This window comes from Medicago truncatula, chromosome 4 (genome assembly GCF_003473485.1).
Source record: "Medicago truncatula cultivar Jemalong A17 chromosome 4, MtrunA17r5.0-ANR, whole genome shotgun sequence".
Taxonomy (NCBI): domain Eukaryota; kingdom Viridiplantae; phylum Streptophyta; class Magnoliopsida; order Fabales; family Fabaceae; genus Medicago; species Medicago truncatula.
In genome coordinates this window covers 40609265-40679953 of record NC_053045.1, presented here as the reverse complement: position 1 = coordinate 40679953, position 70689 = coordinate 40609265, and the positions used below count along the sequence as shown (strand labels likewise).

The 70689-nt window shown below is 33.0% G+C and overlaps 7 protein-coding genes and 1 long non-coding RNA gene across 13 annotated transcripts in view; 4 read left to right on the top strand and 4 right to left on the bottom strand.

The window, feature by feature from the left end:
- LOC11446204 (glutathionyl-hydroquinone reductase YqjG) overlaps positions 1–1897 on the top strand; it is a 2753-nt gene extending 856 nt beyond the window's left edge. For all 3 annotated transcript variants that reach the window (XM_024782481.1, XM_003607834.4, XM_003607836.4), the window contains exons 2-6: positions 1–189; positions 277–453; positions 557–781; positions 879–1007; positions 1509–1897. The exon at positions 1–189 is cut by the window's left edge. In XM_024782481.1, the coding sequence (XP_024638249.1) occupies positions 1–189; positions 277–453; positions 557–781; positions 879–1007; positions 1509–1742 (954 nt within the window). In that variant the 3' untranslated portion in view covers positions 1743–1897. The remainder of the gene's footprint in view (positions 190–276; positions 454–556; positions 782–878; positions 1008–1508) is intronic.
- A 12207-nt stretch (positions 1898–14104) lies between these two features.
- LOC11446203 (protein NARROW LEAF 1) lies at positions 14105–19687 on the top strand. Of its 4 annotated transcripts, none has more exons than XM_003607833.4 (6): positions 14105–14409; positions 15525–16022; positions 16355–16498; positions 16593–16833; positions 17972–18472; positions 18854–19687. In XM_003607833.4, exons 2-6 carry the CDS (start codon positions 15537–15539, stop codon positions 19273–19275), a joined length of 1794 nt encoding a protein of 597 aa, XP_003607881.1. In that variant the 5' UTR covers positions 14105–14409; positions 15525–15536; the 3' UTR covers positions 19276–19687. The 4 variants fall into 4 exon arrangements, with proteins under 4 accessions (XP_003607881.1, XP_024637845.1, XP_039689176.1 ...); XM_024782077.2 differs by having other exon boundaries at positions 14106–14409; positions 15515–16022; XM_039833242.1 differs by lacking the exon at positions 14105–14409 and adding an exon at positions 14567–14879 and having other exon boundaries at positions 15515–16022.
- Positions 19688–24811: 5124 nt separating this feature from the next.
- On the bottom strand, positions 24812–29792 carry LOC112421384 (uncharacterized). Its single transcript, XR_003011686.2, has 2 exons — positions 28831–29792; positions 24812–26112 (listed from the first exon to the last, which is right to left on the bottom strand). It is a non-coding gene; the product is annotated as an uncharacterized lncRNA (long non-coding RNA).
- Positions 29793–35493: 5701 nt separating this feature from the next.
- LOC11444053 (cytochrome c6, chloroplastic) lies at positions 35494–38889 on the bottom strand. The gene is made up of 6 exons (XM_003607830.4): positions 38719–38889; positions 38483–38618; positions 36401–36498; positions 36261–36292; positions 36005–36068; positions 35494–35849 (listed from the first exon to the last, which is right to left on the bottom strand). The coding sequence occupies exons 1-6, from the start codon at positions 38767–38769 to the stop codon at positions 35709–35711; spliced, it is 522 nt and encodes a 173-aa protein (XP_003607878.1). The 5' UTR covers positions 38770–38889; the 3' UTR covers positions 35494–35708.
- Positions 38890–42427: 3538 nt separating this feature from the next.
- LOC11445960 (lecithin-cholesterol acyltransferase-like 4) lies at positions 42428–49416 on the top strand. Its single transcript, XM_003607829.4, has 11 exons — positions 42428–42877; positions 43296–43387; positions 43478–43596; positions 44103–44238; positions 44374–44425; positions 45238–45338; positions 46009–46191; positions 47424–47581; positions 47732–47786; positions 48300–48353; positions 48704–49416. Exons 1-11 carry the CDS (start codon positions 42631–42633, stop codon positions 49121–49123), a joined length of 1617 nt encoding a protein of 538 aa, XP_003607877.1. The 5' UTR covers positions 42428–42630; the 3' UTR covers positions 49124–49416.
- Positions 49417–49705: 289 nt separating this feature from the next.
- On the bottom strand, positions 49706–51321 carry LOC11444052 (protein PHLOEM PROTEIN 2-LIKE A1). The gene is made up of 3 exons (XM_003607828.4): positions 50899–51321; positions 50650–50768; positions 49706–50268 (listed from the first exon to the last, which is right to left on the bottom strand). The coding sequence occupies exons 1-3, from the start codon at positions 51283–51285 to the stop codon at positions 49893–49895; spliced, it is 882 nt and encodes a 293-aa protein (XP_003607876.1). The 5' UTR covers positions 51286–51321; the 3' UTR covers positions 49706–49892.
- A 4562-nt stretch (positions 51322–55883) lies between these two features.
- LOC11445082 (probable inorganic phosphate transporter 1-9) lies at positions 55884–60046 on the top strand. The gene is made up of 2 exons (XM_003607827.4): positions 55884–57151; positions 58924–60046. Exons 1-2 carry the CDS (start codon positions 56451–56453, stop codon positions 59777–59779), a joined length of 1557 nt encoding a protein of 518 aa, XP_003607875.1. The 5' UTR covers positions 55884–56450; the 3' UTR covers positions 59780–60046.
- A 1730-nt stretch (positions 60047–61776) lies between these two features.
- LOC11446324 (exocyst complex component EXO84C) lies at positions 61777–67960 on the bottom strand. The gene is made up of 7 exons (XM_003607825.4): positions 67721–67960; positions 67394–67488; positions 64853–65885; positions 63788–64312; positions 63133–63321; positions 62380–62516; positions 61777–62278 (listed from the first exon to the last, which is right to left on the bottom strand). Exons 1-7 carry the CDS (start codon positions 67814–67816, stop codon positions 62032–62034), a joined length of 2322 nt encoding a protein of 773 aa, XP_003607873.1. The 5' UTR covers positions 67817–67960; the 3' UTR covers positions 61777–62031.
- Positions 67961–70689: the final 2729 nt, after the last annotated feature.

Sequence of the window (70689 nt, the reverse complement as noted above, 5' to 3'; positions counted from 1 at the left end):
ATATCAGACTCGGGAGCATTCACGAGATCAGCTTCCACATTCCGACAATTTGTTTCAAAGGATCCAAATTCCCAATTTCCACCTGAGTCAGGAAGATATCATCTCTACATATCATATGCTTGTCCTTGGGCTTGCAGATGCCTTGCTTACTTGAAAATCAAAGGACTTGACAAAGCCATCAGTTTCTCGGTTAGTAGGTTTTTTGCTTAATATTTGCAACTGGTGTGATTTCAGTTTTCAATAACTCTTCCTAGAAATTGCATGTTTAATAATCAGTCGGTCAAACCTATATGGGGAAGAACTAAAGAATCAGATGAATATATGGGATGGATTTTTCCTGAATCGAATACCGAGGTCCTTGGAGCTGAACCTGATCCTTTGAATGGAGCAAAGAGTGTTAGAGAACTTTATGAAATTGCAAGTACAAACTACTCCGGAAAGTTCACTGTTCCAGTAGGTTTTCGCTTTAGAATGGACTTACTTTTTTTCTTAGCTTTTCTGATTTGCTTTACTCAGCAGATGTTTATTGTTAGCTGATGGATTTTTATCTGCACAGATTCTTTGGGATAAGAAACTCAAGACAATTGTTAACAACGAGAGCTCGGAGATAATTCGCATGTTTAATACTGAATTCAACGATATTGCAGAAAATCCCATCTTGGACTTGTATCCCTCTGAATTGCAAGCCCAAATTGATGAGACTAACGAGTGGATATATCCTAATATAAACAACGGTGTTTATAGATGCGGGTTTGCAAAGAAGCAGGAACCATACATTGATGTATGTATCTGTTTTTTTATTTTTTTCAGGTGTGGTTGATAATTTAATGTTTACATTCATTTAGCATTTGAAATTGTTCATTTGGTCCTTTGTGCAGGCTGCAAGACAATTATATGAAGCTTTGGACAAATGCGAGGATATACTAAGCAAGCAACGCTATATATGTGGCAACAAGCTTACTGAAGCAGACATTCGTTTGTTTGTCACTCTCATTAGATTTGATGAGGTATAGTGTGTGACTTTGTGTGTGGGTCGGGCATCTATTATTAATATTTGGGAGTATCTTATCATTATTGTCCTCGTCTGAATTAATAAATCAACCTCAGCGGAGGTGGGTCTTACGTCTTCGGCCATTCAGAGAATTAGATTAGAAGACCGACTCCATCAGGGGATTGAGTTGAACCGAGTGCTCAAACAGTTTGATACCGAATTTCAATAACCAAATTGCACCCCTAGTTTTAAGACTACATAACTTGTAAAAAATATGGAGTCTGTGTTGTCAAATTTCATTATTTTAAAAACATTAAAATTCAATATGGCCCTCTCCAAACCTCTCTATCTAAACATATCCTTAGGCACCACAGGCATTAATCAGTAAACTCACCAAGTGTTTCCTTCTTGTTATTGCTTTATTGTTATTCGATGGACACTTTGAAGTGGAACTCAAATTCTGAAGTTTTTTCTTCATTCTTTTTGTGCTTTTAATATATATCTGTTAAAATTGCAGGTTTATGCAGTTCACTTTAAGTGTAACAAGAAGCTAATACGGGAATATCCAAATATCTTCAATTACACCAAAGACATTTTCCAAATCCCTGGCATTAGTAGTACAGTGAACATGGAACATATAAAGTTGCATTACTATGGAAGTCATCCTTCTATCAATCCATTTGGGATCGTTCCTATGGGGCCAAATATCGATTATTTTGCTCCTCATGACAGAGAAAGGTTTTCTACTTAGGTTGGTTGCTTGTAAAATTTGCAATAAAGGGTAAGAAACATCCATGCTTTCAGGAATATCACATTTTCAAAATAAAAGTGAGACAATTTGGTGTGTGTATGTGTGTATGCTTTAATTTTATAATTTATCTATATTTGGACTTCCATTTGATTGAATCTGTTTGTTATGATAGTTCATGATGAACAATTTTCCTATATCAAATCATGCATATACACCTCATTGGCATCTAAAAGGTTATTAGAGCTTTACTAGAATGATTCTTATGCCATTATCTTAAGAAACTACATTCTCTTGGTCTGATCTGATTCTCAACCAAAATTCAAAATTCAGTGTTAATTTTCTCATTTTCAACAAAAATTCAATGTTGAGTAGAATACACTCCTCTGTCTAAACAATTGAAAATTATAATACTAATTTGATTGATATAGAAATCTATAATACCGTCAAAAAAAGAATTTAAACTTAAGGTTGACTTGTTATATACTTAATTTCATAATGAAAAGGAATAAGGGGTGTATAAACCATAAAGGACGGATTGCATGTGTAGTAAACTCGGCCCTAATATTAGATCAGATGATTTTTAAACTCGAATTCAAACTTAAACTCAATCAAATCCGATGAGGTGCGAGTCTAATAAAGATGAGACAATATCAAAACAAGATTGTGTTGATTCTAAGAAAAGTCACCAAGGCATAAACATTTTATTTTTAAAAGAAGAATTAATTAACAAGTTTTTTTAATCACAAAACAACAACATAGTAGTAATTCCAACAATCACAAATTTTCGCTAGCATAATATTCAACCTGCTTTAATGTTCCAGTAGCATAATGCACAACAAGTTTTCACAATTTTGTACCATTGGTCGACTTAAATGAGACTATTTTTATTGATCCAATCAATTTAGTACAATCATTATGTTGTTCATGATAATATCAACCAAGATCAAAATTCAAAAACACCAAAATTTTAAATAAACAATTCACCAAACACTGGCATTGTCTCAGTTATTAACCAACAAACAATTCGCCAAACAGTAGCAATATTGTCTTACAAACTAATACCAATACTGTCTTACAAATTAGTAATTAACAGTTTGAATCATATATTACCAAAATAACGATGCATCAATTAAAAGTACAATCATAAAAATAAACAACAGTTTGCATCCTTTCGCCTTCCTAAATGAAAGAGTGTAATCGTCAAAATTAACAACAATGTGTGAGAGACTTGAGATTAGGTTTAGGTGGCAGTGCTATAAAATAAGGGTTATACTAACAAGTGTCATAAGCACACTAGATAAGATATCGAAGTATAGAAATTTTGTCTTTGAAAAAAACAAATTTTGGACTAGAAAAAATTGCCTTAAGTTGATACACCACGTTTTGAGACGAAATTTCTAATTCGTATTGTTAAAAAGTGCCATAAAGACAATCTTTAACATTTTTGTCCTAAAATTAAATTAGGTCAGGATGGGTAACATGAAGGGTAACTCAAACTTGGCCTCCGGTTCAGTTGCATTTTTGTTTTGTCGTCTAATGTTGTTCTTGCTTTCCTTTTTTACCTTGTAAGATCCAACCTTGCATTCAAGCTCGAACGGGTTACAAGACTAGGTCGGAGAGTGTCGCTGATGTTGGTTGAAAACATACATTTTGAAGAAATTTGAAGGTGCTACATGTTTCCCAAGAAAGTGGAAATACAAGACGACTTTTTTGTTTGTAAAGACATATGGGCCACATAGTTGTTTCTTAAAGTGTGAGACAAAAAGGTGGTTCCTTCACTTGTGTAGTTTCTTGCTTGACAAGTCCTGTAGGTCACAAGGTTGTTTTATGAAGTGCAAGACAAGCGTAACTTTATTTATTTGTTACAAGATACACTAGTCAAAAACACTTATACGACTCTTTTCTTTCTCTTATACTCCGGGGTTAGAGTGTTGTAAGATGTATTGGGATCAATGGTTGTTTGAGAATAATTTGATGTAATAATTTATTAATTTACATATAATGTCATTCTCTGGTTATCACGATGATGATTGTGATTTTTTCTCCAGACTTTAAAATTTTCACGTTATGTTTTTGTATTGTGACCGTGTTCTTTTATATTCTCTGTACTTAATTTTCCGGACAACTGGGCACCCCCGTGAGGCATTACATCAACATTACATAAGGATAAGGCAAACGAATGGAGATGGAAAGTGGCGTGGGTGGCTTATGTAAAATCAAATTCTCCTCTATCCTCGTGAAATAATGCGATAAACTCATAAAAATCCGAAAAAGGAAATGGTGTCAGGCAATACAAAAGTATATTCTTAGTATACCGTGGCAGGCAACAAGAAAATCAATATCCCTTTAATACAAAAATTATTACAATTCCCTAAAAAAATTATTATAATTATGTAGATACAACTCATACAATAGCTGCAAGAATATTTGATATGCAAAGAGGTATGTTTGGACTCGAAATTTCTACTCCTCAACACTTAATCTATTTGATTTTTGCCGTTAAGATCTTTAGAACAATAATGTAATTTAAATACGATGAGGGTGTTTTAAATGAAAATTTTAAGAAAAATTTCTGCAACGTGGTCATAGATTCGACCTCTGGTTCTTACGTATGAAAAAAATTATTCAGAGATGAGAATCCTTCTTGTATGCTTCACAAATTTTTGAACGGAGATTGGTCATTATTAAACGATGATGGGCATATAACATGGTTTGAAAAATCATTAGTTTTTTTTTTTAAAATACAAGGTATTTGATTTTTTTTTCACTTTACATCTTACTAATTTGAGAAGAAAATTGCTTTTTTGACGTAGGAAAATTCCTATTGACACAAGTAATTTACATAATTGCCCCCAGCGGCTGTTAACAACCGTTAGCTTATGCGCCGACCGTTAACACCCGCTGGAACCCAGCGGCAGTTAACTGTCATTCACACCAGTTAATAGAACCAATGCAGTCTGCACTGGTTTAACCTAGGAAATTTGTCTCGTTTTACTTATAATTTCAAACGGCAATTCCGGAGGAAATCAAACCGAAACAACAACATCCAGCAATACAAACATCAACATTTCATAGGTTATGAATTATTCGGTAACATTACACAAAACTGATAATGCATTAACGCTTCATAATTGTTTGAAATTCATCAAATTTTCCACATTATGCAACACATTACACGTAATGTACATTAATTACTAATAAATACGAAACTCAAATATATTGATATATATATATATATATAGTTAAAGGTTAGTTACATATCACCAAAAAAATTGGTCATTACATTATATATCCCAAACAATACGTCGGCGCGTATCGACCAAAAAACGGATTAACACCGATCAAAAAATGTCATATTTCATCTAACAAAAGCAAATCATCTAAATGTTCCAGAACATCTTCAAATTCTTCGTTTCCTTTAACTGGAGTGTCATCAAACATAATTGGATTGTCTTCATTTGTTGGTTTTTTTGGTGGAACGGGTCTCTCTTTGTCCTCAATCTCCACGAGTGCTCGGAAACGATCGTGTTGATCCAAGAATTCATAATCCCATGTTTTTGCCTCATCGCTCCTATGATTCTCTACTCCGTGGATGATGGAGGTAGTGGACAACCATCTTTCAACGAAAGAATGACAAAATGATTTGGGATTAAAGCAAGGCAAATCATGTTGCTTTTCGAATTAATTGGAGGTGCACCTCTAAGTGGGAAAAAGTCTCGGAAACTCCAATATCAAGGGTAGTCATCTCCACCACCGGCCTATTGTAACAAGATGCAACGATGTGTCCTATATCCGGCAATGTCAACCATTTGTCGGGAGGTGCAAAGATACTAGGATTTTTGGGAGGATGCAATCCATCCAAAATGTACTTGTAACGGTCCGCGCTCGCATATACCTCGATGTATTTGTTCCTATGCTCTTTCAACTCTTTAATAACTACTCTCCGCACCATAACATGACTTTCTTCCGTCAAACCCACGCGTTCGGCAATAGCCCTAAACCCACAATGTCCGTCACCAATAACATCCACAATTCCCTCAATGTGTGGTCTCATGAATTTTGGCATGTAATACATAGGATTCGATGGATCATAATTTCTTGAAACCAAGCTAGGCTTAGGAACCGGAACCGGAGAAATGTCAATGCGAGCACCTTTTCTTTTAGGTTGTGAAGATTTTTTTCGTGGTGAAGATTGACTTCCCGGGTGTTGAGAATCAATAGTCTCCCACGTAGATGGGATCCTACACGTTGATTTTGGTGTAGTTTTGATTTTTTTTGGAGCTCCTTTGGTTGGCACCTTTTTTGGAGGTGGTGACAACATTGTGGTCTCCGGAAACGCTAACAACCGCATACCCTCTTTGATTTCTAGTTTCATTTGGAACGGAACTCTTTCAAGACGTTCTTGGATACCACGCCACTTCTCCACGACCGAAAACAAATATTCATTACTTTCTTCTTCACCCATATACAACTTATTTCAATGCGAGTGTATCTCATCCAATCGAATGGGCTTGTTGTGACAGATTTTCATAGCAATGAAGCATGCACGAGGTAGGCCATACGACATCCTTTGAACACAACCACAAGTTTTCTTCTTGATGCACAAGGTTTTCCTAGAACGCGCTTCTTCCACAAAAATAAAGTTCATGGCTTGTCTAGACATGTGACCCCCCAACCCGGAGTACAAAGTGACATCTTTGTACCTATGTTCCAAGACCGTAACACTCCTGCCAAACGATGATTGTATCTCCCCAAATTGGTTTGCCAACATCTCATCTATTTTTTGCGAACAAGTACCCAAATCACCTTTGGAGGTGGACAAATATTCCTTCACCACTCCATGAGCTCCTTCAACTCTATTCGTGGTCCTACACCCAAGATGTAACACAAGTTCCATCCATGCCCTCACTAGTTTATCCTTAAAAGGCTTCAAAGTGGTAGTTTCAACATATTCAAGAAACTTTGGATGATCCTTACAAGCATCTTGGAATTCCACTAGATTACCCGCATATAACTCTTGAGTATGAGATTCAACCAATTTTTCCGATGCATCAAATATGGTATCAACTAACTTACTATGACTCTCCTCGTCGACAATCTTCTTTTGCCCATCCACCACAACAACATTTTGTTTAACTTTGCAATCGGTGATGATTCTTGATCTAATATTTTTGCCAACATGGAAATAACAAAGTATTGCACTACTATCGGGGAGAACATTTGCTACGGCATTCATCATACTCGGGTCCCTGTCGGTCACTACCACCTTAGGCATATCACTATTTGGTTTAAGAAGTTTAAGCAACATTTGCAAAGCCCAAGTAAAATTATCCTCCTTCTTCGACATCATAAATGCAAAACCAACCGAATATGTCAAATAGGTTGAGGTGACTCCAACTATTTCAAACAATGGCATTCTATACAAGTTGGTTTTGTACGTGGAATCCATTATCAAAACAGTCGGAAAAGTGTTAAACAACTTTACCGATGTTGGATGAGTCCAAAATATGTCTTGAACGATTTGACTTTCCGGTTTTTCTCTTACGTAATTAACATATTCATTCTCTTCCAACTTTGAGATTAGATATTGCATCTCCGTCAAGTCACCCCTTTTTGCCTTTTTGAATTTGTGACATTCATTGTAGACTCGCTTGATATTTGTGATGGACTCTTTCTTTTTCTTCTTCAAATTAGTCAAATATTTTTTGGTTTCACCAAAGAATCGGTCAAGTCATGTACAATCTTTTTGTCGTCCTCCATTAATCTTCCGGTAATAAGGTGCCCTGCTACATACCGCATCATCTCATGGTTGTGAACGCCATTAAGAATAGCCAATTTCCAAGCATTGTTTTCCCTCACGACATATCCACGCACCATGAACAAACACCCACATTTTCTTGATCCCGTTGCTTCATGCTTCACTTTTGTCTTCGGTAATTTATGATCGCCGCTCCGTTCACCAACCAACTTCAACATAACATTTCTACCTTCACAAGATCTTCTAATGATAACCGTAAATCCAGCCCTATTTTCTTGTTGATGGACTCAACCGAGCAATTCCTCTTTATCTTTCCATGTATCTCGTGTCGAAAAGAAATGAGTCGTGTCCACTTCGTTGTCACGAAGTTTACACACATCGGAATTGACGTCTGAAGCCTCTACTTTAACGGAAGCTTCAACCTTCATGGAAGCTTCGTCCTTAATGGGAGCTTCAACCTTAACGGAATCGACAACACTACGTTTTCGATCACTCGGATCATCATCCGCATTCTCAACCTTATCTATAAATAAACAACATATAATTTGTAAACTAATTAATAAACATGTATCTAATATCATATAATAACATAAACAAACCAAAAAAAAACTAAAGAAAAAAAATTGGACAGTAGCACTGCCATTAGAAAAAATTTCAAAATTTTCAAAGTTACCAGCGGCAGTTAACAGCCGCTCAGACCCAGCGGTAGTTAACTGCCGCTACAACTCGTGACAGTACAAAAAAAACTAAAAAAATCAATCAAATGTAATGGATTTTAACGTTGTAATACCTGTTCTTTGATGCATATTATGTGTAGAAACGTCCTAGCAATCGATCAGCAATGATTTGAAAGCAAAATTTTGAAGAAAAAAAATTGAAGTGGGATTTTTTTAGGTATGGTAATGGTGAGGTAAGGTGATGAGTGAATAGGAGAGGTGGGGGTTTTCTGGTTTTTGGGGGAAAAAAGCAACGACAGTTAACAACCGCTGAGTCCCATCAGCAGTTAACTGCCGACGGTTCTTCCAACGGTAGTTAACTACCGCTGGAGGCTTTTTAGTAAATTATTTGTGTCAATAGGAAGTTTCCTATGTCAAAAAAGCAATTTTCATTTGAGAAAATCCAAATTTCAGATGAAGAATGCACATGATAGATGAGACGGGCCTAAAGATCACACTGATCCTTTAAATTTTGATTGTGCATAATTGGGTTATTTTTGTTGGATGATTGTTTAATATACCCCTCAAAATTATTCATGTTTATATAAAATATAAAGTTACGACATAATCAAGATTTATATAAAAAATAAGTTGATCCAAAATTAATACCCAATTATTTGAACAGTTTAAGAGATCTATTGAACAACCAGTATATCATGGTAACCCATTTGGGTTGGTTCGGTGGTATTGACTTATGATGTGAGAGTATGCTCCTCTTTAAAGTCTCATGTCGATTTTTTCCACTATCAATTTAGATGAGCTAATTTAGGTTAAAAAAAAATAAAAAATCAATATACCATGCTGTATTTCTTTTTGGGTAGTTGGCATTTTCCTTTCCTTTTTGTGCGCTGACCATATTAGCATGCGTAAGATAAGAAACCAAATTGTGGTGGACCCATCTACCACTCCAATTATTGCCTTCTTGAACTTTTCCTTTCAGCAAGAAGTAGGGAGAAAATACTTTTCCCTTTTTTCCCATTTGGATTCACAAAATCTGTTTTGAATAATCTTCAGCCTGATAAAGACAAGTGCATTAACATGTAGTATACTAAGTTTCAAATATGGCAAATGCAAAATTTTAAAGGCATATCCTAGAATATCTTATTGTTGGTACAACATGTACTCCCCATTCTACATATAGTTAATTTTGTTAATTTTATAAAAGTTATTGTATGTTTTTCAAAGTTGCTTTTCATTAATCTCATTTACAAACATAGTGATTACAATAAATTGAAAAAATATACTCTATCCGATCCTATTTATAAAAAAAAAATTGACTTTTAGATTCATTCAATGATTGATGTATTTTGTCTAGAATATAGACTAAATACATCATTTATGTAATGAATCAAAAAAGTCAAATGTTTCTTATAAATAAAACCGGAAGGAGTAAAAAACAAAGCAATTAAACTCAAATGGTTAATGAGTTTTATGAATGATAAATTATTCAAGAACCTAAACTCGATTATTAAATAAAACAATTGTTATTTAAATTTTATTTATCCCTCGATCTATCTCTGGATTACCGACAATCATGTCTCTTAAGAAGCGGTGGGTGTTTGAAATTTGGTTCTTACTTACCACCGGAGATGCGTGTACACATTTAACAAGTCTTTGGCATGATAATCTTAGAGTAGTGATATTTGAACAACGATTTGAGATAATTTTGGTGACAATTTTCATTTTCTCTTTTTTTATTGGTCAAAAATAATAGATAGAGAAAAAGAAAGAGAGAGAATAAAAGTATAATCTGAGGATGAGAGAAAAGGTTATCACAAAGTGGGTTTACAAATATCATTTCTCATCATTTTATAACGAGCTGAATGATATCATGATTTGATGATTGAAAATCGAAAATATGATGTGACAAATAAAGTGAAGATAATGTAAGGATAATGGATGATTGGACACGGAGAGAGAGTGAGACAGAGATAAATGGTTCTTGTTTGTTTTCTTGAAAACAACTGTTTAGCAAAATCTCATATGTGTACTGTTGCAGTCTTGCGTAAATCTAACTCAACTTAAGGAAAAAATAATTAATCAATGTTTTTTTTTAATAATATACCCAAAAATATTTAAGTGAGAATGTACGTGTCTTTGTAGTCTAAGGGTGTGTTTGTAAACTACCTATTATAATTCTAATTTTAAGGTTTCCAGAAATATGATAATGTTAATCAAATATCTTTTTTCTAAACATCTTAGAATAAAATTCATATATTTAAATATCAAGGAACGTTATTTTTAGAAATAAATTTGACAAACTTAAAACAAACACAACATAAGTATTTAACCAATATCTCGGTTTGCTTTCTGGCTAGACATGCAATAATATTAAAACTTTTACCGAGTATTTGTTGTCCATTTGAATTTCACAAAGCTCAAGAGATTAATCTCTATACGTGTAGATGATATCTAAAAAAAAATTATTAAAAAAATGTTCTGTAATAACATAGTTGTCAAACACCACATGTGATTATTTAAGTTGGTTATTTTTAACAAATTAGTCTAAGTTTTTTTTCTTCTTCAATAAGTTGGCCATTTAAGTCAAAATATTTTCACCATCATCCTCTTTTTATTAAACTCAATTAAAAAATATTTATATGGATGTTCAATACTAACTTAAAAAACCGCATAAAAGTATTTGCCCTATCTTTTATAAACATCCAACTTAAAAGACCGCATAAAGTATTTGCTACCATAAATATCAAACCAAAGTTTAAAAAGAGATAAATGAGTAATTTAAAATTAATTAAGAGATTAAGAGATGAATTCTTTGGTAGAACGAACATCTTCACATATTTAAAATGATCAGAAATTCCAACAACTATTATTGTTACCATTTAAAAATAAAAAACTCACAACTCTTCTCATATTTACGGCTAAATCCGTATAAAAACTCATATTATCATAATAAAAAATAGAAAGAAAGATAAAAACCAACCTAGGAGATCAAAGCATTGTAAAACAACATGGCAGTAGCGCCATGGTAACAAAGAAGTTACTAGAGCTGGAAGTAGACAAAAAGTATAAGGGGCACCAACCTTTTTCTTTTTCTTTTTTGGGAATTTTTAATTTTATGGAAAGGCTGAAATATATTTATAGGTTTATATAGGTGGGAATGAATTATTAGTTTGAAAGGATGCGCAACTTTTGGGGAGCAAACAAGGATGGCCCCCTAAACCCCACCCACATAAAATAAATTGATAAATATTATCTGTATCCAATAAATACATATATTATTTTCTAGCGCCCATGTCTCCTCTGATATATTTTTTCCACTCATAATTACATAAACAAAAATACACATGTATAAATTAATAAAGTTTTGATATGCTGTCTGTGGGAAAAAAATTACACAATCAACAAATTTACATATGATTTTAAAAATTATGATTGTTTTTTTTTTGAGGGAAAAAAAAATTATGATTGATTGAGAGGTTAAAAAATATTTAAAGCAATAGTGAATTTAATGTATTTGAATTTAATTATTAATTACTTTAATCCTTCCAAAAAATAATAAACTCCATTTTTCAACTAATTTCGAGTCAAGGGTGGGATAAGGTTGTTGTGCTAGAGGCAAGGAATTGGGTGGTCGTAAGTTTAGAGAGGTTAATCTTGCTTTATTAGGGAAATAATTTTAGAGGTCGAGAGGTGATAAGGAAGGATTATGATTTTAAGTGCTATCTCAAAAGTATAAGTTGGAAAATGGTGTTTTGTGTGCAAGGTCGAGTAGAGATTTTGTTTGATAGAGAGGTGTTCATGCATTTGATGTATCGTTAAACATTGAGTTGGATGTCATCGTGAGCATATCTCAGTTGGTATGGACAATGCATAAAATATGCATGGTCCGAGGTTTAAACCCTGGCCACCACAAAAAAAAAAAAAAAAAACATTAAGTTGGATGTATGTGCAACGAATCTCTGCACAACATCTTTTTATTACTATTTTTTGTCAAGTTTTAGGCATGTGTCATCTCGTATTTTGGATTTGTTGGACTTAAAAGTTAGTGGCGTGCGAAAAATTGGATATAAAGAATAGGTGGTCCGTATAACTAATATCTTAAAATTTTATGCGAAAATGTGATGTCTCTCCCTCGTGTGGTCCAGGAGCACTTTTTGCTGTTGTTCCTGATGATCCCCATGTCGCCCCAACAAATGTTATAAGAGCTTGAGTTTGGCTTAGTGGGAAGAGCAGGAGTGGATTTCGTATTGGATCATTGAATCAAAAGTTTTCATGTTGATGAAGTTAGGAGGCGTGCTTAGTCGATAATAATGCAATGCAAATATACCATACGAGAGAATCACACTCGAGAGAGATTATTATGTTCAAATGTGAATGATTAGTCAAATATCGACCATGAATGAAAATAATGGATATAAAAGAGATGCGACTAATATACCTAACGTCTTAAAGTTTATCTAATGGGTATCAATTGCACGATGATGAATTACAATTTAACTCGTGCTTATAAGTTTAATGGATTGTTTTTCATGACATGGTTATGCGTGAGAAGCCTAATTCTATATAGTTGGCTTGCATTTGGTCCATATGGAAATCAAGAAAAAATGTGATCTTTTGTCAGCAGGAAAACAATGCAAGTCATGTTCTTGAAAACACTCAATTCTTATCATGGCTAGAGATTAAATATTAGGTAAAAGGTTTTAATTGCATGTCATATCAGGAGCACAAGATAGCTTAAATGATTTGAGCTACGATTTAAAAGAGTTAAAGGATCTAGATTCAAACTCTAATGAAGAAAAAAAATAAATAAATGCACTCGATAAATTGCATAGGGCTTATATAATTTAGGGTAAGAAAAATTCTTCAACACCAATTTTCTTTGTCATACAAACAATTTTAGAATATCTTTATACAAGTGAGGTGATGATTTTCTTTGTCATACAAACAATTTTATAATATCTTTATATAAGTGAGGTGATGTGTCAAACTAGCAAAATTAATCCATGTTGCATATAGTTTGAAAAAAGAAAGGAAAACAATGATTAACACAATTTTTTTTAGGGATAATGATTAACACAATTAATATATGTTAACCATAATTTTGAACTTTATTAACCATATTTTTCAAGTAAAAGTCGTGAATATTTTAACACCTGAAAAAATAACGTAAATTTAAAAATAATTTAGATGGTTAATCATGACTACATAAGCTCAAAATCGTAGTTGATTGTTTTCTTAGTATGATTGCGGTTAAATTCATAAGATAACAATTAATACTCCCTCGATATATAAACAAAAATGGTTGTCCATATACATCAACTTTTTAACTATCCTATTTGATTGCATTTCATTCCTAAGGGAGTATAACTTTACCGTGCATCAACACAGATTGAAAACTAGTATTGATACATATTTTGTAGAGTCACACGTGCAAGGATAAAAGATACTCGTAGAGACTCCACTATACATTTTTTTTTGGAGCAAGTTATGAAAATTTTAAAAATTATTCATAATTTATATTGATTTACAAGTTTTCCTTTTATGCATGATAACTAGTTAATGGTATAACTTTACCTTTTTTGATGTGTCAAAGAAAATATTGTAACATCCATAAATATCAATCCAATTGGTGAAAATGTCAAAATTATTAAACCAAACGTGTTGATGTTGATCGAGATTTGAATCTTGTCTACTCCACTCATCTATATATGTTTAAAATAACTTTACCTTCTCTTTAACAAAACAAACACGATAACATAATTAAAAGTACCTTAGTAAAACTAAACCAAAAATATTTAAGAACACTTAAATAAAATGTTAATGAATCTTTTATAGTAATTTTGAATTCAAATTCAACCATAAAAATACAATAGTTTGATCTCATCAAACTTGAGAGATTAATATTTACGCGTAAAGAGTATCCAATTGACTCCAACAAAAAAGTAAAGAACACAATCCACAAGTATTTGTATTGTTACTAAGTGGTCGTCTTTAATGATGATGATCATCACTGAATCACTGTTTTCTCTCTTTTGCTCTTTCTCACAACCACAAAGAAGGGAAGCTTCTAATTTCTAATGCCCCCTACTCAAGTGTGAAACTTTTTTGTCTGCAAATCTTAATAATCTTCTCATAAATGATTGGAACAAGAGAATTTACATGTACTACAACTACTAGGGCATGAAAACCTTCAACCTCCTCTTCTTCCTACCTCCAACAACATTGCCTATCGGTGAGTTCTGTTTTCTCGAACCCAGCTTCAAAAATTCTATCTTTTCACAATCCTCTTTAATGGGTTGCGTTTTCTTTTTGTTTTTTTTGTGCTTTTTCGTTTTCTCTTGCACATAGTGTTTGTCCATTTTTCCGTTTTTGATTACTCATTATTACTTGAGATGACTTTCTGGGTCTACTCTTTCTTTTTCTCTCTCCTCATGAAAGCATCTAGCTTGTGATGTTCTTCAGATTTTTTAAGCTGTTTCAGGATTTTAGTGTTTACACTGCATGAGGATTTGTAAATTTCCTACTTGTTTTATTACTTGGAAGATTTGGCTAAAAAAATTTAGTATTCAAAGAAGTGTTCCTATTTTTGTATGCATATTATGTTTGTATGTTCTCTTATGAGGGATTGAGTTTTTAGAACGGATGAACTTGCTTACTCATCTCAAGCGAAAGGAACCTTGTAATCCGAAGTTTGGTCAGGATGTAAGGAAAGTCAGACCAAGAATTGTTCCACTCAGATATTGAACTTAGGTTCTTCCGAACAATTAGTCGTTAGTGGAGCTCATTAACCACTTGAGCCTAATTGCTTGGTTTCTTCATTAGTTTTTATTTTGCTAGCCTTTTGTTTCAGAGCTTACAATTTAAATGTGCTGGTCTTGCCTGTATAGTTGTAGGTATGTGCTGTTTTTGTTGATATTATGCACATACAATTGACAATCTATTAGTCGTTAGGTTTATTTTATACAGATGAATTTTACTTTGATTAGTAAAGTCTATACACAAATCTAAAACACATAGTCATATACTCACTAAAGAATTTTACAATTTTTTTTTAAATTTAGTATTCAAAGAAGGGTTCTAATTTTTGTATACATATTTAGAGAAGCCTTGTGTTTCTAGAGTTGTAGTGGTCTTTGCAACAGATGAACTTGCTAAATTATGTCTATCTCCAATAGTTTGTATTTTGCTAGATAAGTCTATCACATCTATATAACATATAGTCATATACTCACTAAATTGTTTTCTCCATCTATGTTGAAGATTTTCATTGATTTAAAAGTTAATTAAATTTGAGCATAACATGAAATATTGTATTTTGATCTGTAAGCTACATTTAGTGTGATGTAGGAGAGCTGACAGATGAATCGGAATCGATTGGGACTGAGTGCTCACCATTCTGGATCAACTCAATCGGAGGAGTCGGCTCTGGACCTGGAAAGAAACTACTATGGTCATCCTTCATCCAGCCCTTTACACATGCAAACCTTTGCAGTTGGTGTTCAACATTCTGAGGGCAATGCTGCCTACTTTTCTTGGCCTACATTAAATCGCTGGAATGACGCAGCAGAAGACAGGGCTAACTATTTTGGTAATCTTCAAAAGGGAGTTCTACCTGAAACTTTGGGTCGATTGCCGTCAGGACAGCAGGCTACTACCTTGCTTGAACTTATGACTATTAGGGCATTTCATAGTAAGATTTTACGGCGATTCAGTCTTGGCACTGCAATTGGATTTCGGATCAGAGGAGGTGTTTTGACTGATATTCCAGCTATTCTTGTCTTTGTTGCGCATAAAGTTCACAGGCAATGGCTCAACCATGTTCAGTGCCTACCTGCTGCCCTTGAGGTGGGGAATTTTGGTTCTTCTGGCTATGTTGCAGGTTTCTACATGGCTTTAGTGGACCTCATTACACTTTTCAATTCAAATATTCATTATCATACACCACACAGTTTTTCTTCTTTTCTTTTAGTAATTTAATCCGACTGATAGGTTTTATAGATTGTTGGGGAACAAACAAATGTTTTATCAATGATAACCTTAACTAATACAAATTCCATTTATCTGTAAAAATATCATCTCAAAGCCATAAAGGAACTATGCCAGCCTTTTTATGGTATATAGGTTGGTCTGATCTTCAATGAAGTTAGTTAAAGCCATTTCTTATTTCTTGTAAACAGGGGCCAGGAGGTGTTTGGTGCGACGTGGATGTTGTGGAGTTCTCTTATTATGGTGCACCGGCACCAACTCCTAAAGAACAATTATATACGGAGCTTGCTGATGGCTTAAGGGGAAGCGATTCATGCGTTGGCTCTGGTTCTCAGGTCCTTTTGCCCATGAGAATCAACTTCTAATGCAAGTCTTGATGATATTTTTCCTCTTTTTTGTATATAACCTTTTAATTTCTTCTCCTTGAAGGTTGCAAGTCAAGAGACATATGGAACCTTGGGTGCTATTGTTAGAAGCCGAACAGGAAATCGAGAAGTTGGTTTTCTAACAAATCGACATGTAGCTGTCGATTTGGACTATCCAAACCAAAAGATGTTTCATCCTTTGCCACCCAGTCTTGGACCTGGTGTATATCTTGGTGCAGTGGAGAGAGCAACATCGTTTATTACTGATGATCTTTGGTATGGTATTTTTGCTGGAACAAACCCAGGTAATTTGTTTTCAAATTGCAGATCATCATGAATATTTTACCTGCGGTGATCGATGAAAAAGAATAATGGACGAGTCATAGAGGATGATACCTCTTTGTTACCATGTTGAAGCTATAAGGTTTTAATCTGAGTTAAAGAGAGGAAAAGGAATACTCTGAATAGTAACTTCTTACTGATATGGTGTGAATAATATGTTGGATGTTATCACAATAACAAAAACACTAATCTTGATTTATTCTAATATGAAACTCCCAATTCTTATTAAATAAGGAATCGTCTCATAATATGAGTATTTCAATATTATCCTAGAGCGTCTTGAATTATCTCTTAGGATTAGTTTCAGATTTTTAAGTTACTATCGCGATTTGTTCAGTATTTGATTCAGATTCAGAGTGTTGTATTAGTATAAATGAGGGTTAAGGTTTGATCTTTTTGTATCACATTAAATCATCAATCATATCTCTTAGAATTTGGGTTTTAGCCCTATATAATCCCAAAAGCTAGCTTATGGGGTGAGCGTTGCCCCCCACTTATAACAACTATTTTAGCCCTATCACTATCATGTGAGATTCACACCACAATCCCTCATGTCCAAGATCAAAATTTGCAGTGTGAAGTTTGCAGGACCGAACATCTGCAGTGGCCCGATAATAGGTGTCCAAACAACATATTCATGACAACCGACAAGATTCCAGTGCCATTTTAGAATTTGAGTTTTAGGCCTAATTCTACCCGAAAATTTAGCTAAAAGGGTGCGAGTTTGCTAATTAACGTGGGTTCTCCAACAATATCAAACTATAATTACAATTTAAAGTCTTGATTCTTTCTCTTTCTCTTGATTTGATACCCTATGACTTCAATACATGGAAACTTATTCTAAGGGGTGATCTAGGTTACCCTAAATTACTCTAAAAGATATTATGTTTCTGTTGTCTAGAAGTTGATGAATTGCTGTTTCCTTTGAAAAATGTTTCAATTTGCAGAAAATTATCTCTTGGTCAATTTTGTGAGTTTCCTAAGGCAATCCTTTGAAAAATGTCAAACTTGTTCTAATGTCATTTCAAACTTGTTGATTATGATTTAACTTTCTTGAAGGGTCACAATCACCATTCTCATTACAATTTTGTTATCTTGCAGAAACATTTGTTCGAGCTGATGGGGCATTCATCCCATTTGCAGAAGACTTTAATATGAACAACGTAATTACATCTATAAGAGGTGTGGGTGATATTGGTGAAGTCCACCGCATAGATTTGCAGTCTCCAATCAACAGTCTTATTGGCAGGCAAGTGATTAAAGTTGGAAGAAGTTCTGGTTTGACTACAGGGACTATAATGGCTTATGCCCTTGAGTATAATGATGAGAAAGGTATTTGTTTTCTCACTGATTTTCTTGTCGTTGGCGAGAACCAGCAGACGTTTGACCTTGAAGGCGATAGTGGAAGCCTTATTCTCTTGACTGGTCAGAATAGGGAGAAGCCCCGCCCTGTTGGCATTATCTGGGGCGGGACAGCTAATCGAGGTCGTTTGAAACTAAGAGTTGGCCAACCCCCTGAGAATTGGACAAGTGGTGTTGACCTTGGACGGCTTCTTGATCTCCTTGAACTTGATCTCGTAACAACAAATGAAACACTCCAAGGTTTGTTTTCAAAATGTGGTTCAATTCAAAGGCCTTTATGTGTTAACGAGCGTTTATGATTTATCCAAGTTTGTAAAAGGAGCTGGGCTAATAATTTCTAACATCATTTCCAGTAATAAATATTGCTACATCTCTTGAAGCATTTAAAAATTCTCAAATCCCGTTATAAACAAAGTTAATGTGTCTGTTTTCATCTCAGTCTCAGGAGTAGAACCAACCTTCTTATGGATTATGCATACACTTCCTGCATACAAATGTCCTTTTTTCTTTCAATGTATAAAACAATCATTATCAATTGGTAGCTGGTATCCCTTTGCGGAACCGTTTATTTATTTGAGGAACACCTACAGCTGACTTTTCCTTTCTTTGGCTGTATTTTAGATTCGGGGCAAGAGCAAATGAATGGTTCTACTGCTGGAATTGGTTCTACAGTTGGAGAATCATCTCCCACTGTGCCAATAAAAGAAAAGCTTGAAGAGAGCTTTGAGCCTTTTTGTTTGAATATGGAACATGTTCCAGTTGAAGAACCATCTACGATAGTCAAACCGTCATTAAGGCCTTGTGAATTTCATATCAGAAATGAGATTGAAACAGTTCCAAATGTAGAACACCAGTTCATACGAACAAGTTTTGCGGGAAAATCTCCGGTTCATCAAAGCTTCCTCAAAGAAGACATGCAATTCAAAAGTCTATCTGAACTTAGGAATGAGCCTGATGAAGATAATTTTGTTTCCTTGCATTTAGGAGAACCTGAAGCGAAGAGAAGAAAACATTCAAATTCTTCCTTATCATTGAAGAATTAAAGCAGCAGGGGTTGAAAAGATGAAGTAAAATGCAGCATATAAACTCATTGAGGCAACACTCATTTGCATTGTTGTTCTCGTCGCTTTAGAAAAGCAAAGGCCTTTAGTATGTGGAGCTTCAAAAGCGAAAAATAAACAAGGTTCACTTCTGGATAAAATTCTTATTCTTTTTTATTTTCATGTTTCGATAAGGTGATAATATTAGTCACTTGTGAGCTGTGTAGTATTTTAAAGAGGACATTTAGCTTGCACTGTGTTATATGAATCTTTGATCTATACCACTTTGTAGACTTTGTATTATAAGCACTCTTGAAAGGGGAACACCTACTGTAAGTTAAAGGAATGTAAAATATATGCCTGTTGAGCTTCAATCTATTCGGTATGGGAATTTTACCCTTGTACATTAGCATCAGTTTCGAATATCGATCTTCTCTGATTTAAATTTTTATATTCATGGGATTGCTGATGATTTTAAGTAAAAGGCAATTTCTAGCCGTGCGTAGTATTCACTATTCCTCTTGGTGATACATTTAGCTTGCACAGCTGTGATTTGGATCACGAGACAATGATTTTGGATGTCTCTGCAACCATTACTGAGGCGAAGTACCTGTATGTAACTGCAATTTTCTACATGATATTCGGGATTGCATATGTTACCACAGTCGTAGTTCAGTTTTTACTGGTTGTTGGCTGCTATATCAGCTCAGGTTTGGTTTGAATTATCACTTTTTGAACCTTACTTATATTTGCATTTGGTATAGTTTGGTTTTTACTCAACTATGAGTGAACTATGTGCAGAAGACAAATATCGCCTTTTGATTTGGTAAGACTTCTTCTGCAGCAGACCGTTTTTCATGTTATGACATGTATTTTTATTTTACTTTTTTTTTTTTTTTGGCTTAATTGCACTTTTCCCCCCTATAGTTTGCCAATTGTGCGATTTTGCACCCCATAGTTTTAAACGAGCGATTTTGCCCCCTATAGTTTTCCCCTTTTCTGATTTTATGGTCCCCATGACATTTAGTGATGATGTGTCTGTTTTTTTATCAATTAATGTGTGCCACATGTGTAATTCCATTTTTTAAAAAATAAAAAAAATGGTATTTTTCAGATTTCCAGCACTAAATTCTATTGTTGGTCACGTGCCTCCTTCTCTCAAAATCTGAAAAATACCATTTTTTTATTTTTTTTAAAAATAAAATTACACACGTGGCACACATTAATTGATAAAAAACAGACACATCAGCATTAAATGTCACGGGGACCATAAAATCAGAAAGGGGGAAAACTATAGGGGGCAAAATCGCTCGTTTAAAACTACGGGGTGCATAATCGCACAATTGGCAAATTATAGGGGGGAAAAGTGCAATTAAGCCTTTTTTTTTATGTTAATCCAAATTAATTTTATTTATTTATTTACTGCAGTCTGCAGAAACAAAGAAAATTTGTATTCTCCGTACTTTGATAAGTATTTTACCTATATGAAGTTGTTTGTAATTTCTGTAGTATTTTTTATGAAGAAAAGTGAATTGTTAAAACTTGTGTTATGAAAATGTTGCAAGTTCATCAACAATACATTGTCAGCACATTTTTGGTGTTTAGATATACAACATTGTTAGACACTTATTCAAATACATGCTTTTCGTGTAAACATCTTACGTAAGACCGCTTTTACGATCAAGGAAGGAATGAGACTAAAGTAAACTTTGCCTAAGTTAGAAAACAATAGCTTATATTATACGTTCTTCAATTTATGCTAGTCCATGCAGTATTGTATCTCAGCCATCAAAATTTCTAACTCAATTGATAAAAATGATGAAATTGTTAGGCTAGATGACATGATTGGGGACTGCTTCCTGACTTCACCACTCGTGAGTTTTCATATAGTTATTATCATTTCGTCTATCTAACATAACAAAACCACATTGTAGATTGAACCAAATAACCTTTGGAATATGATTTAACTGGTTCGGCTATAATTGAATCAAATGACTAATAAATAAAAAATAAAATGGATCAAACCAATCATAGTTATATCTAGTTATATCAAGTTTAATTAGATTATAGGTTAAATACCTTCTAGGGTTCTTTAAGTTTTACGTTTGTACCGGATCAGTCCTTTAAGTTTTTAAAGTTTTAAATTGGTCCTTTAAGTTATTAAAAGCTTATGTCGTTACCCTTTTAATCAACCTCTGTTACATTAAAGCTGAGTTGTCCGTTAAGTACGGCATGTGGCATAAAACGCCACGTTCTGGCCTATCCAACGTGTTCCAATACTGCCCCATCATATTCTTCATCATTCCTCTTCAATTTTCACCCATTCGTCCCCAAATTGAAGGCCCTAACCTCATTAACAACCAATTTCAAACTTTTTGAAGAAAAGCTTGGCTTCAAATCGCCCAAATTCTTTAAATTGGAACACGTTGGAATAACCAAAATGCGGCGTCTTATGCCACATCACTCACTTAACGGACATCTCAGTGTTTTTGTAACGGAGGTTGATTGAAAGGGTAACAACATAAGCTTTTAGTAACTTAAAGGACCAATGTGAAACTTTAAAAACTTAAAGGACTGATCCGGTACAAATGCGAAACTTAAAGGACTCCTGATGATATTTGGCCTAGATTATAATTCAAAGATAGTTGAATTCGAAGAGAATTGAACTAATTAGTGGATTGGTCAATTTTCAATTTAATCCACAAAATCTTAGGGTTCGATAAGATTTTTAAAACATTGGTCATAATAGACTTCACTTTTCATTTTTTTTTCCTTCTGACAATTGCTCCATGTGTCCATTGGATTACTCAACATTTGAAATAAGCTAATCATAAGATAGCATCCGATGAATAAAAAAGATGATCGGATCGTATCTTCCAATAGAAAATATTATACAATCAAAAGTTATGATCCAATAAATCGAAGGACTTTTGAGCAAAATTGAGGGCCATATAGTAATTCTTATCTGACTTATTTTTTGGTTGCACAACTCAATAAGTAGCTTGGATCTTGTGCAGCACTATAGTTTTGTAGCCCAATCTTGAGTTTTTGATTGAATCCAACAATTGAGACATTATTTTGACATTTTTTTTGTTACTACGATATTGTATTGGTAGTAAGTTTCAACCGCCGCTTCATAACAATTAATCTCCATCGAAAAACTTGTGTGGCGAACAAGGTGGGTCATCCCCTTCCAACCAATTTTTGTTTTATACGCATGAATCATAAATCGAACCTCTGATCACATGCTTAAGAAGCTCAAATCCTTAACTACTTAGACAAATCCATTGTTGGTATTGTTTTAACAATTTTTAAGTGCATCCAATAATTTTTTGGGCACCCGTAAATTTTCTAAATCTCTAAAATACCCTCAATTATTATTTATAACAACTTTACTTTCATAGATCGGAAAGTGAATTTTTTTTTAGTGCCCTACTTTTTGCCAAAAAATACAAAACTGCCCTACTTTTTCGAAAAATTGCATAAATACCATACTTTTTCTGGAACCCCTATCACCACACAACCTCAAGTTGCGGGGTACTCTCAAAATTGACGAATTTTTTGTCTTTATTATACCCCACAACTCCAAGTTACGAGGTACTTTATTTATTTATTTTTTCAATTTTTTAAATAGGAAGCAAGATGGACTTGCGGGGTATTTTTTGTTTTTTTTTTAAAAAAAAAAAAATTTAAATACCCCACAACTTGGAGTTGTGTGGTACCTTGTGATGTTTTCCGTGCTGAGCATCCCACGTTAGGTTTATAAAATGATAAAAACAAATAGAAAAAACTTAATTTTAATAAACTAATAAAAATTATTTAACAAATAAAATAACCATAAAATCTACAATTATTACAAATGCCCTCCTGTCCCACACCCTCGTCTTTGACGATTTACTTGAGCGTCATGTTGGATTTCGTCATTGTTATCTGTAGTTGATTGTGTCTGACTACCATAACCCAATGTTAACGACACATCGTGTTCCCTTGTTGGCCATCCCATATTCACAAATTGTTCATTGGAGTTCAACGCATCCGGAGAGAAGTGAGATAGTAGGTTTGTTGGTGTTGGTTGGTTGTAGTTTTGGTTGGTGTACATTGGGTATTGGGGGTTGTTGTAAGGGGGTAATTGGTGTTAGACGGTCCAACTTGGTTTGGGTCATTATAGGAGAAGTAATTACTGTTGGTTGGTCTAGCTTGATTTGGGTCATTGTAACCAAAGTTTGACATTGAATTTAGTTGGTAAGTCGACTGATAATGAGGGTCATATGCATTTCTTGGGGTGGTATATGGTGGTGGTTGGATGATATTTTGTTGTGGGGTGTCAAGAAAATCATACATTATAGAACCATGAGTGTTTTGTTTTGTGTTATAGAACCGCTGAACGATCGATTTATATGCACAAATTTAACGGTGGAACGTATTGCATTCGGCATTGTGAAAATGAGAAAATAAGGTTAAAAGAAGATGGATGTAAGAATAGAAGATGAAATGGTGTGATAAATTGAAAGATGAAAGGAAATATTTATAGTAGATGAAATAATATATTTTAATTAATTATAAAATTCAAAAATTTGCTTCAAAACCCTATTTCCCAAGTGGTCTGCGTTGATTGGACATCACAAGGTACCACACAACTCCAAGTTGTGGGGTATTTAAATTTTTTTTTTTTAAAAAAAAAAGCAAAAAATACCTCGCAAGTCCATCTTGCTTCCTATTTAAAAAATTGAAAATAAATAAATAAATAAAGTACTCCGCAACTTGGAGTTGTGGGGTATAATAAAGACAAAAAATTCGTCAATTTTGAGGGTACCCCGCAACTTGAGGTTGTGTGGTGACAGAGGTTCCAGAAAAAGTAGGGTGTTTATGCAATTTTTCAAAAAAGTAGGGCAGTTTTGTGTTTTTTGGCAAAAAGTAGGGCATTAAAAAAAATTCTCGGGAAGTTCCATATCTATAATTTTAAAGACGTAGTTTTTCATCCATCGTTGGAGTGTGTTAAAATGTGTGATCTTAACATTCCTCTAATATTTAAATATGTAATTAGCAAAGTTTGATATGGTAACAATAAGTTGGGATTCTCTTCATCTTGCAAAAGAAATGGAGAGAATCTCTATACGATAGCAATTAGAGAGAAGTTTAACTTGTATGTACAAATCCCTACACTCAACCACAAAAATAGATCACCAATACGTATGCATAAAGTCAATTAGCTAGAAGTTTAATATAATATGGCTAAAATATGTTTTTGGTCCCTGTAAATATAGCGAGTTTGGGTTTTGGTCCCTCATAAAAAAAAAATTTGAAATTCGTCCCTGCAAAATTTTTTATTTTTTAAAATAGTCCCTAGGCCCACTTTTTTGCTGATTTGTCACATTTCTACCTACGTGTCAGTTGCTGATTGTGTTAAACTTCCCACATGTCCTCCACGTGGCAATTATACCATTTAACATATTTTAAAAATTCAAATAACTTATTTTTGAAATTTAAAAAAACCAATTAATTTTAATTAAAAAAATAGCATAAAAGGAGGTAATTTTAATTTTAATTTCAAACAACATTCATCTTCATCAACAAATTAATTCATGTTCATCCCTAAATTTTAATTCATAAATCTGGATCTACATTTCTAACACACACATCCATCTTCCTCAAAACTACACCAATCCAAGCTTCAACCTTTCTTCTTCAAGCTAAACTCAATTTAACACAGCAAATTCATCCCAAACCTACATGTTTGTTGTTCCTCCTCCTTCTTATTCTTCTCTTCGCATATCTCTGCTTTTCCTTCCTCCCCTTCTTCTTCTTTGTTGTTCCATTCAATCATTCATCAATTCATTTTCTTCAAATCGAATTTCTAGAAAACAAAATTATGGGAAAACGGCATGGTCGAAATTCAGATCGATATCCATCCAAATCCCTCTTGTTTTATTATTTGGATCCGCCTCCTTGTGATATGCGGCCGCCGCCGCAATCAAGTAGGCCTCTATCATTTTCGATTTTTTATCTCCTTTTCATATCAATCCATCGTGGTCGTTGCCGTGCGCTTGTGTGCTTCATGTTTCTCTGATTTTCTGCTGTTTTGTTGTTTTTGTTCGTTGACAAACAATTCTAGCTTCTGTGATGTGTTGAATCAATTTGGGATAAATTTTGATTGCCTTGAATCAATTCTTGCTTGTTTTTCTTCTTCTGTTTGTGTTGAATCAATTTGAGAAGAATTGGTTTGAGTAAAAAATTGGATTTATTGCTTTAGATTGTGGAGGTGGTTATGGTGGTAGAGGCGGTGGTGATTTTGGCAGTGGTTGTGAACCTGTCGAAGGTGGTGGTTATGGCTGTGGTTTGCCGACTCTCTAATATTTTTAATTAAACCTTTTTTTTTTGGAAACTAAATTTAATTTTAATTAAAACAATTGTAACTTGTGTTCCATGTGTATGTTTTTGCACAGTCAGCAAGGACCACATAAGCAAAAATGTGACAAATCAGCAAAAAAGTGGACCCAATGACTATTTTAAAAAATAAAATTTTTTGCAGGGATTTCAAATTTTTTTTATCAGGAACTAAAACCTAAATTCGCTATATTTGCAGGGATCAAAATCATATTTTAGCCCTATAATATTTACATCCTAAACATAAGAGTAGTAAAATTATCATCTTAAGTAGGAAAATAAAATTATATCACAATGAGTTTGATAGAATCACGTTAGCTTACTTAGATACTAAACAATCGATTAGAAGCATATAACACCAAAAAAAACTAAACAAAATTGAAGGCATACAAATGAAGAAGGACAAAGGAATTGCACAAAATATATAGTCCATATATGCCCTTGCTTTGAATGTACCTGCAGATATGTTAAATGAATTAATGAAAGAAGGCAGAAGACAAAGTTAAGTGTGTAGATTGCGACGGTACGTAGTATTGGACCACCACACATACAGTTGTCTACGGAGGAAACTAACAAAACAAATGAAAACCGTTCCATAATTTTGTCTTTGCAGTACTCGTGCTTAAATGCATCCGAAAAAAGTTACATAAAGGTTGTTCAGATTACGAGACAAATCATCACTGCCACTTAAAAAAGAAATAAAATGCGTGAATCATAAATCAAACATTTTGTCTGTCTGTCTTTGTCTGGACAGTATTTGAGTGATAATGTGGTTGGTGATATTAGTCGATCATAATGTCATAAGTGATTTTTTTTTTTTTTTTTCATTATATTTTTTTGTTTTTTTATGACATTGTGGTTGATCAATGTTATCAATGTCACCAAAGTACTACCCCTTTATCGATAGCTTGTTTTTGTTGTACTGGAGCAGTAGTTTTTCTATGGAAAATGCTAAAAAAATGTCTTATGACATTTGTATTTGTTAAAGAAACAAAATTAGAAATTTATGTCAACTCTTTGAAAGTTCAAAATTTGTCAATTCCAATCCCTTTTTATAGTAGTCCTTTTTATAATATCCTTTAATTTTTTCAACATATATTAAGAAAAGTGGTTAATGAATTTAAAGTGTCTATTTTTTGTATGTGGATCTTCCTAAAATATTGTGTATTGACATCTACAACTTTTCATATTCAAAGATAAATTACTATTTTTTTTTTAACAACGATATATTAATAAGTGATGTGTTTAAAATAATAATAAATATATCTAATAAATTGTATATAAGCTATATTTAGAGGAAAAACTTTTTCTTTTCTTCAAATTGAGCCATAATTAGGGATGGAGGATTTTGTTCTTTTAGAGAAATGATATTTGTACAACCATTTTCTAACAACTTTTGTGATAATTTTCTCTCTCATACTCACATATATTTTTACTTTATCTCTCTATTGCTTTGATTTCCATGTCAAAATCAACTTTTACTTTGTAAATTTATGGTTGTACAATAAATTGTCAACCAAATGGTTGTTCAAATAACACACCTCTTTTTTTATATGCGAAACAAATTGAAATTATACTAACAAAGTCAACTCACTTGTACAAGATATGCCAGTTTTCTTACACCCAACAAACCCAAAACATTCATCCACTTTCGGAAAAAGGACCATAAAAAACTAGATGTTGTCACAACCAGTCACACATAAGTGAGAATCTAACTGAGTAATTTTACTACAAACCGAATTGTCTTTTGTTAAAACTTGATAATTCAGTAGTTTTCAGGCAAACAACAATATCTTTACTAGTACTCTTTACCTCCAGCCTACACCTCCATCAGGCTCACTCAACTTTAAAATTAGAGGAATGTTATTTGAACAACCAATTGGTGGACAACTTAAGGGACAACCATAATTTACAAAGAAAAAGTAGATATTGGCACGAAAATCAAAGCAATAAAGAGATAAAGTAAAAAACAATGTGAATATGAGAGAGAAAGTTATCACAATAGTTGTCAAAAAATTGATGTTCAAATATCATTTCTCTTAAAATTATTCTCTCTAGTATTTCATTCATGTTTATTAATAGCCAAGCTAAGAAGCCTAATAAATTTATCTTTCAACAGTTTCTCATCTAACCACGGTTCAAACCAAAATAAGACAATTCCACCATTTCCGACCATATTCAAAAGGTAATTGGAGAACAAACTATCAAAACGAGTGCTCACACCTCTCTCAACACCATGGACATCTATTCTCCACACAGAATCCTTAATAAGACCCAACACACACCTCCATTTTTCAACCCATATATTTTTGCTGAAATTTTAAACCACAACCAGGCCATATTCATTCTCAATCTCCAACACCATTTTCCCAACTACAACCGATTTAACACTCTTGGAGTACGAACTATCAACTCTTCATTTTCTATAAGTAAGTAAACCTTATGTCACTTGGCCAAATAAATTCTACATGCATCCTCACTCTCCGTAGAGTTTAACTAAAGATTCGATTTTAGAAATTAGGCAAAAATATGGAGTACCACTATATATGATATATAGTATAATCACATATTTAAATATTTTAGCCTACTTTAAAAATATTAATTGAATTGAAAACATTGTATAGTATGGATTTATGATTTAATTATTTGCTATATTACGATGAATATATTATAGTTTATGCAGGGCCGGGTAATTGGTTGTGCAAATTACAAACCAATATCATGGAGGGTCAAAATTTTGAGTAGTCTAGTGTTTTTTTGTCAAGTAGTCTAGTGACCACCGTTAAAGTGAATAAGTGTGGTGTTTGGGATTCGAACCTCGACCCCTACATGTTTACAATATATTGTTCCTATCAACTGAACTATGTTCACTGGGACAAGACTGCTAAAGTGTTTAAGTCAGTTTGGTTTATGATTATATACTTTGTATGATGTCCATATTTTGGGTTCTTCGTCTTCTTTCTCGCAAATATCTTCTTCCATATATACAAATTAATAAACAACTACGTGCATGTGAACATGTGTGTATGTGTCTGTAAAGTAATTTATTTATAATTACCAAGAAGAGTTAAAGCACGTGTATTTGCACATGTATAGTTGAAAAAAATTAAATGAACACAATTGTATATATATGATCAGAAGAGATAATTGGAGATTGAAATTAAGTCTAATTACCTGCGAAAATGAAATTGAGATGTTGTCCCGAAGTACTGGAGCTAGTTAATTATATGTTGGTATTTGAGTGATTGAAGCTGCAAGATGACCTGATGGAACCACATCTTAATCTTATAACAAAAATTGGGTACCTTCTTATGTGAGAGTTTGGAGGAAAGAAAAGGAAAATCTTTGAAAATAAAAGAATGACTAATGGGAAAGAATTGTTCATCCTCTAAAGGTTTTTTATTGGACTAAAATTTCTTCAATATGAGAGAACTCAAAAAATGTATCGAATTAAAGAAGAGCTTTTTAGGGTTTTAGAGATTTTGAAATCTATTATACTTCTCTTTAAACAAAGCCTAAGCAATTCCAAACAATGTCCCTTTACTTGGCTAGCTTAGGAAGACCACTTAAGTAAGAATAAGAAATTATTTACATTACAAGAAACCCAACCAATTTGTAAAAAGAAAGACAAAAACAAATCCAGCCAATAATTTTTTTTTTCTTTCTTAATAACAATTTGATTCATATATAAATCGAATATTAAAAATATACAAGATTAAAAATATATATGTATATATATACATCCCTAAAAATTAAGAGTGTGTGGTTAATTAATTACCAGATCATGCTGGCAGCTTCAGCCTCTCAAACCAACATAACATACATACTTGTGAATGAATGAAGAAACATTCATGATGATAGATCTTCAAAGAATACATATATGATAGATAGATAGATATATAGATGCAGACGTAGAAATTGACAAAAAAAGGTTGGCTGGCACGAGCTAGGCGTGCATGTTTGGAGTAGAGATATTATAGCCCAGCTCGTGATTCTCTCTGGATCCATATGAATTTAATGTCTATTGCTTTCACTGTGCTATAGTAGAGGGAGTGAGTGAGTATTTAATGGTGTTTTTTTGGTCCTTCTTTTACAGCTATTGACATCGACTCCTTTCCTCTCTTTCACTCTGTAGTGTTTATATTTGTTAATAATCATATTATAACTCAGACAAAATGGGACCACACAATGATTCTTTACAAACAACTACCAAAACTGTTGTCAAAATTTTATGTGCACGCTATTATTATTATTATTATTTTTTAATTTAGGTTTGAAAGAGTCTATTGGCTAAAATTAGGCCATTTTCTGTTAAGAGTTTTATCTAGTCATTTTAAGGGGTTCTATTTTGATTTAGTCTTGTGTCTCATGCACCAAAATAGGAGCTTAGTGCATTTGCATATTTTTCTCTTTTCAATTACAAGTGTAATGTGCTTATAAAGTCAAGTTTTCATTTTCGATAATGATGAACAAGTCATTCTCTCTATTTGACTAAGCTAACATTTAGTTCTATTCGTTTGTGTCTAACAAAGCTATCCATTGATAATTAATTTATCTTTATGCAATTTAAGTATTTATCATATACTTGATTTTTTTTTATTAATGAGAATTATCTACCGCTAATACGGATTACTAATATTATCATCAAATATTTAGAGTTTATGATTTGACCTAGTACGTATGACTCTTGCATTGGTTCAAGAGTTACTGGTTTTATTTTTATTTTTGAAATTGAAAAGAATTTGATATTAAGAAAGAAGAGAAAGGAGAAGCTCTTAAGAGAAAGGAGAAGTCAATTAAAAGCCAAGAGAAACGAGAATTCATATATAAAATATCCCACCACTAACATGCAGATCGGTCCAACAGATGAAGAGGTTTAAAATAAACTTTAAGATTAGATATAATGCTTTTTAAGAGTAAGATAATTACATACGACACAACAATAAAATTAGTTAAATTTCATTAAATGATGTCAGTTATATACAGTGGCGGATCCAGGACCTTGGATCACGGGGTGCAAACATTTTTGTCTTGGATGATAAAATTTAAAGGGACATGACATTGTTATGCATGATCCTTTGTCTTATAAGTATTGTGATAAATTGATAGTGAAATACAATAATTTAAAGGGTCTTGTTAACAAGTGTCTTCAGGATATTCTTTAAAGATCCCAAATATAAAAAATATTCCTTAAAAAAAGGTAAATGTTACAAATTTCAATACATTGATTACACATATTTTCATAAAAACTTACTATTAATGGTCCTTAAAGAGTGTCCCGGAGGCACTCGTTAACATTTCCCTAATTGAAAAGCAGTGAAGACAATATAATTTAGAACTATAATAAGAAAAAACAATTAATATCACATTGAAAAAGCAAAATGATAATTTTTTAAATTAAATTAGTAAATACTCCATCTGGTCATATTTATAAACAATTTTTATTTTTTTATTCACTAAATAATCGATGTATCTCAAGTATAATATAGTTCAGATACATCACTTATTTAATGAATCTTAAAAAGAAAAAAAAACATTGTTTATGAATGTGACTGGAAAGAGTATTTTATATCGGACATTGTATAAAAAGAAGATGATAATAATTGAGTAAAATGAAAATAGTGGGTAAAAGGTAATCTAAATTCATCTTGAACAAACCAAAAACTAAGTGCTGACACTAGAGAAGTGAAAAATGTTGTATGTGCAACGCCTGATCCGTGTCAGGTGAGACAAAAAGTATTTGTTGAGTGCAAAATCTTTGGATTAAACTTGTGTTGGTGCAAGACATATAATCTAGGGTGTGCAAGTGCAATTTAACTAGTATAATTGCAATAATTTTTAAAATTCTAGGGTGTGCAGGTGCACCCCCTCACTAAGAAGTGGACCCGCCCCTGGTTATATAAATCAAACGACGTCATAATATTCGATCATATATTATATATCAAAATAATTTTCCCCATCTCAAAATATTGTTTTTCATTTATATACAACAATGAGTTATACTTTGTTTGATAAAAAGTATTTCGAGAACAAGTTTTTTAAAATTAATTTATGGAGTGCAAATAATATGAACCTCTCATAAATGGTCTAAGGGTGAACCCTACCAGTTTTAATAAAAAATAATTCTTATAATAATAAAAAATGGAGAACACATAAAATATTTTATTAAATAATTTATTAAAAATAGCAATTCATCATTTCTTAAAAAAAAAAAAAAAAAGCAATTCATCATTTTAGCCCTCCCTAAGTTATGCTATATTCTTGATTATGGTGTGATTAAACAATGTATTGGAGTTTTGTCCATCTTTCGAGCAATCAATCGTGTAAGACCTCCATAACTCTTCATAGAAGGTGGATGGAAGTCTCTTGCGGTGATGCTCGATTGGACTACTATCAATAATTTCGTTTATCGAAAAAATGATACACCCTTGTCATGAAATGATGTCATTTCGAAACCAATTTCCAGCAATAAATCGTGTAAGACCTCCACAACTCTTCATAGAAGGTGGATGGAGGTCTCTTGCGGTAATGCTGGATTGGACTACTATCAATAATTTTTGTTTATCGAAAAAATGATATACTCTTGTTACAAAATGATGTCGTTTCGAAACCAAATTATATTTACCCTAAATATTCATGAACATTTATATATTTATTAAAAAAAAAGCAAAAATGAAAACTATATATCAAATTAGTTATTCATTCGCTACACCTGTCACACAGCAAGGTCGTTTTCTTGTGCCATAGAGGCGCTGTACTAGAAAGCATCAGAATATTTTAGCACCACTTAATTAGAATATCTTTCAATTTCAATTTCAATTTCAATTAATCTTACACTAAAATAGGTAGTAATTAAAGAAACTGTTCCCATGTGGTTTGAGACCTATTTGTCCCTACAAGCACATAATCAAAATTAAACAATGTCTGGTAATTAAATGTAATTAAACGGCATAAATTGGCCAGGTTGGTGGAATCAGGTGAGGATGCTCTCATTTTGTATTTAGCTTTGGTTGTTTTCTCTGTCTTTGGTGTATTTGGTTGACAAACAATGGCATATGAACATGCCAAATGGAAGCCAAGGACCACATATGTGACCTTTATTAAAATAGTTCTTAGTGATTAGTGGATAGAGTCACATGCTTTTGTTTTTGTATTTTTGCCCAATCAGTTTTATATCTTCTATTGATTATGTTAGTTGTGACTTGTATGAGGTGGTTGTGAAGAAAACCCGTCATATTACGCCTGTTTTCTTTACCAAACGTATTAGGGTTCTCTTCTTTATTTAATTTCATTATCTTTGGCCCTACTTTTGCATTAGGTATTATCAATTAATTCCTTTATAAAGAGGTAGATTTCTTAAGATGCTCTTTTGCTTTCCATGCTATAGTTTGTTCGAGTATTTACCTAAATCAAAAGATAAACCATATTATATTTTATTATCCTTTAGAGTTAAACAACAAAAAGATACTATCTTAAGTTGTTAGTCAAGAACGACTCGTGATCGAAGTAAGGGTGGGCTGAATTAAAGATAGATAGTTGAGTCTAGTGCAGTCGATTTTTTTTTGGCTGAGACTATTTGATCGTTTTAGTCCTAAAAACTGACTTCAACTCTGAAGTAAAAAGACAATTCGTCCCTATTAGCCAATTTATATATTAAAATTAACGATTTTAAAGAAAGAAGTTGGTGATATAGCTACTTTCAAGGAGGTTACAATCAGAGAGAAAAGAGGTTTAGGGCACAACCACTTCAGCCACAGAACATGTGTGTGCCAAGACATGCGAAGGCAAACCACATTCTCTCACACGATCAAGCGAGTTAGCCAATACATTGGTGCACATTTGTAGTCATTCAAAGTTATATGGATGATATGAGTTAGTCATTAATATTTTGTTAAAAAAATACCAATGTACATATCATATTAGAGACATCTCTATCAACATCTATTTTTACTTGCATTTACTTATACTTTATTTTATTTTATATTTTTTTTTGTCAAGTAGTCTGGTGGCTAGAATTCTCTTCTTTCAAGATGAATAAGTGGGGTGTTCGGGGTTCGAACTCTAACCCCTATATATCATAATGTATGTCACTGCCAACTGAGTTACGCTCACGAGGACACTTTATTTTATGTTTTTAATAGTTAAATTAAATTTTTACATTCTTTGTACGACTTTACACTTTTAAAGTAAGTAGTTAAGAAACAGAAAATTCATTAACTCGAGGTAATGTTAGAAGGAATGACATGAGAATTACTTAGCCGAATCGCTCGTCTAACTTTTCAGTTCGACAACAAATTTGACATACTAGCGTATACATTTATGCATTTGTAAAAGTCTCCGTAGTATGATACCGATCCACTGTTGTATCGAAGAAAACTGGCCATCTAGAGACGACCTGGGCCAATTCTTCACACTTTTGGAAACGCAAAAGCTATCAATTTTCTTTGGAAAACTCTAGCGTGTTTAATGGATGGTTTCAGCATTTTCCTTACGCGTGCTGCATGTAAGGTTAAGAGTCAAAAGATAAGGTTCATCTCTTTATCACTGTCCAAATCCAAATATTCACAAGTGGTGTAGAATATGTGTGTACGTCTATTTTTCTCTTCCTCATACTCTGATTAATCACAAATGAAAGTTCAAATTTTGGTGGCTGGAGTAATTATTGTTGGAACTAAATCACACATTCATTGAGCATGCAGAAAGAAGGAAATTTAGAAAAAGAGAAAGATATTCACAATGGAAAATATTCACTTCTATAAATAAAGTTCCATCATATATATATATATATATATATATATATATATATATATATATATATATATATATATATATATTCGGTTATAACATAACACTATAACAACTACTCTTTTCTAACTAATACTAACTGTCATGACACATCAATGAACAACCTCTTACCAGAGTACCCTTAATTCAGGTCCACTAAATAAATGGTTGAAAATTATTTTCCACCAAAGCTTTAAATCACGATCACAACTCACAAAGGAACAATCACGAATCAAGTCATAACAATGATGAACCATGAATCTAGAGCAGAGACCACAAACATAGAGAAGAATCATAGATATAGATAAGGCGCAGAGGCATGTGAAGGCAGACCGTGCTTAAGAATTTATTCACCGAAGAGTCGAAGACAAACATTTCCAGAATTCAACAGGCTCCACGAAGAATAATCTCAAGTAACATAACTACGGAAAATCCTTGTGGTTAACTCATACAGAAAATGCTTGTTTTAATAGGTAAGTAGGTGGGGTTTAAATAGAGAGAATTTTATATTCTTCAGTTAGTGATGTGGGAATTCATGATTTTAAACTTTTCACATATAACTAAATATCCAACGGAAACCAGAACTAACGTTCTCCTCAGTTCCAAGTTCATATTTTCTTGATTTTCAGTTTTCACTTTTAAGCAAATGAAACCTCATGTCGTTATGTCAGTGTGTTTGGTTCTCCCATGAGCAATTGGACGCTTAGCCAATTTAATTGTTGAGACAGCAAGTTAACAGTTGCAATACCTTTACTTTCATCTCCTGCAGCAATATAATGTATCAACTATCAAGCCATAAGGCATGCAAGGCCTCATAGTCATTGTAACAACATGCTCGACCTCACTTTACATTTGGCCACCACCATAAACTATTTGTCCGATGCCCAGAGGATTTTCCCACACACAAAAGCATTATCTACTGTGTTTTGCTATTACTTTCATGACCACACCAATCTGAATATAGCAAGCAAACTTCTGCATTTTTAGGATATATAATTCCAATGTTGGAAGTTCCCTTCTTCACATATTGAAGTATTCTCTTAGCCGCCAACATATGAGAATATTCATGGATCTGCTAATATGACCAACACTGGTCATGAATGAGATCATTTATATAATTAATTGCGGTCCAGAAGAGTTATTGGATAATTCCATTATCTCAACCCAAAACATATACAAAATATAATCTAATATAACTACAGCAATTAAGTCAATGATTTTGTACCAAACCATAATGAAAAGATGGAAGAGAGAAGTTAGTTGCTAAATCATTTTTGTTCGGTTTCTATGCTTGGCCACCCTTTATCAGCCTGTAACTTGACAAACTCAGCCAATATCTTGATATCTTCATCTTCCAAACGAGCTCCAAATGTGCACTGCCCTCGTGGCATGCACTCTTTACCAAACCCCTGTGTAGAACTATACATGACTTTCTTTGATAGAGAATCTCAGTATGTGCATGAAAAATTAAACCTAAGCTAACCATAAGGCATAAACTATGAAGGATAATCATTAAAGCAGAAGGCAACGTGCCTATGTCTGAAGTCTAAGTAAGATATCTTACCGGCATTCTTCCTTTGCCATAGTACGTGACACGGTAGATTTCTTCTTCTGTATCAACTCCATTTCTATAGAACAACATTTATTATTATCTCAAAGATATGATAGAAATGATCAGAAGAAATAAACATTGATTAGCTTTCATTTTAGGCTAGAGCAATTTTTATATGAATAGTTGATAGACCGTATACAAATTCGAAAAGAAAAAAGCTTTCAAAATTTAAGTTGCCTCTTTTGATAAACTTAGTGCTTTCAGTTACCTTTGTAAATCCTTTGTGAATAGAGTTGACCCCTGCAAGGAGAAAAAAAAATGGAAATGTATAAAGAAGACATAAAAAGTTAATTTTAGTTTGCCAGAACATGAAGCTAGATATATCATGCCAAAGGGGATGATGCTTACTGGCTGTATAATGTTTCCACCTGCATCGTGACATCCAATACATGTTTGGCTGAACAATGTTGCTCCTCTTTGGATATCTATTGTTTGGGCAATTGAAACTGTAGAACAAGAAACTAAGAAAATTGAAATTCTTGCTACAAAAACGTTTATAACAACATCAAGTCGATTGGAACATGCAAATAACGAACAACTTCAAGCCTATTTATCACTTACTACTTGCAATTAATCAAGAATCCTGAGTATGGAGATCTTGTCTATTATTCAAATTCAATCCTTGAGTACATGCTCATTGACTATTTGGCAATCATGTTATTTATTTTTCCTCTTGAACTGGGATTTTCCCATATGTTTTTTTTGATAAATAATGCAAAGAAAAATAATAGCTAACTAGCTAAGGGAGGGATCATCTAAAATGAGTTTCAGCTAAGAGGGAAGCTGCAGCCAATCAATCACCTTGAAGACATCATCATAACCAAGGTTTGCTAACTTATCAGCACTGTTGTTCGCCTCACGATACATATGGTTATTGGAGCAACTCCGTTTCTCTCAATCAATCAGCATCAATGATTCCGTAAGAAGATGTTTGAGATGTAAACTAAGGAAATGACACAGTTTGACTATGTGAACTAAACAAGGAAATTCCTGGTGAAGGAAAAAATACTAACATAACAATTAATATACTAAGGTTTGCATATAAAAAAAAAAAAAAACTCTACAATAAGGAATCTAGACCCACATAAATAGATTGCAGGGACAAATACTTGGTTCAGGCTAATCTCAAGCCATGAACAAGACTTTAAGGCTCAGCCAATATAGAAGTTGATTGACCAAGGATACAAACGAAGCCACGAATAAACCGACCCTCAGAATCCTTGGTAAGGCTTCTAAACGCTAAAAGGCCATTGACACTGTAATGAGAACCAATATCAATGTTAAGATAGAAAGAGGTGGATACCACTTTGCATAAATTTCAATATGGTTGTTTTCACTATAAAGCAGGGGGTTTTTGCAACAGATGGTGATGGACCAAAGCAAGCTGGCTGTGTAAAGATGCCAAAAATTGTCAGGATCAAAGGTTGATCCTGAAAAAACTAGTTGATTTGTTTCTAGACATAGCATGAGTCATGATACCAAATACCATTGGCCAATGCCACTGATCCGATCCGAACCAACTTTGGGAGTTTTTAAGTTAAATGAGATCCATTGAAATAGACCAAGACTAAAAAATTAACTTCGTTGCTTGTATTCCATACTTATAAATTTCTCCCACAAATCCATAGTCACGTTACAATCCCTCAAAACACAAATGATTGTTTCCTGAACTTGCAAACATCTTGGACATACATTAGGAATTTAGGATCAAAATTGCCACAATACAATGCTCCTTTAGTTTTCCACGAGTCATTTGCCAAGGGAAAGTTTGGGCCTACCATTTCTAAATTAAATTGAAGGGAGGACAAGGAGTAGAGTTATTAGTCTCATTGTGCTGCAGAGACTGGATTTTCACATATAATGTTCAAAGATCCTACATGGTTAAATTACAAACTTAAGATGTTCTTTCCAGTTTTAATACAAACCTAGCATTATTTTAGTTCTACACATATATAAGTCTTTTCAGTTTTCATATAAACCTTAAATCATTTTTGGTACAGTACAATAAACATGGAGAATATATGGATGGTCTAGTTTTAACTGTTTTACAGGAAACAACTATTTTCTTGAAGGAAAAAAAGCTTTGATTTAATGGCATTCACATAAGATAAACATTGATTTCTATTTATTTTTTTAATCAGTATCCAGCCCTAAGACCAACTAATCTAAGGGGTTCAATCTCACTGTCCACTTGTAAGGTCCATTTAAAGGCAGCGCCAGAGCAAAATTCCATTGGCATCGGGAGAATGGAATTTGAGACCTTTAAGCATACTACAAGGTAACAAGCCAACATTGATTTCTACTACTTTCTAGTTTGTACAACTAACTAACCAACTATAAAAACCAAAAAGAGTGAATGTCATGGGGCAGTAGAGCAAATTAAATAAAAAAGCAGGGGCAATTTAGTATTTGACAAAGGAGGTAACGAACCTGGAGTGGCGCAAATTGGAGAAAAGAGCAGAAAGGCAGCAGCAAGAGGAGGAGCCAAGTTGTTAAAAAACTTGACTTGTTGTTTTGTCTTTGTAGGAATGAGATTGACATGCTTCTCTTCCCGTTTCACGTTATCCTGTAATCAATGTGAGGCTGAGGTTGCAACTTGCATGCATCATCGTTCATAATCACACTCAAGAAAATTAACAGTGAGAGAAACAAGGTCTTTTACCTACCTTTATGGAGACAGGATTATTGTAACCAGAAATCAGACAAGCAAGCTTCATTTGGCTTCTTTTCTATGCTTTATCATATCTTAGATAGATGGATTATATTATACGTGCAAGTATAATGCACTTGTTACCGGGAAACACTAGGAATTCGGTAGATGTTCCATTCCATAAGTTTTATCTTGTTCTTTTAAAATTCCTATGTAATATGGTTTCCTAAATATATTAGTAAACTTTAAAATAAATTAAATATTTATTTAGTAAAGTAATACTACCTCCGTCCCTAAATATAGGAGTCTTTTGTCAAAATTGCGGAGATTAAGAAAGTTAGTTGTAGTATTAAATTTGTATATAATTATTATTGTTTTTACAATTTTATCCTTAAGAAAGAGTTAATTTATATTTTCAATATAATATTTATTGTTGATTGAAGAAAAAAATGCAAAATAAATAAGGGTATGTTGGTAAAGAAATAATTAATGTACTTGAAAATATCAAACCGGTCTTATAAAAATAAACAAATTATTTTTTCAAAATGGTCTTATAAACAAGGACAGAGGTAGTATATATCACTCTGACCAAAAAAAATCACTCAATTGTCTAAGAAGTAATGTTAAATAGTGTCAGCATATAAATAACATCTCTCATTAAATAAACTCAAGTGCGTTGTTGGATTTGGGAGGTTTGTGCACGTAACTTATATATTTAGTTACAATTTTTTATAATTTAAATCATAATAATTCAGTTTTGCAACACATTGAATAAATGCAAGTCAATGCAAGATCTAACTTCTTGATTTTTTTTTTGTTTGAGTAAGATCTAACCTCTATGATTGAAATACATATGATATGAAGTCATCAATCTTAATGCTTATTATATTTCATGACTTTGTTTTAGGACGATGTATTGAATTAGGATTCTATAGAATTTTAAAGGACTTTTTAATTATGAAAAAGTCTTGTGGTATTCAATTAAGATTCTTTGTCATTTTAAAAAAGTATTGAGGTATTCAATCAAGACTTTTCATCATTTAAAAAAGTCTTGTGGTATTCAAAATCATTCAAATTTCGAAGGATTGTTTAATAAATTGGATTTTGTAGTGTAATTTTAACAAGAAAAAGTCTTTCATGAAAAGATGAGATTTATTGAGATTGTTTTTCTTTTAAAAGTTACTCTCTCTCTCCCTCTCTCCCCCAGTCTCTCCTTTCTCTCTTCGTCTCTCTCTCTCTCTCTCTCTCTCTCTCTCTCTCTCTCTCTCTCTCATCTCTCATCCCCCCTCTCTCTATCTCATAAAAAAATAAAAAATTGTATTGAGAATATTATGATAGAGAGTATGTCGTAATCAATGTTCCACAAATCGAGTGTTAACTCTCAGAGATTACCGAGTTACGTTTTTAGGTACAAAAATCGTGTTAATTATGAGGTAAGATCGGTTTCTGTTAAAATTGGAAGGTTTAACGAGTTTGAATGAGTTAACACTCGGTAAACTCGTGTAACTCGATCGATTTGTAATCGCTGACACAATATTTTTTTTGAAAGATTTGTAAGTGCTGGCATAATTTTAAATATGTACAATTGAATTTTGTGGGAATAACATTTTTAACAAATAAAAAATGTGTATTGAGAATAATGTGTTAGTGTGTTTTTTAGTCCCTTAAAATCTTATAAAATCCATAAAATTCTTAAAATTTGAAAATCAACCGTAAAAGAATTTTTTATTGGTTTTATTTTTCTTTATTCAAAAGCTAGAATTTATTTGTTCATTATTTTTATCATTCACGCTTGTAAGTTTATTCTTTTTGTTCTAAAATTCATCCAATCCTTTGAAATTTTAAAATCACATAAAATCATTTGAAATCCTTAAAAGTATCTGTGATTAATCCTTTAAAATCTTGAGTGTATAAAGTCGTTTACATAAAAAATCTTTTAAAATCTCACAGAATCAATACAATCTCACACAGTCTTTTAAAATCTTAAAGACTTTTTTTATTAAAATAGTCTTTTAAAATCCTAATCCAATACACCCCCTTAGCTTCTTTTTTTTTATAAAAAAATTCATCAATATACATTATTATTTCATAGAAAGAAGCAATCAATACGCATCATAATCAGAAGACTCTATCAAACTGAGAAAGAAAAACCTAAAATGGACGCATCAAAGTTCAAATAAAAAAAGTTAAACAAATTAGTAACCGTGTCTTTTTTATGAAAAAAATAACAGTAGTGTTTAGTCAAACAAAAAACAAAATAACTATCTCCATTTTTTTCCGAGCAATAACTATCTCGATTTTTAATTATAGGTCACTTTACTAGTTCTTAAAAGAAATTTCCATTTTAAGTTCATTAACGTGTGCTTTAAAGACACGTGTTAATATTTTTCTTAAATATGTTAAGAAATATGTTTGATTTTTTGGTCAAGTAATCTATTAATTAAAAATTTACTTTTTTTTTATCAAAAACAAAATTAACTTTTTAAAATTAATAATTTTTCTTTTTGACAAAAAAAATTAATAAATTAGATGTTTGAAGTTTAATCTCTATATATATTATACAATATCTCTAACAAGTTAAAATAATAAAAAAGTTGGGTAATAAACAATAAAAGATAAAATATAGGGTTAATAGTATTTTACCCCATGTAATATAAGTCATTTCCGGTTTTCTCCCCTGTAAAATTTTCATTTTGGATTCCATCCTTGTAATTTGAAGTTTTTTGGTTTTGGACCTTCATGAATTTTGACTGTACAAAATCGATGATATGGCAGGGGGGTAAACCGAAATTTTCTCAAATTAACAGGGGGTAAACCAAAATTTGCTCAAATTACAGGGGGTAAACCAAAATTTTCTCAAATTACAGGGGCAAAATTTTTCATGAAGGTCTAAAACCAAACAATCTTCAAATTACAAGGACGGAATCCAAAAAAATATTTTACAGGAGGAAAACCGAAAATAACCTATATTACAAGGGAGTAAAGCACTATTAACCATAAAATATATATCACATGACCATTACTATTCTAATATACAAAGTTCAAAAATTTAGGTAAATTTCTAACCAATAACTATCATCAATAAAAAATGATAAAAGATAGGGTTAATAGTGTTTTACCCCTGTAATAATGTCATTTCTGGTTTTACCCTCTGTAAAATATATTTTTTGGATTTCGTCCTTGTAATTTAAAGATTTTTGGTTTTAAACCTTCATGAATTTTGACAGTACAAAATCGAAGATATAGCAGGGGTAAACCGAAATTTGTTCAAATTAACAGGGGTAAACCAAAATGTTTTCAAATTACAAGGGGTATACTTAAATTTGTTCAAATTACAAGGGGGTGAAATTTTCCATGAAGGTCCAAAACTAAAAAATCTTCAAATTTCAAGGATGAAAATTAAAAAAAAATATTTTACAGGAGGGAAAACCAAAAATGTCCTATATTACAGGGGGTGTAAAACACTATTAACCCTAAAAGATATCATCATCCTAACCTATTATAGAAATCATAGGTTGAATGTTTCCGTAAGTATAACTCAATTAGCAGAAAAATACATTGTTATATATAGAAGTCGGAGTTTGAATCTCGAACACCTCGCTTATTCGCTTAAAAAAAGGTGAATCCTAATCACCAACCTATCCGGAAAAAATAAGGAAAAAAATGGTAGGTTGAATCATAATAAAATATGGAGGGAGGAAATAGCAAGTTATTAACGATAATCAAATAAAACAAGTAAATGAAACGAGCGAAATTTACGTTGAAAGAACGACAGAATTGGCAATCACGCAAGCTCAAGTCTTATCCATTTCCGCTATCATCTTCTTCCTTCCTTCCTTCCTGGCGTACTCAACAACACGTCCCCAAATTCAAACCCTAATTCCCAATTCAAACATAAATTCATAGTAATTAGGGTTTCCATTTGTCGATGACGATGTTGTTGGAGGACGTCCTTCGATCCGTCGAGCTATGGTTGCGTCTCATTAAGAAACCCCAACCTCAAGCCTACGTTAACCCCAATCTCGACCCTGTTTTGTTGGTTCCTGGCGTTGGTGGCTCAATCCTTAACGCCGTGAATGAAAGCGATGGTAGCCAGGAACGTGTTTGGGTTCGTTTTCTCTCCGCTGAGTATAAGTTGAAAACTAAGCTTTGGTCACGTTATGATCCTTCTACTGGTAAAAAAAATTACTAATTCTAATTTCATTTCGTATGGGCTCAGCTTATTTCTATCTTTAATTCAATTATTTTGGTGACAAAAATTGATTTCTAGTGAATTGATTATGTATTAAATTGAGTTGAAATGAATTGATTTGTGTTTGGATACATTAATTGAACAATAAAATTGAGTTTAAAAACAATTCTAGAATTAGAAGCTACAATTGATAGCTTCAACTTGAATTAATTGTTTAGGACTTTAGGCAAAATCAATTCTGCTTAAAAGCAACCAATCATGGCAAAATCAATTCTAAACAAGTAGAACCAATTTTGGCTTCCTCAAAAAGTGGAACCAAACATACTCTTGTGTTGTTTTACCTTGAATAGTTGTGACAAGAAGGGGTGTATGACATATGTGATAATGTTTATTGCGACCAGGAAAAACTGTAACACTGGATCAAAAATCAAGAATTGTGGTTCCTGAAGATAGGCATGGACTCCATGCAATTGATGTTTTAGATCCTGATTTGGTATGCCTTTTTTTGATCTAGTTGTGTGAACTGCGTTGCTGATGGCAGAAGAATTGAATGTTGTAATAATGTATACATTTTGTGATTCAGGTAATTGGAAGTGAGGCTGTATATTATTTCCACGATATGATAGTTCAAATGCAGAAATGGGGGTATCAAGAGGGAAAGACACTTTTTGGCTTTGGGTATGATTTTCGTCAAAGCAATAGGTAACTAACTAATTCTAAACAAAACAGTTTAGTGATAGTGATTTGATCTAACTTGAAAAATGAGTCAATTCCCTTCTCATTACTAACCCAACCCAAGTTAATGAGCGTAGTAAATTTTCAGACACTACACTCTTCAGATTTGTACATTTTATGAGATTATTTCTTTTCACCATTCTGCAGGAAAAAGTAGATTCTGTCTAATCTCATTTTAATAATAGACTTTGTTGTTAGTAATATTTGTCTTTGTGTATATTTGTCTTTGTGATTATTTTGACGAAATGAACAGTTTTCTCTGGAAGCCATTATGTGAAAAATAAGCATTGCCTAAAGTAACTCAACTGTGAAAATAATTTAATCTGAATTGCTGTCTCCGAATTGTATATTTTTTTGCTGTTAGCATCCCATTGATATGATTTCTCACAATCCAAAAGATAAAGGTCTCAAACCAATTTTTGCTCTTCAGCAAAGTTGATTTTCTGAGAAATGTTCTGTTTATTTTCATTCAGGTTGCAGGAAACAATGGATCGGTTTGCTGAAAAATTAGAATTAATTTATAATGCTGCTGGAGGGAAAAAGATAGACCTCATAAGTCATTCTATGGGTGGTCTTTTGGTGAAATGTTTCATGACCCTGCATAGTGATGTAATACATCCACTTTCCAAATCTGTTTTACTTTAAGTTGTAGTTTCCTTTAACCTTGTCATTTTTATCCATCAAAATTTTTGAATTTTTTTCGCTGTTGATATGTGAATTCCGCAATTTTGTTGTCGTTTGCAGATATTTGAGAAATATGTTAAGAATTGGATTGCAATTTGTGCACCATTCCAGGGTAAGTAATTCTGTTCTATATTTGCTCAGAAGTATAATATTTGACGGAGATGATTCTTCTAGCACCTCAATGCAATTTTTAAAGCTGGGACTGTTGGAAATTTGTTTTCCTTGTTTAACCTTTTTGGATAAGGCAATATCTATCAACTATATAGAGTTTAGAGTAACTAGTTGATGCACAAAAATATGCATTTAAGGAGGAATTTTGAAATGTCATATGCAAAATAAAAAAGAATGGGAGATGTAAGTTATGCATGGTGTTGTGCATTTCTTGGTGAAAGAGATCATTAAGCAAAAACCAAATTTTGAAGTGATAGGCGCAGTGGTTTTACCACCATGTCTCTTGATGGTGACCTAAATGTGACTGAATTTTATAGTTTAAACAACGATGTCACCATGTCTCTTGATGGTGACCTAAATGTGACTGAACTTTTTAGTTTAAACAACGATGTATGGTTAATTTGATTGATTCTTTGGTTGCCTTTTTTAGAAAATACATATCTTTTAGTCGACACCTGGTTTAACTCATTGTTTTTTCTCTTCCTGGGCTGTGTCATCCAGCAGTATTGATATTGCTCTGCAACCATGTATCTTCTTTGTCTTAGCCCTATATATGTTGGGCTTGTATCTTTTCACATTATTCAATTCTTTTTCGAATAATTTCAGTTAAGAAACTTCAGATCCTCCCTGATTTTACAGCCTTTCATGTATTGGTTTCTATATCATCTGTGTTTTAGCAGATAGCTAGAAGTTTATTAAAATCTTGTTTACCATTGGAAATGCATCATCATGCAGCTATACATTGTTATGCAGGTGCACCTGGATGTACCAATTCTACCTTTTTAAATGGAATGTCCTTTGTGGAAGGATGGGAGCAAAACTTTTTTATTTCCAAATGGAGCATGCACCAGTTGGTACAGATCAATCATTTTGGCTTTCTGAATTTGTGTTTTGAGTTCACTAATTAGTTCAAACAACCCCCTATTACGGGGAGTGGGGACTTCTCAGAGTCGTCCCACCTTTCTCTTTTGGTATATCATTATTATCTATAATATATGTTGGATACAGATATTTGAGGCAGCTGAGTATTATAGTTGTTTTCATTTTCCTGAGTTTATTTGATCGTCTCAGTAGTTTATCCTTTAGTGATATAGTTGTGCAGATATATGAAGTGTTATTAGTCAGTATGAAGAAATAAGAAAATATTGATGAAGTCTTCTGTAAACCATTGACAAAAAGCTAAAATGACTAAATGATAATCAAAATTCACAATCATGCATTTGATATTTATGTCTATATAAAAAGAAAAATAGTATGCAGTGGTGTAGTACCTAAGAAAAAAATATAAAATAGTTTTAGCTGCTATTATTTATAGTTTTAAAGTTGTTATTATATCAATTGAATTGCATTTTCATGTATACTTGATTTTGTTTGCATGATTTTTATTTTCTATGTATTGTTTGATGCTGTTTTTTTTTATGTGTGCATTTGGGTATGAACTTATGATGCATTTGTACTTTTTCTTTTGGTATTTAGTTGCCTTAATTTCAGATTTATTTATTGAAGCTTGTTCCAATGTCACAGCTGATTGAATGTCCATCAATATATGAACTGATGGCTTGTCCTAATTTTCATTGGAAACACGTTCCTCTTCTGGAATTGTGGCGTGAGAGACTTCATGAGGATGGGAAATCTCATGTTATTCTGGAGTCATATCCGCCACGTGATAGCATTGAGATTTTCAAGCAAGCTCTTGTTAACAACAAAGTGAGTTGCAGATAGTTAAATCTTAAATATGTTTTTGTCCCTGGAAATGTTCTAGTTTTTTGTTAGAGCGTAATTTTTGTTGCCGTTGTAGTCCTTGAAGCATAGGAAAATATGTTTTTGTTCCTTGTTCTGTTGATTTATGTCCCTGTAATGTTTACTCACGGTGGTCACAGTCCTCTCCCTGTGATATGTGGACCATATTATTTGTCCTTGGAACATGGATGGTAGAAAGATTAATTCCAACAAGAACAAAGATTATACGAACCAAACCCAAAGTAACAAGTACAAAAAGAAACATCCTAATATTTTACATTTTAGGGACTAAAACCAAAAACAAATACGGAAACCAAGAGTGGTTACTGGTATATTCACTGGGACAGAAAATGTCTATTTAAGCTAATTTGAGTGTCATCTACATTTTCGAATGTATCATAGTTTCACGACTTGATTGTCAGAACGCTTTACAAACATTTCCTTTTCCCTATCTTGAGCTGAACATGGAACTTCACTTACTGTATTTATTCTCGTGGTTTAAACATTATTTTTTGGACGGGTGGGGGAAAGGAGGAGGTTTCATATGCTTGAAATAGATAGCGGAAATTAATGATTTTTTCAAATTCCAATATGCTACAGCGTCACTATTTGACAATATTTTGTAGTAAATAGTGTATCACAATAATAGCCGCTATTTGACAGCTTGAAATACATTAATATGTTTGAGATACACATGTTGCTATTCAAGATAAAGTTATCTATTGGTGTGTTTGCTTTAAGGTTTATAAAATTATTCCTAGAAATGTGAGATTGGAAATACGTAATTCACATGTTTGTTTCAAGTTTTAAAAAATTATTCTCCGGTATTTTTTATTCCAAGAAATGTTATTTACACATTATTTCTCCACTTTTTATTCCCATGCTTAAGAGTGGGAATCTAACATTCCCATGGGAATAAATATTAACTAACTATAACTTCCCACTACCACTCACATTCATTTGTATTTTGTTTTTGTTTTTGTTATATTTTTTAAATTAAACAAATTTTAAAAACATTCGTGGGAAATATAATTTTTTTACCATACACATGAGTAGGAATGTTATTCCTCGGAACCATAAAAAGAATGTAATTTCAAGTTATGAAACAAACACACCCCAGGCTATTCACTTTTTTTCTTTTTGAAAGAAATAGGATATTTACTTGTATGTATCTTAATTTAGATTGGTGTGATATCCAGGTTAATCATGAAGGGGAGGAATTGCCTCTGCCCTTCAACTCGCATATTTTTGAATGGGCAAACAAAACAAGGGAGATCCTATCTTCTGCCAAACTTCCGTCGGGTGTTAAATTTTACAATATTTATGGGACCAATCTTGCGACGCCTCATAGTATTTGGTATTGTCTCTATCAATTCTTTGGGTTATACCATGGTTACACTAGAAATGTGTATCAATTATATTTAGAATGGTCTAGTACATGCACGTAGGTATTTAGTATTCCTTTTAATATATGTGACCCTCACTTTACATTACAAATATTCCTCAGCTATGGAAATGCGGACAAGCCTGTCTCAGATCTGCAAGAGTTACGGTATTTGCAGGTAGATTTGTAATTGTTTCAATTTCCAAATATATTTTTACCGGTGCATCTTACAAATCAAAGTATAGGTAAAAAGTTGTATTGCAAATTAGGGGAATCAGTACCATGTCCACCAAACCATATGGCTTTTGGCTATGGTTGTATTGTATATATGGTACTGATTCCCCTAATTTGCATATGCGGCTTTTTGTGTATATTAATGTGATGATTTTGTAAATTTTGAAGTTCTTTTAAAGCCTTCTAAACATGCTTGAATTCGCAACGTGGCTAGCTCTTCTGCTGCCTAAGCATAAATCAGTAATTATATCAACCCACATCTCTTCCCTTTGTTTTATCTTCCATTTTGTATCAATTTATTTAGATATATCATTAACACACGCATAGGGTCCCCCCCTCTGTGTTTAAGTGCATATTTTACTTTATTGTATATCATGTTAAATCTGTGTAAGCTGCCCCCCACAGGCAATTTCCTTTCCTTAAGTTGCAGGGTCTGACATTATTTTTATATATTCAGGCCAGATATGTGTGCGTTGATGGTGATGGAACAGTTCCAGTAGAGTCCGCTAAGGTTTGCCCACTCTCTTCATATCTTTATGCAATCTGTGATTTATTGGATCTAAGTTTACCATGAAAGGCCTTCTTACATCTCCAACGTTGTACAATTTTTCTTGATACTCTACTGATTAAGTTATTTCCCCAATTGAAGAAAGAATCAGGCCAAACTCTTCGTATAATAATCTCTGTATATGTTGTTTTACAAGCTATTTTGTGGAGCTTATGCTACCGAGTCTCATTATAGATGTTATAAGCTATTTTGGGGTCCGTTGGTTTCAGTTTTTTTTTTTAAATTCATTTTTTGTCATTTTTAAGTGTTTGTTTAGGATTTTTGAAAAATCATTTTTCTGGCTATATATGCAGGCTGATGGGTTCAATGCGGAGGAGAGGGTTGGAATACCAGGTGAACATCGGGGTATACTTTGTGAGCCTCATCTATTCAGGATTCTCAAGCACTGGCTGAAGGCAGGAGACCCTGATCCCTTTTACAATCCTCTCAATGATTATGTGATTCTACCTACTGCTTTTGAAATGGAGAGACATAAAGAGAAGGGTCTAGAAGTAGCATCCCTGAAAGAGGAATGGGAAATCATTTCCAAAGACCAAGATGGCCAAAGCAATACCGGTGATAATAAAATGACTTTGAGCTCGATATCAGTTTCTCAAGAAGGAGCCAATAAATCCCATTCTGAGGCTCATGCTACTGTCTTTGTTCACACCGACAATGACGGTAAGCAGCACATTGAACTGAATGCCGTAGCTGTTTCAGTTGATGCATTATGAATCATTTTGTTGAAGTGTGAGTGAATATGGTGGGGATACTTGTTGTATATTTGATTGTGGGTGACATCTCTGTGTATATATATAAGGACATTCACACGATGCTGCGCCGCCATATTCCTCCATGTTCTATGTTGTATAATATGATGTCAGTTGTGATAAAATAATACCATCTCTGACATTCTTATTTATCCGACTTTGTAAAGAGTGTGGCGTGCTGTTAATATTTGTACCAGCTATGTACAAAGTTCATTTGAAAAATTACTATTTTTTAGCCTCGCAACTTTTAACGTTAATACCTTTTATGTTTCTCTCTGGTATGTTTTTATTTGTCCCAAGTCCTATTGAAGAACAATCAGACCTGGGTGGAAAATGAGGATCTGGAACTCGGACTTGATAAACATAATTCAGTCCCTTGATAATGATCAGGGTAGACGGTTTTAATTTTAATTTTTTAAATAGGATTGAAGCAGTTTTAATGTAAGAATAACTTATTTCAATAGAGACAATAGTTATATGTAATTTTGTAATATAAAATTAGCAGATAAGAGAATAATAATAATAACAGAAAATGGAACAATGACACAATATATAATATGTTGGGACAGCAAATATATTATTGAGTTTATGAAATTTATAAGAGGCAATTAGCTCTGCTGTGTCAAACATGGATCACCACACCTTCATATTATGAATTACACAGACAGACTCTTCATGGTGATTTGTTTCTTCTATTTATTTATTATAAATGGAAACAAGTTTTTTTCACACATTACGTAAATATCTTTGGTTTGATAGCAATGCCTTTGATGACAAGCCCTTGTTTCCACATACCACCTTCATATTCAAACATTGATATCTCCATCTCACCACCATCTTTTTCAGATACTACAAACTCACCAACTGGAACCTCTATCCACCGTGCCCTTAACTTTTCCATTAAATTTTCCTTGTGTTGTTGCTTCTTTCCTCCTGGAAGAACAAGTCTAACATTTACTGGAAGTTCCCAACCCTGAGCTGGATCTTTCAACATTATAATAAATGAAACTTGATATAGAATTCCTGGTGAAAGCTTCCTTGTGTCGAATTTTCCATGAACTTCTAGCCAACATACTCTCTTCAGTTCAGCCACCTCAGTCGTCCCCTCACTGCAAAACATAGCTTGATCTAATTAGGACTAAAAATCATGTGACATGAGTATGCTACAAAATTGTTAGATTCATTTTAACCATACCAAGTCCTAGATAGTATTAGCTTGTAATTCATAGATGTTTCTTGGTAAAATTAGTGACTACTTCAAATATTTATATAGTTTAGGGACTAAATTGAAGACGGAGTGATAGTTTATGTACCGAATTGATGGTTTATTCTATTTTTTCTAAGTTATATACAAAGGAAAAATTAGACAATAGATGCTCCTAATGACTTCAACATCAACAGAGTAAAGAAAATGAAGTTGGAATTATATGCAATCACTGGGATTAAATTGTTGATATAGTAGGAAAACAAAATGATATAAGGATATGTACCTAACATCTTTTTGCTGTATCCATTTCCAATAATTTGGATCTTCTGCCCAGGTGATTGAGAGTGCTCTTGCATACAACATGAAACAGTTGGCTTTGGAGTTCTTCTCTACCCAATATTTCTAAAAACAACGATAATCATTAAAATTTGTTCAATATATAAAAAAAAATCTTCAATTAGAATTAGCTTAAACTTGCAAATAACTAAATTCAATTGCTCGTTCATAAGAAACTGAATGATATTGAACTTGCCTTAGTCTTATGATGTAAGAACACTCCAGCATATAGCTGATCACACATCTTTTCCCTTGAAGATTTATCAACCGGTGAATCTGCATCCTTCAATATGTGCTCATAGTTGTGTGACAAACTTAGTTCTTTGATCAAAGGTTTGGTTGCTGATTGAGTCTCATCGCATTTTACAACTGTGGAGTTTTGTACCGCCTTCTTGCTGGAGGGTGATTTTGTGTGATATTGAGGAGACAACAACAGATTTTCCCTTCTCGAAGGTAATCGTAATTCTTCCTTATTGGTTGGTTCATTTTGTCGGTGTTGGTGTGGCTGTAACTGTGAATGTTGATGTGTTTGTTGTGGCTGTGATTGTGGTGGTTGCTCTAGCTCTGATAGAGAAGCCCCCATTTCACTTCATATGCTATATGTTGTGCTCATTCATGCATGCTTTCTTTTCTTTATATACAAAACAATAATATTACTTTAGAAAGGAATATTAATATGTATATATTCTCTATAACTCGATTCAGACCGTAAGTTGATGGTGGAGAATATTTGTCTGTTCAAAATAACTTTCATGTTGTGCATTAGTTGAGCGGTTAGCAAATGATAACGTTCATGTCTTAACAATGATGCTTGTCTATCTCTTATGCTCCTTGCACTTTTTCTGCTTTAGAATCAAATTGTATTTGGAATAACATTTACAACGAAAGACTAAAGGAGAATAAAAAAAAATTGGAGAATCTAAATTGTATATTGTTGACATTTTTTGGAGTAAATTTGGAGTACTCGAAGTTGGACTCCTCACTATCTAATGGAACATTAAATTTTTTGAAAATTATGGTGAGTGTATTCCATATGAAACATTGAACTTTTTGTTAGAGGTTTCGACGGTATGAATCATATTTTGTATGATCACAAAAGGGAGATTGAGCTTTTCTTTTATGAATAGGTGGTAAATAAGCAAAAGATCATTGTATTGGACATGGTGGAAACTTCCATTTCGAGACAACTACTGACTCATGATATTTAGCATTTTTTGTGTTGGTAAAAGATTGGCAGATAAGATCAACATCGAGATCAGTTAACCAATCGTCATCAAATACATAATGACCTTCGAGAGGGAGATCAAAGATTTCAGAGATCATCTCTCATGAAAATCTTACAAGCAATGGTTGAAGAAAATATTGTTTGGTTGTATCATATCATTACCACTTTTCAAATGAATATAACTTAATGCTCAGAAATCTTTTTGGATATGAAGATATAATCAAGGTTTCACAAAAATGAAAGTTCAAAAGTTTAAGTGAGAAAGTGATATTTGATCTTAGAATATTTGAATATGAAAGTTGCTTAATGTTGTTTAGATGTCAAATGTATTTATAGAGGTCGTAGAAAACGTCCTTGAAGTTCCAAATATTTGAAATTTAACAAGTGTAATTGATTACATGGAGTTGGTAATGGGTTACAACCTTTAGGTAATCGATTACATGATTTCGAAAATCAATTTTCCAACATTTTTCAAAACTTGCTTCATACAGACTCTTATATTTTACTTAGAAAATGATTTGTGATAAAGTTCAAATGAATTTCTGAGCATTCTAAGTTATATAGATGTTGAAAGTAATAAATCAAAGATAAAGATCATACTTACAATGACTCACACTTAATAATCTAAAAGTCTTCATCTTCATCTTGTGCCTCCATAATTATTTTCTTTTGTGATGTGAATTTGTTATCATCAAAACCCAGTCAAGTCTAAGAAGGAAAAAAAAAATCACGATCTCCCCCTTTTTGATGATGACAACCCATATCATTTTGACAATGTTTAATCAAATGAAACTTCCCCTATCTTGTATATCTTCCCATTTGTTTTGCAATTGGATAATCTGAAACAATTTAAGCACAAAATACAAGTATACACTTTCTCCCCCTTTTGACATCATCAAAAGAAGAAAAAATGAGTAAAATTCAAAGAGTTGTGATATAAGAGAAATAACAAATTTTATGTAAAAAATAAAATAAAATATCTTCTTCACAATGATTTGATGTTAATGTTCTCGGAACTTGATTTGAATTTATATCATTGTAAACTACTATATGTTTTAAAAAATAGGGGATAAAAATTTGTCATTAATAAATATCTACATGGTTTTTAAAAAATATTTAAGATCCGCAACAAGCACGGTTCAAATATTAGACGGATTTTTGCATATAAAATAAACAAATCTACCACTCATAGTAGTGAGGAATTGCTCCATGCATATCAAATGTATGTGCAACCTTTTACCATATGAAATATGCTTGCAAATTTTTATATCTAATTTCTAATTGTAAAAAAAAAAATCTAATTGTAACATAAAAATGTATTTAATTTCTAATAAAAAAATTCAATTTTAAAAATTTATTCTATCAATCTTTTAATTAAAATATTAATAAAACCCATGAAATATTCGAGTATTGCCTATAGTACAGTTAGTATTCTAGCAAATCTTGTTTAGTTAGTTGAAATATACCTATTTCGTTGACATACCATAACCTTAAATGCCATAATTTAGTTTTGATATGAGTGTTTTGACCGACTATAAATGTACAATCAATAATAATATAACTATATAAAATGTATAAACCACACTTTCATAGACCTTTATCAATTATCAATGCACCATGCAAATTTTTTAATATGTTATGTTGAATTTTAGAGCAATGGTCTAACCCATCAAACATGTTTATATGGAAATTAAATTCTACTTTTAAAAAACATACCTTACATTGTTTAAAAGAAATTCAAAGTTATCAAACATCTTTAAACATATTGAACCTATTGGAATTTACAGTTTTATCCTTTCTGACGTGAACGAATCAATCTTCTTTCAACTCTAGAGTCTCAAAATATTCATTTCTTAAACACGTGTGATAAAAGCAATCCAATTCCAAACCCATGATTCAACTCTTTTTCGATTTTCAACTAGTCACCCTTAGTGCACCAACACTAAGGTAATCGCAACTTAATAGAAAGAATTATCATTGACCCCTTTTTAGGACAATCCTTCTTGAAGTTCCCTATCTTTTAAAAAATGAGCATTTGTGTAATTATTCTTATCAAACCCCTTTGACTTTGAGTTAGACCTAGATTTTTTTAATTTATCAGATCCTAACTCAGGTTTAAATTTCTTGAAAGCTCCTCCTACCGATAAACTTAAACCAAGCTCAATTTCTTCAACTTTAACCATGTTGAATGATTACTACAGCATCACATACACACAATTACAACCCTCCTTAACTATGTTACAAGTTCACCTTCTCGCCTTATATTTCTATCTTTAAATTTTTCCTTTTTTCTGCCTTCTTTAAGTCAAACTAAATACATTTCAAAAATTCATAAAAGTATATAAAAAAAATTGGTACTATAAAGTTATAAATATTTAACATATAAAAGATAAAAAGTGTGGGGCAACGTTAACTATTTGCAATGTGTACTGTTGCAGATTTTATCTTCTTATATTTACCGATTCAAACTCTTATGTACCAATATGAGAAATTTGATATGATAAAAAATTTAAAACTTGTAACTATTTTTAAAATGTAAACATTTATGTAGCGTTTCTATTAAAAAAAAATTATATGTTGAACTCAGTTAACAATTTGCATCGCGCTCGTTGCAGATTTTATGGGTTTGTATATGCCGAAGAAAACTTTTATGTACCAATATGAGATCGATATGATAAAATTTTGAAATATATTGATTATTTTCAAAATATAAACATTATTGTAGTGTTTATATTAAATATGTTTTTACTTTATATGAGAAACTCCGTTAAATATATGCATCACGTTCGTTGCGAATTTTATGTGTTTATATATGCAGAAACAAATTTTTAAATACCAATATTAGAATGTCGATATGATAAAGTTTTGATTATTCATGATTATTTTAAAAATATCAACATTAATTTAGTGATTTAATTAAAAAAAATATATTTCATATGCAAAACACCATTAAATATTTGCACCATACTCGTTGTGCTTTTTATGTGTTTATATATGTTGAAGTAAATTTTTATGTACTGATATGAGAAAGTTGATATACGATAACATTTTGAAAACTATTGACTATTTTCAAAATTTCAACATTAATGTAGTTTTTCTATTAAATATTTTTTTATTTTATATACAAATTAGTGAGATTAAGTGATTAACAAATGACATACTATCCTTCAAAAAAAAATGATTATGGTATTAAGAACACTCTTAATTTTGAATAGACAAAAAGAAAGGGGAGAAGTGGCTCGGAAATGCATCGAGCAAAAAGAGGAAGAAGAGATAAAGAGTTCTCAATAACTCAATAGAACTCTTTGATGTATCTTTTAAACTAAGTAGAGTCTTCTATTTATATAGAGATTTCGTAACTAAATTTAGTAAAAATTATGGTAACAATTTGACCAGTTCAAGGACTCTTATCGATAAGGTCGAAAAGAAACTAACCCAAAAAAACTGGAGAAAACAAACTAATTGAATATGAATGGAAAAAATATTAAAAACTTGAATTTTCAATCTTATCACAACCAACATAAATTATAATTATAGGAAATGGTATGCACAAATAAAAAATAACAATAATTATTATTTTTATCATTACTGATACTTCAAAAAATTAAATACTATAACACAAAAAGTAATACGTGTGTTCACTCCGCACTCTATTTTTTTAATTCATACAACAATAGTTAAAGTCTTGTAACTTAGGTTTTTAATATCCCAACCTTCCAATTTACTCATAATTTCATGTCAATGTTCCAAAAAAAAAACATATATAAAATAAAATAAAAAACGCAGTGTAGGCTTCAACTTCTGCTACACAAAAATGTGGAAGACATCATAGCTGCACTCTTTTGCGGAGCAATTTTAGGATAAATTGGGAATATGCAGCAGCTATCATTACCAACCTTTGCAGATGACGTAGTACAGTAGCAATATAATACTATCATAATAATGTAATATAATGGGTTTAAAATGTACAATGAGATGAAATTGATTCGCATCTTTAGTGGAATAACGCGTACACTCATAAGTTTGACTAAAACCCAATTGGTTCTCCCCAAAATTATTACACAACAACATTTTGTACCAACCTTATAGCTAAGTCGTTTGTCACTAACAACAAAATTTTCCACCCCAATTCTCACGTTTCCTTCAATAAATACAATCCACAAGCACACAAATTTGAAACTTCCATGCTACAATGCAAATTAGCCTCTTGTACATTATCTACTCATATATTTAACAATATATTCCTATTTCCTTCATTAGCAATTAGCCATAGCACAAAATTATAAGCCAGTCCATGGGCTGCACATTTAGTGTATAAATAAAAAAATTATTTATGATCGTGATCAGAGCGCTGCCACTTGACATGTAACCACAATTGAGGTAGGTTGTATCAACCATATTTGACCGTGATTTTCTTTTGTGCGAAGAATCATGACACGAAAACTATCATAACCGCGACCACAATTTAGCACATAACTTATTGAAAGTGTGCAGCTAGCAATATCAAGTTTCAAAATCAGAAAATGGCAAGAGGATTGAAGGTTCTATCAGCCCTTGACTCAGCAAAAACACAATACTACCATTTCAAGGCCATCATCATAGCAGGAATGGGACTTTTCACTGACTCTTATGACCTTTTTTCCATCACACTCATCACAAAGATGCTAGGAAGAATATACTACTCCGACCACCAAGAAATCCGTCAAGTCAACCCGGTCGTGGTCTCAGCCCTTGTCTCCGTTGCACTCCTAGGAACCGCCTTCGGTCAGCTCCTATTCGGACGCCTCGGAGACCTAAAAGGCCGGCGCCACGTCTACGGTATCGCCTTATTATTGATGCTAACAAGCTCTCTAGCTTCTGGCTTCTCCATCTGTACAACAAAGAGAGCTTGTGTTTTACTATCTCTTGGTTTCTTTAGATTCTTCTTAGGGCTTGGAATTGGTGGTGATTATCCTTTATCTTCTACCATTATGTCTGAGTTTGCTAATAAAAGGACAAGAGGTTCTTTTATAGCTGCGGTTTTTTCTATGCAAGGGTTTGGTATATTGGCTAGTGCAACTGTTACTATGGTGGTTTGCTTGGTATTTCGCAGCGGTTCGAAGCCGGCAACGGCTTTTGATGTGCCGCCGGAGGCTGACGTTGCATGGAGGTTGATATTGATGATTGGTTCAGTTCCAGCTGCATTGACTTATTATTGGCGTATGATGATGCCAGAAACTGCCAGGTAGTTTCTTGCCCCTCTCTACTTCATATTTAACTCATATCTGGTTGGGTAACCTTCAAGCAAAATTCATTTAAAATTAAAAAATGTTAAGTAGTGCTCCGGAGGGACTAGTTAAGGAAACAGACACTAATTAAGAAGACTCTTTAAAATTATATCTCCAATCAAACTTCAACGGTATTATTGTGTTTTTATTTTTATTTTTTTGGAAAGTTCTAGGTACATTGTACTTTTGAAATTTATATTTATTTTAAAACAACAAGATATAAAAATTAAAAAAAATAGGATAGCAAGTGTTCACTTTTTTTATTGGAACCTATCTTGTTTTTTTTGTTACCTACATTTGGTTTCCGATCGAACCCAAATATCTTGTTAAGATGCTTAACGGTCGATATTACGATGTTGCCTGTAAGATTAAAAGAGAGAAAATTTTGCATTTTTCTAATTTAACTATTTACAATTGACTGCATATTAAAAGTAGTTATGATTCAAATTGTTACGTGACTCGTTCATCGTTCTTTTGAAAGTTAAATATATTTTTTTATCCTTATAAAATTTTAAAATTTTAGTTTTGGTTTTATCTGTACAAAAATTCTTAAACTGTCTCCACAAACGAAGTGTCTCTAAAATTTTTGGTAGCATTCCACGAAGACATCAATATATTTTGATTTTTATAGAGACTAAATTTCTTTATAAAAACTAAAAACAAATTTTTAAATTTTACAGGACTAAAAACATTTAACCTTTCTCTTAAATAATGCATTTTGTGGAGATAAAATCTTGTTACCGTGCTGTGCAGTACTACCGTACCTATGACTTTCTTATTTGGGTCCATTTGAAATGGACATTTATTGGATATTTAAATTCAAATGAAAATAATGGTATTAATTAAACGTATTGGCAAATGATGAGAAAACTGAATGACAGAGACACAAATTAATGTTTAGCCTAGTTGAATTTCAATTTTATAATATACTCATCGATCAGTCCTTGTCTTGAGCCTTCAAGTAAGTTTAACCATTTAATTAACAATGTTTAGTCAAAGAAGGAATGGAATAGAAAGGAACCATCCACGTGGGTTTGCTTTGTTTGCTCAATAAATTCCTTGCGTCATGTGGTTTAAGTTTTCTAGTTATATATCACAAGTGATCGATTGTTAAACTAAATTAGAGAAAACAAAGCATTTTAGAGTAACCAATAAGAGAATGTCAATAATTAGTATACAAAATGCAAGGCTGGTTAATTTAAAGGGGTGGAAGTGAGGCTTATTCTACTCGTGGTTCTTGCCGTTTGATATTGAAATAAATAACATTATCTTGTTACTAGCAAAGATGAAAAGCACTCCAATTTCTTTTCTTTTTTTTAAATGAAGTGGTAAACACAGTTTAAAACTCACGCACACATTTGAGAGTTTCCGAATTCGAACTCGTATTAAGGTATTTCAATCTAACAATATTGATATTGTCAGTTGCGTTAGGTCTACAAACAAAAACACTCCGATTTATTTCGATAGTAAGTGTGAAGTCTAACTTTGTTGATGCTAATTTATGTTAAAGAATTCAGTTGATCATCTTTAGTGGAGTCTTTCATTCATCATGCATTTTTTCGTGTATAAGAGTTGAATTCAAAACCTTATCTGAATTTGGTTCCACTTAGCCGAACATATATAGTACTTCAATTTAAATTGAATAGTGTGTTATGCTCAAATTCATTGCATTTTTAATGTTCATGGCTTTGACAAACAATTTAATAACGTACTATGGTGTGTGCATTAGGTATACAGCATTAGTGGAACAAAATGTGTTGCAAGCTGCAAAAGACATGGAGAAAGTACTAGATGTCTCAATGAGCCAAATAACCGAAGAGCATCCATTACCACCAGCCACAAATGTTGCCTACCCTCTTCTTTCAAGAGAATTCTTGTGGCGACACGGTCGCGATCTTTTCGCATGTTCTGCTAATTGGTTTCTCTTAGACATAGTGTTCTACAGCCAAGTTCTATTCCAAAGTGAAATATACAAACGATACCTCAACGAAAAAGATGATGAAGATGTGTATCAAGAGGCTTTCCATCTTGCAAGAATCCAAGCCATTCTTGCTGTTTGCTCCACCATTCCCGGCTACTTCTTCACCGTCTACTTCATCGATCGTGTGGGAAGAGTTAAAATCCAAATGATGGGTTTTTTCTTCATGGCAGTGTCATTTTTTGCTTTAGGGTTTCCCTATTACTCTCATTGGACCAAAGGAGAAAATCATGATAACAAAGGTTTCATGGTTATCTATGGTCTTGCTTTCTTCTTTGCAAATTTTGGACCTAACACTACCACCTTTATTGTCCCAGCTGAACTCTTTCCAGCTAGGTTCAGGTCAACATGTCATGGTATTTCTGGGGCTGTTGGTAAGGTTGGTGCAATCATTGGATCTGTTGGATTTCTTTGGGCATCACATAAAGAGAAGGAGGAAGGATATCCTAAGGGGATTGGAATGAAAGCCTCACTTATCATTCTTGGAGGGGTGTGCATAGTGGGAATGTTTGTTACTTACTTTTTCACCAAGGAAACCATGGGAAGGTCTTTGGAAGAGAATGAGGATGAGCAGTCTCATCATGCAGAAGAATATAACGATCTTTGATTCATGTGTGCATGTGTGTGTCATGTGTTTGTGCGTGTATATAATGTATCTCAAGTATTAGTCAAACAAAAATGTTGGCCTAGTGGTAAAAATCTACTTGTTGCCGGTTTTGAATAAAGTTATTAGAAGTATCCAAGTAAGATTGTTTTAAAGGTGTCAAGTGAGAGAATTTGATTTTGTCAAAAAAAAAAATGAGAGAATTTGATAGAATGGTCAATGTTATGTAACATTTTTTTGAGAGAAAACAAACTTATATCATTTCATTAATCAAAGTATTTTCAATACAATCTGGTATTTCAAATAGAACCTGAAGACTAGTTGACAATAAGGCCGTCTTAGCTAATTTATGAGCAATCTCATTTGCTTGTCTCCGTACAAACTCAACAGTCGAGTTTTCATAATAATGTCTAAAGAGAGTTTTACAATTTTGGATAATGATACCAAATTCGGTAACATCATGTCGAGAAGATAAAAAACTATCCACCACTCTCTTCGCATCCATCTCAAAGTCAATAGATCCCAAGTTGAGCTCATGCACCCACTCTAGTGTTGAAATCAACCCAAAAGCTTCTCCAATATGAACTTCACATATGGGACTAAACCAATCAGTTTTGGTAAGGACAAAAGTACCATGTTCATCTCTAATACTCATATCTAATCCAATCTTGTTCAGGTGCTTCAAAAAGGATGCATCAATATTGCATTTGTATCTACCAGCATTTGAAAAGTGCAGAACCAGGATAAAACTTTTAATACATAATCAAGCAAAATCTAAAAAAAAAAATACACAGGCCATTTTCTACAATGTTGTGGAAGGAATTCGGGGCATTGATGCAACATCCATTCTGAAACGTTGATCTTGGTTAAAATGTGATCAATGAAAAAAAGATGCACCACGCCCTAATGAAAAAAAGAAATTCGATGGGAACTTGACAATTATTAAACCATTCACAATACCGACATGATTTTTTCTGTCGCGGTAAATAGCATCTCTTTTCCAAATTATGGCATCTTTATATGCACGAATTAGTATCCTCTCAAGTAGGAATTTTTTTTTAGGAAATAACATTGAAATCCATGACATCTTTAGTGACTTTATATGCACGGATTTGTATCCATTCAAAAAATGTGGAAATATATACCATTGAAGTGTAAAAATGAAATAATATTAGAACTTTAAAAAAAAACAAATAAAAAGGAAGAAAAGTTTTTTTTTTTTTTTAAGAAGTTAAATTAGCCCACTTAAATTGACACCGAAGAAAATCGAACCTGAGACCTCAAGGAGGAGCAGGAAGAAAAGTTATTTAAGGGTTGAAACGTGAAAATTAAGAAAAACACGAGAGGAGACGGGAGAGAATTGTACACAAGTCCTAGCTCAACTAGCAAAATGCTAAAATTGTTAGGCCAGACACTCTGATCAGACTCAAATCCTGGCTATGTGTGTGAATTTCCAATAATTATTGTCATTTCATTTATCTACCAAAAAATAAAAAGATTTCCTTGTATGCACCAACACCATCCCAGTCAAATTATTTGGATAAAAGATTTATTGGTCGGAAGATTAGATCTCCATGATCTAGTGTTTGTGAAATGAGTGTCTGTTAAGAACCTTTCTTTTGGTATAAGAAGAATTTCCACAGTTGGGCAGAATTCAATATACAGATGAACAGTTAATTGAAAGATTGAGACAGAATAAAAGAGAAGTCTCTCCCTCTAAAAGTTTCCCCTTCTACAATAGGGTCGCTACTCTATTCACAAATTTTACATTGTTCAAAAGATACTATCTACCCTTTGTGTTCTCTTATTTATACACACACTCCCTATAACAACCTCAACTAACTAAATAACTAACTTCTAATAACAACTCTTATAACGACTCTAAATTTCTCTTTATCCTATAATCCTAACAATGTCAGTGACAGTGTAATCGCGTGAAATTAACTGGAAAGAAAATTTGGTATTCATGCCATTTATTTGTTTAAAGATTCATTGATCAATTGAACAATAATACTAAAAATAGGGGAAGATTCAAACAAAATATACAAATAAATATGGATTTGTGATTACTCTCCAGTTCACAATGATCTGATTCCAAAGGGAATCTTGCTATCCTAGCAAGTTTACAGACATGTCTAATAATACATTATATACTTAATATAAGATAACGAGCAGATATTGCAAATTTGATATCTAGGACCAGTGCAGCTTTCTCCATATCTAAACTTACTCTATTTTAAAGCTACCAGAAAAACTCAATTATCAGGATCAGACAAGTTAGAGGGGCTGTCAAGTTCTGCCATGCTGGCAGAAGCAAAAGATTCTGTAGAGTCCATCGTAGACAGGGAAGAAACAGTGTCTGAGTCTGAGTCAACTTCATCGTGAACAATGATGTGATCTTCATCAATATCAGATGTCTCTGACCCTGATGCCCCCCCAAGCAAGAGCTTGTTTATTGCCGACTTTGCAGTTTCGACAAACCATTCATCCGCAGGAAGTGCACTAAAATGTCAAATCGTTGAGGTCAGAATTCAGCGAAGAAATACAGCTGAGGGTAAGGATTGCAAAACAAGAATCAATGCCGCAGAAATGAATGATAATACCTTTGTGGGTTTATCCCCCTAGCAGAGAAGGTCCGGATGGCACGAGCAATAATAGCGGATGCTATCTGATGAACATGTCGAGATGGATATCCCGCAAATCGTGCGATTTCAACCGTAAAGTGCATATCGAGAATCAGCTGCAACACAAAAAGTCAGCTATGGTTCAGAAAACATAGAAAAAACATATCTCCGAAATTTACCAAACTACCCTGATAAGAGCGTGATTATCTTAAATTTCTAATGACATTCAACAGTGATGATAGCATAATACTGCATGTGTTTCTCATATAAAGTACTCAATTTTACATCATGACACTAGACACAAAAATCAAAGATATGAAATGCTTAATATTTTTAGTTGTGGTTGATGAAAAAAGTGTCAATGAAATCAGAGACTAACCATAGCACTTATTTATGGGACAGGCCCAAAAAAGAATTACTTATAGGACAAGCCCAAAAAAGAATTACAATTGTTAGAAAATATGGATTTAACTGGGCTTGTACAGAATGAAGCATGAAGGCTGTGTTGGATAAACATTTAAAACCTAACTATATGCATCAATTATAAGACTTTTTCATGTCTGATTGTTCAGTGTTCCCAAAAGCCAAAATGCATTTTTGCAGTCGAAGGAAACTATTTTAAAACTCAGGTTGCATTTGAATTATTGAACTTGGACCTGAAAGTATTCAAATTACCAGTAACTTGAAATAATATGAAATATGGAGGAGTTATCTAAGTAGAGTAGACAGTACCTGATGCAAACCAAGCGGCAGTAGAGGAACTGAATTATCCTCCAAGACACCCCAGAATTCTTGCTCGTCAGATAACCACATGACAACAGTCTCTGTTAACCTAGCAAGCAAAATTTTCTGTATTTTCTCTTTCCCAAGTAACACATCTCCAGCCACAATTGCTAATTGCTGCAGCTTTGAAAATAATGCCTGCAGATATAGTTACACCGGTCAGTACTAAAATACGCACACACATACAAGCAATGCTAATGAGTATCCTAAGGACATTGTTTAACAAGTATAAAAAAGTAAGTCCTTATAGGAAGTTTGTATTCAATACATTGGAAAGAGATATGCTTGGTTTTTCAAGGAATGATTTCTTTAATTGGAATTCTAAACCAATGCCCTTAGAAAAATAGAGAGAGATACAAAGGCACACTAAGAGCGGTTAAATGGAAAAATGCAAGAAAATAGTAAGCCAATATTACCAACATTGTCAATCAGAAACTCAATTTCCAATAATGATTGAAAACACAAGCAACCAACAGCTAAAATTACCAAAGAATAAAACAGAACATGGAAACAAAAAGGGACTGCCAAAACAACAAAAAAGAAACAAATCATTATAGAAGAAGAACAAGGGGCAGCAGCAAAATCAGAGAATAAGAATGATGACCTGAAATGGAAGTGAAGGCAGTGGGCCAGAATCCCAGTCAAGATCCTCTTTGTTATCACTCAAGTAAATATCTGCATTCAATCGGGTGTTGCCCTCTCTTGAATAGATGAAACTCAAAACATACTGCCGACAGAAGTGATCTCGAAGCTTGTCAAAAGAATGCTGAAGCTGTTTCCTCCACTCCTTTAATTCTACACTAGCATTTGTGTTGAACCCTACAATCTCCATGAGCCCACTATTTGGTTCTTTACTTTCATTTTGCAGCATCCATGTTGATAATACCGCATTTGGTAACAGTTCATCCAGTATGGTAAACGCTATTCCTAATATTGCAAGTTGTTCCGAGTCTGTCTCGGCTCTGAAAGGCACGGCCTCTTTAAGCTCTGGAAGATTGTCATCATCGGAAGGACCTGGCAGTGCTTTGATAAGAACATCCATGTACTTATCAAATAGTTGTAAGATTCTACCTAGTACATTTCCTCCAAAGTGCAAAACAGCCATTGGTGTAAGCTGTTCCAATATCTCCTGTAGTTTGTACAAATACACTTTCGATGTTATGGCAAGCCAAAGCAAAATTAGAAGCAAGATCATTCATTTGCACTCATTGAAAGCACGTGAAAGTTAATATATAACAGAAAATTATGCATAAATGTTGCACTATAATTAGCTATAGTTACACATCAACTGACAACACTACACATACTTTGTTCCAAAGCAGAACAAGATAAGCACGGCTATCAAGGAACATTTGCTATAGGTAAAAACCCGATATGCATCTTGAAGACCTTACTTAATAATTTACCTACCAACAAATTTATTAATTTTTCTTTCTCACCAGCATGCTGTGCTCTCAAACTACTTATATTTCCAGGATAAATGTTTTCAAACGACAGAAAGAGCAAAAGGAGGAAAAAAGTTCAAAGCCAAAGCTGTTTTATCAAAGTTGATTTTTCTTCTCCTGGCTACGAAAGTTTACATGATTCCATCAACCAAAAGAATGTGCAGGCAATGCATCAACTATTGTTCTTTTGATGATAGCCATATCATATGATGAACTTTACTTACTTCAACTATGTGCATAAATCGCATTCCACTCTCAACAAGCATGCTATTGGATGTAGTTGCAATTGCAGAAAGTGAAGAGGCAAACTGTGGTGACAATGGTAAGCATTCAGCCGATTCTGCCATGTCAAGAACTACTCTTCTAGCACGTCTAAAATTAGATTCTAAAACTTCTTCAACAGAAGGACGCAGTAGCACCAATAGTAATTTAGACATTTTTAATCCCTGTGGCTCCAAAATTGAGCAGTATTTCAGACTAGCCTGAATGCAGATGCTAGCAGAACGTAAGGCAGACACAGTCTCAGATGATGGTGCATTCTCTTTCACCAATCGTACAAAATATTCAATTTCCCACTCAGCCCACTGAACAATTCTGTTGGTATAAACAGGATTATCTCCAAAAATCAAACCAGATTCTTTTATTGTCATTGAAATTACAGAGAAAATCATCTTAGACAATGTAAAAGGAAATGTTTCAGGACAGAAAGAACTTGATGGAAGCAACGCCTCAATTCGTTTTTGGAGGTGAGACCCGTAAAATTTCAGCATTAGTTGATGTGCTACGGGACCTTTCCCGAGTTTTATCAAACCATCTAAGGCCTTCTTAAGCTCAGGAAAACTAACAGAAGGTTGCTCGGCAATTCCAACTAGCTGGTCTTCAAGCACTGCCTTTCTTTCTATGAGAGCAGACTTATATGCGGAACCTTCATCTGAAGAGTTATTCCCTGAGACTTTCAACTCTGCAGAATTTTTTTCTTCAGCATCTAACGCCTCTAATGCTTCTTCAAACTTGTGCTCGGCCAGAAGTACATCAATGTTTTCCAAGAATAGAGTTTTCTGATCACTTCTCTCATTGGATAAAGGCTCAAGAAGCTCATGTTCATGCTGAATTTCATCATCGTTGCTTGACTGATTCCACTTATCTAATTCATGGCAGACACCAGTCATTAAATCCTTTACAAGAATATCTTGAGCTGAGATATGCTTTTGCAGATCAATAAGTTCATGCTTTACCTCCACAGCTTCTTCAGATATCCTACAAGATCAAGAACAATTAAACAAAATTATGCAACGTAGAGGAAACTGTTTTGATACAAGAGTGTTTTAATTTACAGTTCATGTTTCAAACTTTTTAAAAGTATTAAATTAGTAACCATGCATAATCCATTCAACTAACAGCTCAAGCTTTGGGGAAGCTTGGTTTTCTGACCAAGTGGTGGGCTTTTGCTTCGGGCACACTTCAATCCCCCCAAAATACTTTTGTGTTTTAGTATAGGGATGTGTTGAAGATACTAAAGTATAACTATCTTACTGGATATATCATGAGGTTAGGCTTTTATATGATTAGTTCAATGTTGTCAATCACGGAAATAGTTGTTTGTTTGAATTCCGCTATGCTACTGTGCTATAGTGCCGCTATTTGACAACACTGTACTAAATAATGTATCGTGGAACAATAGCTGTTTGTACGAATTCTGCTAAGCTATAACCACTATTTGACAACACTAGATTAGTTCTTGACAGAGTTAAACAAATAAAAATACTACCAGCGTGTTCCTAAGGTTCCTATATAGTATCCCACTATCCCTGCTATAGAAGCCTTTAACAAGCTATGCTTGCAACAGGAATGGGTGTCGTGACAGTGAAGAAAATTGCAAATAGACCAGATTGGTATTCGTGAGTATTAGCATATAAGAAAATATCTTATAATGTCTATGATAATATGTTGGAGTATCTTTGTATATCTCATGCGAGCAGTTTCTAGTCTTAGACTATCTCTTAAGGTTAGTTTCTATATTACTTGGTTGTTATTATGATTTGCTTCTTATATTCTAAGAGGTATCGCCAAAGAAAATGAAATTGTTTAGTGTCTAGCAGTATCGTCAATGGGGGGTGGTGGAATGCCAAAAACCTGTCATATAAACACGCAATTGCAGCCTATGGTGCCGCGGCGCCGCCATTGTGGCATCCCTTCACAAATTGCTATGGTGGTTGTCGAAAAAACCGCCATGGTGGCAATGTGGCATGGCCGCCCTTTTAACAGCACCGGTGTCTGTTTAGTATAGCAGTAAAAATGAGGTGAAAAAATCAAGGATAAACTTTCAATACAACTTTATTAATTACTTATTCGCAAATATTTTACCCCCATTTTTACCGCTGTACCAAAATGACCATTAAAATGTTGACTACATTTTCCCCTTACTAGAGACAGCCGTTAAAGGTATGTTAGACAGGTATGGCCAAACGGTAATAACTCAGATAACCAATAACCAGTGTGTACAGGCACCGGTTCAGAAACCAATAAAATACACCATTTTCATTAATTAAAATAAAAATGGTCTCATATCCATACCCAGTACCTATGTAAACATACTCGTATCATATCAGTGCAATATAGACAAAATGTAAACAAATATATATACAGGTTGCATCCTTTCTGGATAACTTTGAAGAATTATGATAGGAAATGCATGCTATCTTAATAAGGAAAAACGGGAGAACAGAAAGGAGTGGGAAAATTTTAAGTTAGATGATATATGTTACCTCAAGAAAGCCAAGAACTTTGAGTGCATATTGCCACATAAGTTCTCCACAGAATCCTTTAGATCTAAGAGTTCACAGCAAAGCTTTCTAATTCCCTGAAATCAATAACAAGTTTTAGCATCAATATCATCTAAAGATTCATACAAAAAAAAGATAATGAAAATGAAAATGAAGATAACCCATTTTTCTATTTTCTCTTTACTTATACAAAAAAAAAAAAAAAAAAAAAAAAAAAAAAAAAAAACAAATTAAAAATGGAAAGTGAAAGAACATCGTTAAAAGGCATTGATAGTTAATAATGGTGAAATGAAAAAGGAAAAAGCGAACCTTTTCAGTTTGAGACTGATAGAGCGAATCAACCTTAGATTGGGGAATAATGCTTTCAATGGAAGGGAAGTCATCTTCTTCCTCGCTACTTTCCATCTTGCTCAATTCACAGAAGCAATGAGTAGTTGTTGAAAGCTCGCTCGGAGAGGATGTGAAACTGAACACTAACAGAATGGACCAACAACAATGCACACTTTGGAAAATGGGTCTTCAAGAGTGTGTAGTCAACATTTTGATGGTCTAAACAAAAAGAAGTGACAACTTTTTTTATGATAATTTTATATTTCATATTTATATTATATTTTTATTTTTATTTTTATTTTATTATTTTGGTTTTCATGTCAATATATACTTTTTTTTATAAGAAAAAATGGAATATATTAATAAATTGAACTCTACACCAGCATAAGAAGTATTAGTAGGGATGGCAATGGGTACCCAATGGGTAGGGTACTACAATGTCCGTCCCCATACCCGCATTTATAAAAAATATCCGTACCCGTGCCCGTACCCTCGTGGGCAACAACTTTAGTCCCCTTCCCCATACCCTATGGGTACTTAGGTACCCATACCCGCACCCATTACCCGCACTTTAACTATGGAAAAACAAAAAAAAACATCACAAATGAAATAAAACTACGATCCCATTTTTTAAAATTAACTCATAAAATAATATGAACCGTGGTATTTAGTCAAATAGAAAACATCCGAAATATTCCTAAAAAATTATACACCGGCATGATGGAGTTGATATTGTATTAAGTAGTTGTTTGGTTTAAGTTTAGGTTTAGGCTTAAATAGCTAATAAATAAATTAATTAATGATACATAAAAAATAAATAAATAATTTATGATATTATATAAATATGTATATGCGGGTATGCGGGTCTGGGCAGTATAGTACCCTTACCCGTGCCCATACCCATTTAATTTTGTGGGTATTACCCGTACCCGTGCCCAGATCCATAAAAGCGGGGTTTTACCCTATCCATTGTGGGTATTTTTTGCGGGTATCCATTGGGTCTGGGTCCAATTGCCATCCCTAAGTATTAGGCTAGGACTCGAGAAGTTACAATGGCAATAAAAGATGAACCATGACTAACTTACAAGAAACACTAGCTAGAATCATGGTAAAACACAACATGGGATTAGTCCATCACTGATAAAAATCAAAATTTAAAGTATTGATTTTGCTTGTAATCGTTTGAAAGATGAGAGCTTCGTGTTATCCATCTTCTGAAAGAAAATTTCTAACATATTGTTTTATAGAATGTGGTCAATAATGTCAAAAGCAGAGGAGGGAATTAGCAGCTGAGGGTAAAGGGTTGAAGACAAATTTTGGAGGGAAAAAATATGAGATGATCAATGAAATAGCAAATATCAAGAGAGTGGTTCACACTTTAAAGGGGACAACATTACAAATAACGACACACGATTAAACGATGAAATAGCTGTTAAATGAAAGATTTCAGTGCTCGAATATCCGCCAACACAAATCATTAATTATACAAACATTAGAGGATGACAATGATTGCTAGTCAACCAATCATCTCAAATTATTTTCAAATTGCTTTAACGAGCGAGAGTCAAGGGCATAAAAAATAGGGTTCGTCAAAGATACTCATTTTCACGTGGCGGTCATTACAAGCTCAATCTACCACTGCCTTAATACTTGGCATCTTTTAAGTGTTCAAGCCTTTCTTGAAAGAGATGCTCATATGTTCTGGTTAGCTCGGTTGGCATTGTACTACATCTTAAAATTAATTTTATAATTCTCCGCATCAAATATTTTATATGCATATGAAAGTATATGTCTGAGCTTTTATTTTTTGAAGAAGAGGTTAAACTAGTCTACCTAAATTGATACTGAAGATAATCGAATATGAGATTTTGACGAAAAATACGCATCAAAGTCTCAAGTCAACACCACCCGCACCAACTCAAATGGGTTTGCGTGTGTCTTTTAACACGATTCATCAAATGACTTAGTGCATTCTAAAAATGATTATGCTGCAATGTATATGACGAGACAATATTTTACATAACAAACAAAAATAATTTTCAACTTAAATCAACAATGAAGATTACATGGCTATACATACTCCATAGAGAATAGAGATACCATGACTTGTTTAGAGAGGTGTTATTAAAATATGGAGAATGTTAAACGGTGTTTATTGAGTAATGGTTAAACAAATAAAATAAGTAATTTTTTATTAAAAAAATGATGTAATTATTACTTATTCAAAAGTTAAAATTTATATTTTTAAGATAAAATTTTGTTTATAGGTTTCTTAACCATTACCCCAGATACACTTGACAAGACCCTTAATATACTAGAGATGATAATGAATTGCATTAATTGTCTGTATGCATTTGATCTTTCAGTACTTTTTCTATCCTTTGATCTTTCGGTACTATTTTTATCAAGTAAATCATCAACTTGGTTCCTGAATTTGCACTGATCGGTCAAATTCGTCCTTCAATTTAACGAAATATCAAAATAGTGCCTGAATTTGTAAAATGTTCGTCAATTTTGTCCCTCCGTCCAAATGGAGGGTTAACGGTGCTGACGTGGTCGTTAACCTCTCACATGTCAGATGCCACGTAAGCAAGGACTAAGTTGGCCGATAATGACCTAAATTTTCAAGGACTAAGTTGATTGAATTTCAGGAAATTGCTCTTCTTCCCCAACGGCTCTCTTCCTTCTCCAACGGCTATTTCTTCCCAAAATATATAAAATTGAAACTCTAATTTTACAATGTGTAATCTACACTCCAAAATCTCCAAATTTTCTTCCAATAATTAAGGGTCATGTTCTTCCCCAAATCAAAAAATTACAAACCCTAATTTTTTTTTAATTGAATATGAAAACCAAAATCTGCAAAATTCATTCAAGCAAAACTGTTGAAATTGAATCTAAAATGAAGGGGGTGGTCATATGGGCAAAAAGAGCTATCAAAGTCAAGC

What these genes read in the sequence shown, in the direction of transcription:
- LOC11445960 (XM_003607829.4), top strand. Translation starts at nt 42,631, where the DNA reads ATGACGATGTTGTTGGAGGACGTCCTTCGATCCGTCGAGCTATGGTTG. An exon ending in GATTTTCGTCAAAGCAATAG is followed by an intron (nt 43,597 to 44,102) that starts GTAACTAACTAA and finishes ATTTTCATTCAG; the next exon opens with GTTGCAGGAAACAATGGATC. An exon ending in TCATGACCCTGCATAGTGAT is followed by an intron (nt 44,239 to 44,373) that starts GTAATACATCCA and finishes TGTCGTTTGCAG; the next exon opens with ATATTTGAGAAATATGTTAA.
- LOC11445082 (XM_003607827.4), top strand. Translation starts at nt 56,451, where the DNA reads ATGGCAAGAGGATTGAAGGTTCTATCAGCCCTTGACTCAGCAAAAACA. An exon ending in ATGATGCCAGAAACTGCCAG is followed by an intron (nt 57,152 to 58,923) that starts GTAGTTTCTTGC and finishes TGTGTGCATTAG; the next exon opens with GTATACAGCATTAGTGGAAC.
- LOC11446203 (XM_003607833.4), top strand. Translation starts at nt 15,537, where the DNA reads ATGAATCGGAATCGATTGGGACTGAGTGCTCACCATTCTGGATCAACT. An exon ending in GCCTACCTGCTGCCCTTGAG is followed by an intron (nt 16,023 to 16,354) that starts GTGGGGAATTTT and finishes TCTTGTAAACAG; the next exon opens with GGGCCAGGAGGTGTTTGGTG. An exon ending in TTTTGCTGGAACAAACCCAG is followed by an intron (nt 16,834 to 17,971) that starts GTAATTTGTTTT and finishes GTTATCTTGCAG; the next exon opens with AAACATTTGTTCGAGCTGAT.
- LOC11444053 (XM_003607830.4), bottom strand. Translation starts at nt 38,769, where the DNA reads ATGAAGCTTGCTTGTCTGATTTCTGGTTACAATAATCCTGTCTCCATA. An exon ending in TCCAATTTGCGCCACTCCAG is followed by an intron (nt 36,499 to 38,482) that starts GTTCGTTACCTC and finishes CTTGTTCTACAG; the next exon opens with TTTCAATTGCCCAAACAATA. An exon ending in GTGGAAACATTATACAGCCA is followed by an intron (nt 36,293 to 36,400) that starts GTAAGCATCATC and finishes TTCTCCTTGCAG; the next exon opens with GGGTCAACTCTATTCACAAA.
- LOC11444052 (XM_003607828.4), bottom strand. Translation starts at nt 51,285, where the DNA reads ATGGGGGCTTCTCTATCAGAGCTAGAGCAACCACCACAATCACAGCCA. An exon ending in TCTTACATCATAAGACTAAG is followed by an intron (nt 50,769 to 50,898) that starts GCAAGTTCAATA and finishes CGTTGTTTTTAG; the next exon opens with AAATATTGGGTAGAGAAGAA. An exon ending in ATACAGCAAAAAGATGTTAG is followed by an intron (nt 50,269 to 50,649) that starts GTACATATCCTT and finishes TATGTTTTGCAG; the next exon opens with TGAGGGGACGACTGAGGTGG.
- LOC11446324 (XM_003607825.4), bottom strand. Translation starts at nt 67,816, where the DNA reads ATGGAAAGTAGCGAGGAAGAAGATGACTTCCCTTCCATTGAAAGCATT. An exon ending in ATCAGTCTCAAACTGAAAAG is followed by an intron (nt 67,489 to 67,720) that starts GTTCGCTTTTTC and finishes TATTGATTTCAG; the next exon opens with GGAATTAGAAAGCTTTGCTG. An exon ending in GATTTATGCACATAGTTGAA is followed by an intron (nt 64,313 to 64,852) that starts GTAAGTAAAGTT and finishes TACAAACTACAG; the next exon opens with GAGATATTGGAACAGCTTAC.